Source organism: Schistocerca cancellata, chromosome 4 (genome assembly GCF_023864275.1).
Source record: "Schistocerca cancellata isolate TAMUIC-IGC-003103 chromosome 4, iqSchCanc2.1, whole genome shotgun sequence".
Taxonomy (NCBI): domain Eukaryota; kingdom Metazoa; phylum Arthropoda; class Insecta; order Orthoptera; family Acrididae; genus Schistocerca; species Schistocerca cancellata.
The window spans coordinates 260,402,795-260,474,883 of record NC_064629.1 but is presented as its reverse complement, the minus strand read 5'-3'; the positions used below and the strand labels follow the sequence as shown (position 1 = coordinate 260,474,883).

Genomic DNA, 72,089 nt, shown 5'->3' with positions numbered 1-72,089 from the left:
TGAACTCGCCATGGACGTCGGGTGTGAAGTTGAGCATCATGCAACCTACTGGGCACAGTTTGAGTCGTAACAGACGCCCTGTGCCTGCACGAAAGTCATTATTCAACATGGTGGCGTTGCTGTCAGGGTTCCTCCGAGGCATAATCCGTAGGTAGCAGTCATCCACTGCAGTAGTAGCCCTTGGATAGCCTGAACGAGGCATGTCATCGACAGTTTCTGTCTCTCTGTATCTCCTCCATGTCCGAACAACATCGTTTTGGTTCACTCCGAGACACCTGGACATTTCCCTTGTTGGGAGCCCTTCCTGGCTAAAAGTAACAATGCGGACGCTATCGAACCGCGTTATTGACCGTCTGGGCATGGCTGAACTACAGACAACGCGAGCCGTGTATCTCCTTCCTGGTGGAACGACTAGAACTGATCGGCTGTCGGACCCTCTCCGTCTAATAGGCGCATCTCATGCATGGTTGTTTACATCTTTGCTTGGGTTTAGTGACATCTCTGAACAGTCAAAGGGACTGTGTCTGTGATATAATATCCACAGTCAGCGTCTATATTCAGGAGTGCTGGAAACCGGGGTGATGCAAAACTTTTTTTGATGAGTGTACTGCTATGCCTCATACGGTGTATGAATACCGTTGACACACAAAACAGCTTCCAGTCTTCTGGAAATGAAGCAGTACAGATCCTGTATAGTTTTCAAATGAATATTATGCCATTTTTCCTGAAAAATAGTTGCAAGTTCTGGTAATGATATTGAAATCTGGAGTTTGTGGTTGACAGACGAAACGTGACAATTCATCGTCGTCTTCACAAAACCTGTCTTGGACGATATGAGCCGTGTGAACAGAGGATCACTGTTGGGAAACAACATTATAACGTGGGATGGACATGATCAGCCAAAATGGTAACACAATCCCTGGCCTTAATGCGACCGTGCAAGAGGAAATATGCGGCCCATGGAATACCACAATATGACTGCCCATATCACAGTGTTTTATTCTTGGGGTGTAATCTCGGCTCCAAGTTGGAAACAGTGTGGAACAAGACCCATGCGACCAAATGACATTGTTCTATTCCGCCATAGTCCAGGTATTAAGGCTTCGTCACCACGTTTCCATGTTACGTGCGTTTGCAACATTGATGAGTGGTTTTGCAACTTCAGCGCTCCCTGTAGTTCCCTGCTAATAGAGCTCCCTCCCTGTTGTGTTGTGCTGAGAGGTTCCCGAGTGCGACATTCAGTTCTGGAGAGAATTTTTGCAGTTGTCGTCCTCCGATTTTTCGTCACAATCTTCTTCACTTCCCGTCTGTCAAGAGCACACTTTCATCCTCGTTGAGGCTCAGTGGATGACGTTTCTGCTTTTTCCCTGTATGGCTTGTAAGTCTTCGATATGGTGCGTCTTGAAACACCAACCACTTCCGCTACCTTATTTGCGAAAGCATCCACAATACAAGTACCAATAATGTACCAACATTTGAATACACTTAGCTCCGACATAATTCACTCAGAACTACACAGAACACTGTTCTGACCACGACTCACACATGTCACGTATTGAAGACATAGCACAGGTCCCGTTTGTGGTCAATAACCACAATGCAACCTGTAGTCCCGGACAGCTTCTGGATTTATGTTCAGGCATACATTTCTTGGGGTGTTTCCATATTTTTGTCCAACCCCTACATCTGTCACATGCCTACCGATGTTCTGTACGTGAACAGGGTTTCATTGGAATCGACTATGTCTCCTTTGTGCTTCACATCTTTCTCAGTAGCGTAATACGTTGTCACTCAAACAATATGGTTCGTAACGGCCAGATCTTTCACGCCTTCGGCAGCGATTGCAGGAAACTGCACACACGTGAAGGAAGCACGAGCGCGGCCGGATTCAAATCCGGCTGCGGGCAGGATGTAGGCGGGGCAGAGATAGCGGCGGTCAAGTTACCCTGCCGTGGTCACGTGCGGTCACAAACGCAGACGCTTCTGACGCTGCGTCACGTGCTGCCGTAAACGTCACCACGAGCAGCCTTCTTAATCAGCCATGCGCGTATGTACTCCAAGCGTCTACTGTGAGACACAAAGGGATCAACAGGGCTGAAAAGTTTTCGTGCATCACTGATATCGAGATCACTAAGACAGGACAGAAACTCAGCTGAACGAATTACAAGGATAAGAAGTTTCAACGACGTATAATTGAAGGTAGTGGTCAATGGCAAAGCTGTGAATTCCTAAACAAAAATGTCCAAACTGGTATTTAAATCCCATCAGCGGCTAATACTATTAAAGTATCTTGGGGCTTACTCACATCAAGCTAGTAACGTAGTCACGCTGCAAGTAATTACACCTAGTTGACAAAATTCGTTCAAATTTTTCAAATGGCTCTGAGCAGTATGGGACTTAACATCTGAGGTCATCAGTCCCCTAGAACTAAGAACTACTTAAACCTAACTAACCTAAGGACATCACACACATCCATGCCCGAGGCAGGATTCGAACCTGCGACCCTTGCAGTCGCGCGGTTCCGGACTGAAGCGCCTAGAACCGTTCGGCCACACCGGCCGGCGATAAAATTCGTCGGATAGCGATATGTACTTATACAGATGGCGGTCAAATTGCGTATACAAGGTATAAAACGGCAGTGCATTGGCGGAGCAGTCATTTACACTCAGGTGATTCATGTGATTTATATGATTACTGACTCACATCCGGAATTAACAGACTTTGAACGCGGAATGGTAGACTGACCTAGACGCATGAGACATTCCATTTCGGGAATCATCAGGGGTACAATATTCCGGGATCCACAGCGTCAAGGGTCCGCCGAGTATAAACCATTTCAGGCATTATCCCTCAATACGGACAACGCAATGGGCGACGGCCCCAGCTTAAGGACCGAGAGTTGTCTGTGCTAACAGATAAGCAACACGGCGTGAGGTAATCGCAGAAAGTAGTGTGAGACGTATGGCAAACGTATCCGTTAGGACACTGCGACGATTCTGGCGTTAATGAACTATGGCAGCAGACGACCGACGCGATTGCCTTTGCTAACAGAACGACATAGTGGGAATTCGTGGTCTGGTCAGATGTGTCCTGGTTTCAGGTTGTAAGAACTGGCGGTTGGGTTCGAGTCTGGCACAGAACCCAAGAAGCCTTGGATCTAACTTGACAACAAGGCACTTCGCAAGCTGTTGATGGCCCCATGATGGTGTGGGCTGTGTTTACATGAAATGGACTGGGTCCTCTGGATGTTCGGCTGCTTGGAAACCAGTCATGGACGTCATGTTCCCAACAAGAGGGAATTATTATGGATGAAAATGCGCCATGATGCCGGGTCACAATTGTTGGCGATTGGTTTGAAGAACGTTTTGGACAATTGGAGCGAATGGTTTGGCCACCAAGTTACCCGACGTGAATCCTATCGAAAATTTGTGTGACGTACTCCAGAGGTCAGTTCATGCACAAGATCCTGCACCGGCAACACTTTCGCATAAGTAGCTATAGAGCCAGCACGGCTCAATATTACTGCAGGGAACTTCTAAAGACTTGTTGAGCACATGCCACGTCGAGTTGCTGTACTACGCCGGGAATAAGGGGATTCGACACGATTTTAGGAGGTATCCCATGACTTTTGTCACCTCAGTATCATTAACTACACATGGTTATGCTGCTGCACAGCGTTTTATATCGGGAAGTTGATTCACTGATTGGCCATGGAAACCGAGGAAGGTTAGTACTTATCTTCAATGTGGACGGCGAGGTCATTAGGGGCGAAGCACAAACTCGAGTTGGGAAACGATGAGTAAGGAGATAATCTGAGGTAACCTCTCTAGATAGTTTGCAGATGATTCTGTCATTAGTATTGTTATCAGAAGATCAAAACCAGTTGCAAAATGATTTAGACGAGATATTTGCATTGTGATAAAAGTGGTAATCGAGTCTAAATTAAGAAAAATACCCTTGGCTCTAATACGACCTTACAGAGTAATTATGAGGCCCATGGAATTTCACCATATGGCTCATCCACACGAGTACTATAAGGATTCTTTAAATTTCAATTACACATTCAATCACACAGATCTAAAGACAGTGAATGCAGATACATTTCTAGGTATTACATTTACAAACAACTAAAATTAGTGCGCTCACAGAGGTGATACTATACGGAAGGTGAATCAAAAACTGGGTTTTGTTGGTAGAACACTTAGAAGCTGTAACAGGTCTACTAAAGAGACTACCTTACACGGCGCTTGTCCTTCTGCTGAGACCGAGCGAGATGGCACAGGGGTTGGCACAGTCGACTCGCATTCGGGAGAACCCGTATACGGCAACCCAGATTTAGGTTTTCCGTGATTTCCCTAAACAGCTCCAGGCAAATGCCGGGATGGTTCCTTTCAAAGGGCACTGCCCATTTCCTTCCCCGCCCTTTACACAACCCGAGCTTGTGCTCCGTCTGTAATGATCTCGATATCGACGTGACATTAAAACCAATCTTCCTTCCTTCCTTTCTCTTCTTCTGGGGTATTGCTGTGCTGTATGAGGTCTTTACCAGATAGGATTGACGGAGCACATGGAGAAAGTTCAAAGAACTGCAGCTTGTTTTGTATAATCGTGAAATGGGGGAGAGAGTATCATGGATATTAGACACGTGTCGGGGTGAAAATCATTGAAACGAAGACGTTTTCCATTGCGACGAGGTTTTTTCACAACATTTCAGTCAATACCTTTCTCACACGTTTGCGAAAATATTTTGTTGATACCCACCTACACAGGCCGAATCGATCATCGTAATAAAATAAAAGAAATTAGAGTTCGCACGGAATTATTAAACTATTCTTTTTTCTGAGGCGCTTTTCGAGAGTGGACAGGTCGAGAAATAGTCCGAAGGTGGTTCGATGAACCCTCAGCGAGGTACTTAAATGTGAGCAGCAGAGTAGTCATGTAAATGTACATGTAGAACACGGCCGTGTCCTTTCAGAGGAAACGTCTTAGAGTCCGTCTCAAGATATTTTAGGTAAACACGAAATCCCTAAATCTAGATGGATTGAGGGGCTCTGAACCACTGTCCTCCTAAATACGACGCCTGTGCCTTATCACAGCACCACCTAGCTCAGTGATCGATCATGAGGAACAGTGAATAAAATTTATGTATTTAGTTATGTTGAAGTGATTTATGTCTAAAATCTCTTTTGTTATTACACTATACTGTATGGCTAATAATAGTGAAACTTCACTCTGCTGATTGCGGTAAAGCCCAAATGATACAATTTTGCGCATCATTCATGATGTCCCAAACTCATAACGGTCAAAATGAGCGTAAGGTGAGCAATTATAGAAGCGTCAAAGACTCTGAAATAAAAGTTCTGTCAACCGATCTGAGTAAAAACGCTAGGAGGTTTTGGTCTTATGTAAAATCATAAACGGTTGAAGATTCTGTGTTCATTCACTCAGCGACCATCCTAGCCAGGAAACGGAGGGTAACAGGGAGAAGGTCGAAGTACGGAATTCGGTGTCCTGAAGCTATTTTATCGGGGAAGAGCGTAACGCAGTCCCTCTCTTCAAACGTCGTACTAACGTCTATATGGCAGATATTGGGATAACCGTAAGCGGAATAGAAAAGAAACTACGACTGCCTAGTAGTGCAAAGGCATCACGATCAGATGAGATACCTAGAAAATTCTACAAAGATTATGCGAAAGACATGCTCCCTTCTAGCAACAGTAGATCGCTGGAGTAACGAAGAGTACCCAGCGACTGGAAAAATGTGCAGGTCATTCCAGTTTTCCAGAAGGGTCGCAGGATAGATGCACATAACGGTAGGCCTATATCGTTGATGTCAATATGTTGTACAATTATGGAACATGTTTTATGCTCAAAAATTATGAAATTTTTGGAGAACGAAGGGATACGCTACAAAACTCAACATGCATAAAAACTCTTGCTAAACGCATCTCGCTCTGTTTCCGCATGAGATCCATAGCACTGTAGACAACGTACCGTGTTCCTTGACTTCAGGAAGGTATTTGGCACCGTCCCGCACTGACGTTTATTGAAAAAAAATACGAGCTTACCCAGTATCGAACCAGATTTGCTACTGGACTCAAGACTTGCTTGTAGATAGAACTCAACACTTCATTCTCAACGCAACAAAATGGAGAGATGCAAATGTAATTTCCGGAGGACCACAAGGAAGTGTGCTAGGAGTGCGTGTGAATTCCTAAGTCACCAAACTGCTGAGGTCATACGTCACTAGACTTACACACTACATAGACTAACTTATGTTAAGAATAACACACACACACCCATTCCCGAGGGAGGACCCGAACCTCCAGCGGGAGGGGCCGCGCAATCCGTGACATGGCGCCTCTAACCGCTCGACTACTCCGGGCGGCAGTGTGCTAGGACCGTTACTCATTACTATATATTTATATGATTTCGTAGAAAGCCGTTAAGATAGTTAGCAGATGATGCAGCTGCCTATAAAAAAGTCTCAACGCCAGAAGGCAGTATCGATTTGCAGAGTGACCTGCAGAGAAATGACGAATGGTACATACTCTGTCCCAAACAACGCCGTCATCAATTCACAGGGAACACAATGAAGCGTCTGACATACATTTACTTCAATAGTACAAAATTTCACTGCGTTTCTTATCCTGATAATTTTCATCTACAGTTCATTTACATCTGTACCCTGCAAGCCACATTACAGTTGCTTCTGGTATCTTAGTCATTCCCCCTTACTAATTCATTTACTAATGTGCACGGGAAGAACGACAGCCGGTAAGCCTCCACATTCATCTAATTTCTTTTAATATTCCTGTCGCAGCCATCTCGCTAGACGTATGTAAGATAAAGTTATATGTCGATTGATTTCTTGGAACGCACTTTTCCGCAATTTTAACAGTGAAGCTGTCCGTGATACTCAACGCCTCTCTTGTGACATCAGGGCACTGCAGTTTGATGAACATTTCCGTAACGCTCTAACGCTTACTAAACGAACCAGTGTCGTAATGCAAAGCCCTAATTGGGATCTCCTCTAGTAATTCTACCTAATAAGTGTTCCAGTTTGATGAATAGTATACAAGAGTCGGTCGAGGGTTTTATAGGCCACTATTTCATATTTCCTCAGTGTTTCTTCTAAGGACGATGTGTTGAGTTCCGTATGATAGAAAGTCCTGAAACCATTCAAAAAGTTATCCGACATTGGGCAAGCTCGTATTTCCTTTTTTTATATTAGTGAAAATAACTGTAAGGAAATGTAAGCGTTTACATGAAGTGAAAGGATAGGAAATTGATATTCATTTAACTAAAAGACGTTCTGCGTTTCATACCATATACACTATCTGATGAAAAGTACCTGGACACACCGATTTACTGCGAAAGAGACCACTAGATGTCACGAGAGGCGCACCGCCAGTATAAATGAAAGGCGTATTATATTGGAGAACCGATAAGATCAGAACGAGTTGGTCGGAAGAGCTCAGTGACTTCGAACGTGGACTAGCCATTAGATGTCACCTGAGTAGCAGATCATCAGGGGCATTGCAGTTCTACTAAAGCAACACAAGTCAACTGTTGGTGACGTGATTGTGAAGTGCATACGTGACGGAACAACCACAGCTAAACCAGGACCAAGCACACCACATTTACTGACTGACAGCGATCGCCGAACATGGCGGATGGTGGTTATAAAAGATCCCTTGAAATCAGAGGAAGGAATCCAAAGAGGTACCAGAAGTTCAGAAAGCACAATAAATGTGCGCACTGATTTAAAACTAATGGGATATAATGGTGAAGCAGGTCCTCACAAGCCCCAAATTCCTACAGTCAATGGTAAGCGACGCTTGATGTGGTGTAGAGAGCGACGCGACTGGAAAGCAGTGATTTCGAGTGACGAATCGCTCTATACCCTCTGGCAGTCAAATGGATGTATTTGAGCTTGGTGAATCATTGGAGAGCATTACCTGCGACGTAGAGTCAACAGTGAAGAACGGTGTAGGTGATGTTACGGTATGGGAGAGTGTTCGTGGTTGTGTTACTGTTTTTGCACTTAAGAAAACGCTAACTACGGAAGGATATGAACACATTTAACAACATTTTGTCCTGCGCACAATAGAGAAGTAGTCTCCGGACGACGATGGATTGTATCAGCATTACAGTGCACTCTGTCATAATGCAGCATGTGTGAGGTAATAGTTTAGCTACGTTGACTTTCCTGAAATGGACTGACATCCCCGGGGCCTCTATCTGAAGCTAGTGGAACACATTTGGGATGGGTTAAAATACCAACTTCGCTCCAGACCCAAGAGTCGAACATCACTACCATGTCTGGTTTAAGCTCTAGAGGAATAATCGGCTGCCATTCATCCACAGGTGGGGTCCGAGTGGGGTACTGTCAAGTGGGGGGTGCCCCAGGGATCAGTGTTGGGGCCACTCCTGTTCCTTATTTATATAAATGATATGCCCTCTAGTATTAAGGATAACTCTAAACATTTCTGTTTGCTGATGGCACTATCTTGCTAGTAAAAGATGATGTGGGCAACATTGGCTCGGTCTCAAATAGTGCAGTACATGACCTAAGTTCATGGCTTGTAGAAAATAAACTAACGCTAAATCACAGAAAGACTCAGTTTTTACAGTTTCTAACACACAATTCAACAAAACCTGACGTTTTAATTTCACAGAACGCGCATATGATTAGTGAAACTCAACAGTTCAAATTTCTAGCTGTTAAGATAGAGAGTAAGCTGTCGTGGAAACACCCTCGTTCAGGATCTTGTTCAAAGACTTAATACTGACATTTTTACTATTAGAACGGTATCAGAAGTAAGTGATCGTTCGACACGAAAATTAATCTAATTTGCTTATTTCCATTCGCTTATGTCGTATGGTATTATATTTTGGAGTAACTCTTCCCATTCTAAAAGGATATTTTTGGCTCAGAAAGGGGCGGTTGGGCCATAAGTGGTGTAAGTTCGCGCACCTCTTGTCGACCCTTGTTCACGAGTCTCGCTATTTTGACATTGGCCTCTCAATATACATATTCCTTACTGTCATTTCTTGTTAACAATATTAGCTTATTCCCAAGAATAAGCAGGTTTCACTTCGTTAGTACTCGGCAGAAACAAACTTGCATTTCTATCGGACTTCCTTAACTATTGTGCAAAAAGATGTGCAGTATACTGCTGCATCCATTTTCAATTAGCTACCACTCGAATTCAATAATCTTAGCAGTAATCCACGCGCTTTCAAATCGAAACTGAAGAGTTTCAAAAAAATGGTTCTAATGGCTCTGAGCACTATGGGACTTAACTGCTGTGGTCATCAGTCCCCTAGAACTTAGAACTACTTAAACCTAACTAACCTAAGGACATCACACACATCCATGCCCGAGGCAGGATTCGAACCTGCGACCGTAACGGTCGCGCGCTTCCAGTCTGTCGCGTCTAGAACCGCTCGGCCACACTGGCCGGCCTGAAGAGTTTCCTCATGGATCACTCCTTTTATTCTGTCGAGGAGTTCCATGAAAAATTAAGCTGACTCTCATTGTACTGTTGATTGCGTTTACTTAAACTTAAGGATTGCCTTTTTTCGGGTTCATAAACATTTATTTTATCTGTTCTTACTTCAATGTTGTAATTTCATGTACAGACACGTTCCATGACCTTGGACATTCGCACCTGAATTTGGTCCTACGGAACTTGACGTGTAAATAAAAAAAATAGACAGCTCATTGAAAGGGTCCTCAGGAGAGTTCAAACCGTCACAAAGAAGAACAGTGGGAACATTCCATACTGATGTTCACGAATGGGTGCCGGGGCCGTTTCTTTCAGACTGTGTATTTTATCACTTTTATTTATATGTACATTCACAGAAGCGGAGGTCTAGACTGTTTGTACTGCCCTGTGGAGTAAGACGTAAGAATCTATTAATAGAAAACTCTGATACGTTTGAATAGGACTATTTTGGTGCTAATGGAGAGGAGAATGTTATACAGTACCAGGATTGGTTCTCACCGATTCCATTTCTTGCATTGTGCAACCTTCCACGGCACTAGCACAACGCTATTTTTCACAAATATTCATTGATCTGCACTGCAATGTTGTAAATCTGAGGTATATGAAGGACAGGCGCGTAAGCGATAGCAAACTACATGTAGTGTGACTGTTCCAAGAAAGCCGAAAAGGTTTACATAATGAAGGCGTCCTTCAGAAAAGACATGCTAACAGTTTAATTTATATTCGATGATAGTAATTTTTTTCAGAAAAGCTTTACGTGTTATTGTCAGTCTGCATTTTATATCCTCTCTAGTTCGGGGATAGTCAGTTATTTTGTATCTTAAATAGCGAATTTAATCCACTGCTTTCCTGTTCCTTTTCGTAATCTAATTCCCTCAGCGTCACATTATTTAATTACTCTATGTACAGACTGAGTAACATGGGGGATACGCTATTAAGAGAAAACTCTGACACGTTTGAATACGACTATTTTGGTGCTTCTCAAATGCTACCATTTGTTCAAATCCCTTTACTCTTATAACTGCAGTCTGGTTTATGTACAAGCTCCCCGTATTTAATCCGTAATGACGTCTGAATATAAAAGAGCGTATTGCAATCAACATTTCCAAAACCTTCCTCTAAATTTTCAAATGATATGGACGTGGGTATTACAGGTTCAGAATTTTATTCCAATAATCTGTCGAACTCAAATCCGTATTATCTCTAGAAGTAGAGATATAAATATGAATACACGTTAGGGAACTGAAATAATAACGCAGTGAAGTAGCGAATTCCACTTCAGCACTTTCACGTCTTAGGACAAGCGAGAAACAGGGACGGGACGAAACGAAACGTGTGAGGCGACATAGCCGCAGCCAGCAGATATCGAATGAAAGATTTACGCGCCCCCGCGCCAGCAGCGCGTTACCGTCTGATGAAAACCGCGCCTTTATAGTCCCCTAAGGTTTGGCTGTAAAGCGAGCTAGCCGCCGACTTTATGATGATATTTCGAGGCGTTCCTTTTGGGCGCGTGTTCGCCACTCCAGATTCCTGCGGCGTGGTCAAGGGCCCGCAGGGAGCCTAAACACTCGCCGGCAGGTGCCAACACCCCACGACACATTTCCACCTGGCCATATATATCTCCCTCCCGCCGCCGTTCAATTCATAAATAAATAACGCATAAAACGAATTACACAAGATTAGTAGCCGCTTTTAAACTGTTTCTGTCACGGTACCTGCTATTTTTATTGACTTGTTCCGTTTATACTGAGAGTGCAGCGCCGGACGCTCCGCCGGATATTTGTCATCCGTAAATATCCGACTCTCTGCCTTTTGTGCTGCGGCCATTGGAAACGCTTTATTGCTTCTACAGTGCGGCCACGGCTAACGTGCCATTCCTCACCGATGCATTTCCACGTCCCTTCGGAACACCGGAGAAACGAACCAAAATGCTTAATCAATGGTGTTAACAAGGGGACGATTTATTGAGGCTGTACCTTTGGCTTTTTTTCTTTTCTTTTTGGCCGCCAATGGCGAGAAATGAACACCGATGCAAGCTTTTTTGTCAGTAGCGTTAAGATACGTGGATCGAGAGAGAATTTGCGTCTCAGTCAGTGACTGTACTAGGTAGGGCACTTGTCACTGCACCAGGGCACAAACGGGGTTGTTGTAGAATTACAGTTTTATGAACTTAAACAAAAGCTGCTAAGATGTTTATAGTGGTGCAACTAGTTTCGACCATATGTCCTCATATCGTAGACTTAACAACTTTTAAATTGTGTAAACCACTTATCTATAATTTAGGATGCGTTATACATCAATATAGACCCCACTGCTGTGAAAGTGACCCTCGAATATGGCACGAAACCATATAGACCAAAACACAAACTACGTTTCACATCCAAATACGATTTTCCAGACTTAGATTTACAGTTGCGTCCTTGAATGCATTGAGCGAATGCTAGGATAGTTTCTTTGGAAAGAACGTGTCCAGTTTCTTTCCTCATCTTCGTTCTATACCTGCTCATTTTCTATCACTAATCACCTCATCATCGACGAGACGTTCAAGACTAATGTTCCTTCCTTCAATTTATTTACGCAAAAAGTAGTAATTTTCTTGACATCATATGCGAAATTTCTTGAATATCTTTATACTATCACCATTGCAATAATCAATAAGTACCGACGATATTGACTCCAAAGTAGAGGATTAACTCGAGGTAACAGAAAATAAACAAAATAATCTAGTAGCTAGAATATTATGCAACAGCTGTTATATTTGTTAGCGATATTTAGCAGTGCTAAATAAAAGAAAGCATCATAAACATAGGACATCAAATGCTGTACTTACTGCTGGAAGAAATCCATTAAGACAGCAGTTATAACAAACAATATCTCCGTGACGAATGTCCATTCCAAATACGTACAAAGCGGAAGTTTCTGTATCCATTTTTGCCGTTAAATGTTGCAAGGAATGACCTCTTCTTTCCAACTGAGTAAACTTTCGGTAGTCTATAGTGAAGGGATTGGTGGAAATGGAGAGAAAGAAACAGAGGGAGAGAGTGAGTGAGAGACAGAGAGAGCAAGAGAGAGAGAAAGGGACAAGCGTAGAAGGGCGAGGAGACAGCGCTCTTTATTTTCTTGCTGGAATGTTAGTGCATTCCGTACGCATCTCTTTGTTGCATCAGAACACCTGAAAATGTGCCTCTGGCTAGAAGCCAGTTATGTATAAGAACAGTGAAAAATTTTAGCGGAGGTGATCGGTTCCCTTGGCATTTTCTGCAACATTGATATTCACTTGCAGTGACACAGCAATTTTACTAAGCTAATCTCTCAACTGCGAGAAATTTTTGTTCGTTTTCCAGGAAGAGTAGAAACTCGTGGTCACTTGCGAGTAAAAATTTGCTTCAGTTATGTATTATGACCAATTTATTGTATAGCCTAAAAAATTTTAGGTTCTGGTTTCAATTTACATCTTAAACCACGATATGTACACAAACTGGATAGCGGGCCAGTTTTACGTGAATGCTAGTTCATTGCGCTCATACAATCAGTACTCCAGTAAATCAGAAGAAACCACATACATTTCCTGTTAATGAGCTTTTAAGACGCACGTCGCAATTCTGAAGTAAAGGCAATGAAATCTTAGGCCAGAGCTGTAAGAATGTAATTGAACTGATGTTAGTGAACATATATGTAATGTTGGTATTAGTTTCTGAAATTAATGTCAATGGACTGTTGTGCAGTGAGGGAATACTGACTACACCATATTTTTATAATATGCTTGCTATTACTCAAGATACATCTAGGTAAAGGTATTATTTTTCTTTACATATTTCAGTGAAAGAGACGTTCTCTTAAGACAGGAAGTGAGATTCAGTTGTGCAGCACCGATATAATTGCATTTGTCGTACCCGACCTCTGATCCTTCCATACATGTGAAGATACAAGTCTATTTGCTACTAAATGTTACTAAAGAAACACGTGAACTGCTGCTAACTCAAAGGACACATCGTATTCATGAGCTCACGGAGAAAAATTGTATGCAGCAGTTATAAAGGTGCAGTCAGGGGGAAAAGTACATACTTTGAGAGGTGACAGTATTAGTGATTCTAAAAAAATAAGCTTCGTACGGACTTATGCCCTATTCCGAATGGTTTCCGAGCTACAACGCATTTAATATACACTGTTATTTATTTTCTATGTTATTCAATTATTGTCATGTACCACAGTAGTGGAAAGGAACTGAGACGAACAATTTGATACAGCACGCTTGTAGTCTATCAGGAAGGGAAACTACCTCAAATTGCCCTACAAAAACTACCTACACTACAGCACTTGCGCGTCGAGCGAGATTTTCGGTGTTATCGAGCTCTCTTGGAGCATACTGCTAGTCCTAGAGAAAAAAGAATCAGTTTTCTTCTGGAAAATTTAACGTAGTTTAATTTTGTACTGCGGCACGTTTTCGCTGGAAGGTGCGATTCTCGAGTTATTCAAGAAAAACGTACAAAAGTGATATCAAATGTTTTCTGTCTCGGAAACCATTTGGAATAGATTATATGTCCATATGAAGTTTTACGTTAAAAATCTGTAAAACTGTCATCCCTCAAAGGATGTAGCTTTCCTCCTGACTCACCATATCTGTCTTCTTACTTACCCTTTCGGTTGTCAGTTTGTACGTATGATACAGAAGAGCGTACAGTGGACCAGAGTTATCTATATTCCATATCGTGTTGTAGGCTGTGCATAGCTCAATGCAACATCAGGAAAAAATCAATAAATAATGACCAAACCGTAAAGACCTGAAAATGCTTTCTTTCGCATCTGCGTTGGCCTCGCTCTACACTGGATGTGGGATACTATCGAAATCATCAATCTCGATTTCGTATCATTGATACAGTTCTAATGTAAGAAGGAACTGTTTCAGAATGATATTTTTTTGTATAATTTGCCAACCTAATTCTTGGTGAATCGATACATCATTTTTTGTTATGTGAGAATTTTTCGAAACAAATGCGATTTGGTATTTCTGTAGAACTAAGAGCATAAATTCTGCTGGCAATAAAGACTTCTTTCTCTTGCATTCATGCCGCAATACCTACTGGCAGGCTAAAGAGTAACAGATTTATGTATCCTTATAGAATGTTGCTATGCAAAGATAGCTAATGCAGTAATTTGTTCATTGCATAAGTGGCAGAGAAAGCCGCTTGCGAGGGTTACACAAACAATGAATGAACGTAGAGTGAGCCCACGCGAGTGTGCGCTGTCATAAAGCAGAATTATATCACCATTGCAATCTGAAATCTCCAGCGGTAGCACAAGCAGGCCGCCTTATACAGGGCTCGAAGTGGGGACCACCAACGCCAAAAGCCTAACATCTCTCAAGCAGACATATTACAAGGCGCACCGGAACACATAAATACTGCCTCTTTGACACCGGCTGCAACGATGTGTTATCAGTCCCCCATAAAGCTTTCACACACACGCCGAGAAATTCTTGGCTTTTTTCCTCGCATCGGGTAGTTTCTTTGCGTCCTTGCAGGAGAGACTGCCTTAAATAATACCACACGGTAGCTACGTTCGGGACAGTCATACTCTCGACACGGAAGGCAGGCGAACAGTGCGTGCCATGCTTCTGCAACGTAATGTGTCACAGCTAAGTCTTTTTGCTTCTTTGCCTTTGTCTTCGTGTTTGGTGGTGTTGCTCACACCCACACAACGTCGCCTGCGGTAGCGAGCACTGTACGAAGAAGCAGCGTAAACATTTTCTGCGAACTGCGAGAAAAACAAGCGGCCCCTTAGCGCTACTACCTGGCTTTTCTATTAAGCCTTGTCAACGGAAAAGAGGTGAAAAATACATAGCTCTTAGCACTTGATAAGAATTCAATGTCATTTAGGACGAAAAAAACTGACAGCACCTCCGTATGGTGGCATACACCTACATATGCGCTCCGCAAGCTTCGTACCGTGCATGGCAGGGGGAACATAATGTATACATTAACATTACTCAGCGGGTGTTTCGCCGGAGGAAGGGTTTTTGGCACCTCTATGGGCGAGGCTGAATTTTTCTAGCCCTCTGAATTTTTTGAATAAGGCTGTCCACGATGCACAAAGGTTTTTTTTTTTTTTTTTTTTTTTTGGAACGCCTCCCACTAAAGTCTGCTGAAAATATGTATCACACTCTGAAAACGAATGAACTAATCAGTGAATAGTCGAGCATCTCTTCTTTTAATGTTTTCCGTCTCTTCCGTTAACTCATCTTGGTAAGGATTCCAGATCGGCGAACCAGGCTAACAGTCCGATATTTCCTAAGATAAAACTTACTTCAGCTTTTAAGATGGTAATACGAATTAAGAGTAGGCTACAATCTTTTTCATATGCGCATTCACACTAAGGATATCGTGAATTATCTGCATATATTATACAAAATGGACCAAGGGCACTAAATGGACTTATATAGAAAACTGAAAATTTGCGTTCATGACATTGTACATAGTAAAAAGTTGCTAAATGACAAGCTTGACAGTAATAACGTAAATTTCCTCAAAATTTTCTCCGATGTGGAATACATGTTTTATTAATATAAAGAGACTTACTTAACATAATAGTGTCAGAGATAAAAGAATTGTCTTAACGATACGGAATACCGAGTTAGGTGGCGTAGTGATTAGCATACTGAACTTGCATTCGGGAGGACGACTGTTCAACCCGCGTCCGCTACCGACCATCCTGATTTAGGTTTGCCGTGATTTTCCTAAATCACTTTAGACAAATGTCGGGATGGATCCTTTGAAAGGGCTGGGCCGAATTTCATCGCCATCCTTCCCTAATCCGATGGGACCAATGACCTCTCTGTTTGGTCCCCTCCCCCGAATCAATCAACCAACCAATACTGAATAAACGAATAAATATTAAATACTGAATGCTATGTAACATGACATAAATATGCTAATATAAAACAGATTGTATTCTTGGTGCATGTACTATCTTAGCAACTGACATAAGTTTCACCTTAGCAGTAAGGAATACTTTGAATGTGAGCAACTGTATGTGAATGTGTGCAATGATTGAGTTCTGATTATTCTGACTTTTGTATTTGACCAGTTGCCTTTGAGTCATGTGTATTTAGTACGCAATGTTTACATTCAAAATTATCTCATTTTCCATCGTTTATCCGATTGTCACGTCCATAATAACGGACTGCATGTTAGCTGCATTCATGATATGATAGATTGCCGTACGGAGAGCACGGAAGGAAGAGATACTAGCCAGAATAAGGAAGGGAAGTATACTAGGGTTTAACCTCGCGTCGATGATGAACTGACAAACGATGCACGAGCTCAGATTGGACAAGGATAGGGAAGGGTACCGGCTGTGATGCCTTAAAAGGAGCCATCGAACAATATTCGTTACATTATGTAGGAAAAATTCCAGAAAACATAGGTCTATGAGGCTGGAGATTTGGAGACCTGGCCCTCCAGAGTGCTATCGCCACATCCACGTCGCCACAGTTAAGGAGAACAGAAAACAATATCTTTGAAAAACTTATATCATAGGAACGGTCCGTGACAGTGCAAATAGAAGTGTCTGGTGAAAATTATTAGGAACGACTAACATTTTGATGTATAACACAGATGCTTGAGAATTATGTAGTAACTGGTATGATGAGATGTAATGGTTAAGAATGTAGAAGAGGGAAACAAGTTGAAAGTATAATGGTTGAAAAATATACTGAGGAGAACCATTTCACTGCGGGGGAAAAAGTGAGCAGTTCATATCTTTGACATGCAGGATTTGTTCTACCTTTGTGTATGAGATATTCACACAAACTTTAACTACTCTGCCGGGTGATGCTACACGTAAATAAATGACTAGATTTGTCATTAGTATCAAGAGAAACGAAATCAGTGTAATACACAAATCAAGAGGAATAAATTAATTGGATTTACAATTAATTATCTTAGGAACCACATAGAATTACGAAGACATAGCATGAAAAGACAGTAAAACGCGACGAGCTTCGATTACGTTCCACACACCAGTAGGCTTATAGCATACACAGATATTACGACTGCTATCAAAATAAAGTTGAATCTATTAATCGTACAAATTTCTCGGCTTAGCACAAAAATTGAGCTAATGTCAAAAAAATTTGAGTTCTTGTTATGTTGGTACTTGTTGTGCAGTAATTCAACAAAGTATTAGATCAGATCAGTTATGTGATAGGGCTGATGAGTTCCTTGCAGATGAAACTTAGCACGCAAACCCCGTGTTGTTGTAATCGTTCGTTCAGAAGACCGGTCTTATACAGCTCTCCACGCCAGTCTATTCTGTGCACGCCTCTTCATCTCTGCATAACTATTGCAACCCACCTTCACTTGAATCTGCTTTCTGTAGTCAACGTTGGTCTCCCTCTACATTTTGAGGCCTTCTTAACAACCCGGCCTCCTCCCCTCCCTCCATTTCCGTCCCAAAGAAAAAAAACTCTTCATTACCAAACTGACTGTTCCTTGATGCCTCAGGAGGTGTCATATCAACAGACCCCTTATTTCAGATAAATTGTGACGTACATTTCTTTTCTCTACATTCAGTACCTCTACATTAGTTATACAATATACCAATATAATGTTCAGCATTCTGTTTTAGCACCACATTTCAAAAGCTTCCATTCTCTTCTTGTCTAAACTGTTTATCGTCCACGTTCCACTTTCGTAGAAGGATGCACTCCCGACAAATATGTTCAGAAAAGAGTTCCTGACACTTTAGTTTATGTTATATGCTAAAATATCTACCTTTTTCAGAAAATTTTCCCTTGACTTGAGGGTCTATATTTTATATACTCCCTACTTCTGCCACTGTCAGTTATTTGACTACTCAAATATGGAAACTTCACAACTACGTGCAATGTCTCATTTCCTAGCCTAAATCTCTCAACAAAACTTCATGTAATTTGACTACTTTCCATTACTTCTACTGATGTCCGCCTTAATGGGCTAGAAGTCGTCAGATTTGAAATTTACTCCAGGTGTTTCAAAATTGAGTATTACAGACTTGTTACTGTTTACGAATGTATAAATGAACTGATAGATTAAGTCGGAGGTACACTGTTGCTATTTGTAGATCTTGATGTTGTGTACAGGGGAGCTGCAACGCCGGAAAATTGTATGAAGATGTAGAAACACCTGTAGATGGCTGATGCTTCGAGTAGCGATAACATATGCCAATAAACAAAAATAAATATAGCACACTGCGCATAAAAATTCCAAAATAGCCGAAGGCGGATACGCCAATATAACACGACGCGGTGAGTATTATGTTGTTTGTAGAGAAGCACTAACAGCAGTTGAATCAGTCAGGAAATCTGAGTGACTTCGAATGTGGATTAGTCTTGGATGTGACCTGAGTAACAAATCCATCAGCGGCATTTGAACTTTTCGGGAGCGCCTCAAGACGATTGTTGGTGATGATTGTGAAGTGGAATCACGAAGAAACAACCCCTCCTAATTTACTACCGTCGCGCGGAGTGGCTGCGCGGTTTGAGGTGCCATGTCACGGATTGTGCGGCCCCTCCCGCGGGAGGTTCGAGTCCTGCCTCGGTCATTGGTGTGTATGTTGTTCTTAGCATAAGTTTAAGTAGTGTGTAGGGACCGATGACTTCAGCAGTTTGGCCCCTTAGGAATTCACACACATTTGAACATTTACTACCAGGCGGACCTCTTGTGCTCTTGGACAGGAACCATCGAGCATTGCGGAATGTTGTTCTAAAAAAGTCCTAAAGTGAGTGAGTTTCATAGTGCTACCAGAAGTCCACCTAGCACAGTGATGGGTAGTAGGAAGAAGAAATGAGTAGGGTACAGTGGTAGAGCAGTTCATTAAAAGCAATACATTTCGGCAGTCAGCACTAAGCAAAGATTGAGATGGTGTAAAGAGCGATGCTATTGAGCTGTAGGTAACTGGAAATGAGCGATTTCAAGTGACGAATCTCGTTATATCCCGTGGCAATCTGGTGGAAAGGTTTGGGTTTGGCGAATAACTGGGGAACGTTACCTATCATCATTTTCAGTACCGACGTGCGGACAGTTGGCGTTACATTTTGGAGATGTTTCTTGTGGTTATCGTGTGGTCCCCTTATTGTGCTTAAGAAAATGCGGAAGAATATGATCACATTTTACAGCACTGTGAACTGTGTAGAGTAATAGCTCGGAGACGAAGATTGCTAATATTAGGATGATGATGCACCCTATCACAATGCAGCATTTATGAGACAATAGTTAGTTGACAATAACATTCGTGAAATGGATTGGCCTGCCTGGAATCCCAACATGATCCGAATGGGATACCTTACGAATGAGTTATAATTAGGGGTGGGTTATAACGTCCAATTCGCTCCAGACCCCAGCGTCCAAAATCGCTACTCGCTGTAGTTCCGGTTCTTGAAGAAGAATGGGCTGCCATGCCACCACCGACATTCAGACACCTCAGTGAACGTATTCCCAGCAGAGTTCAAGCCGTTATAAAGGTGAAGATTGAAAGCACCCCATATTAATGTCCACTAATTGTGTCAGTATGCTTTTGATCGAATAGTATAGTTGTGTGAAAATCAGTTGCTATAGCGAGACTCGGTGAAACAACCATAATGAAACGTAATTCACCCACGAAAGAGGTAGCTCACAAAGCTCGCATGGGACCGATACTTGGCTACTGCACGTCAATATAGGACCCTCACAAGGTAGGGTTAACAGAGAACATAGAAAAGATCCGTTTCACCATGGGTCTGTTTAGGAGGAACGAGGTTGTCATGGGGATTCTTATCAAATTCCAGCGATAAACGCTGTAAGAGAAGAGTTGTGGAACTCCGGCAGTTTCACTGCCACAATCCTTAAAAATGGTTCAAATGGCTCTGAGCACTATGGAACTTAACTTCGGAGGTCATCAGTCCCCTAGAACTTAGAACTATTTAAACCGAACTAACCTAAGGACATCACACACATCCATGCCCGAGGCAGGATTCGAACCTGCGACCATGGCGGTCGCGTGGATCCAGACTGAAGCGCCTAGAACCGCTCGGACACTCCGGCTGGCCACAATCCTTACAATTTGGGAAGAGTTGTGTAATATTTTAGTACCTTCGACGTAAAATTTGCGAAATGACCATGACGGTAACGTTAGAGAAGCTCGAGTTCGTATATGGGTTTACTGACTATCCACCTTCTTGCGCACCACCGGCTAATGGGACGGCGATGTGAAAAATGACAGTGCTACCTCCAACACACTCCATGAGGTAGCTCACGGATCGTAGATGTAGAGTTACCACCCTGACTCTGTACCGAAATGCCGCCAACTAGTAACTGCTTGTAACCAATTAGTGACAACACGGCTGTGCTGGAAACGCCCAGATGAGAATATTATTCTAAGTTAAGGTAATCCTTGGTACGTTCCTTGTGGTAAAGTCAGTACTGATGTAGCATGAAATGGTATATTATACGGAGCAGATGAGAGCAAGAGTGACCTTATCACTGTTACTATTATTATTATTATTATTATTATTATTATTATTATCACTATTTACTATCATTCTGTATAAATGAGCGATCCGCACAGAATAAAAGGAATGGAAGGAGCATGTACTGCATATGTCGGAGGCCAAGACCTCAAAAGAATCCTTACATTATAAACGTCTGGGCAGAAGAACAATGTATAAACCGAAAACCAGATGGTGAAAATGGAACAGGCTGACCTCAGTCTAAACATGGAAAAGGAGAATTGTTATTGTTATTATTATGACTAATTGTACTACTAGTAGTAGTAGTAGCAGTGAAAGAAGCATCACAACATAGAAATTACAACACTGGTTATACATTACAAATCTGTGTAAAGTTCTACGCTCTTTATAAATCTTGACATGCTCAAGTTATGGAGGTTGATTGCAAAAAACAATCCTGATGAGCAATTAGGTTGCTAAACCATCATCACCACATCCTAAACACTTAGCTACACTGTTTGATCACATGTATCCGGACACATATTAGTGATGGCCGAGCGATTCTAGGCGCTTCAGTCTGGAACCACGCGACCGCTACGGTCGCGTGTCGAATCCTGCCTCGGGCATGGATGTGTGCGATGTCTTTAGGTTAGTTACGTTTAAGTATTTGTAAGTTCTAGGGGATTGATGAGCTCAGATGTTAAGTCGCATACTGCTCAGAGCCATTTGAACCATTTGAACACCTATTAGTGAACATTGATATGTGGCACGTTTACTCATCGTCTTTATCACGGCTCACGTCTCAAACGGTACATGATGAGTGACATAGTACGTGCCTACAGACACCACTTGAGACATGTTACCTGCTGTAATAAACCTTTTATAATCTGGATGTGGTTGTTTAGCGATCAAAATTAGTATTTTGTGATCAAGACACATACAATTAGTATTAAATCTATATATGTTTCTTAAAAGCAGTCAGCGCTTTTCACAATCAGACAAGGATGTCACAAGACTTAATTCAACAAACTACTTAAGAACAAATTTATTTACTTACATATTGCTTTAGTTTACTTAGCAGAATTTGGGCTATGAGGTCCACTCTTAGATCTAACCAGGCATTCTACATATTCTGCATTAAATTCATTACCGTAGTCATGTTATAAATTACATAAAATTTAAAAAATTATAAGGCGTTTAGTAATTACTGTAGTGCAGAAAAAGAAAAAGCCTCGGTTTACATTCCTTCATGAGGGCAACAGTAGAGAAAAGTTACAGGAAAGTAGACTGAAACTAAAGAGCCAACGAGAGAGCAGACGTGGAAAAGGGAGGGAGAGGGTACGTGAACAAACATGATGAATAAAGATAGGGGGAAAAGAAGGTGGCGTAACTGAGTGAGAAATGAAAGAGCAAGAACTGTTGATCAGAGATTATAGGATATTTTGCTTTACTGTTTCGCAAAGGAAAAACTGGCCATGCAGGGTGGTCAGAAACAATCTGAAAAGATTGTAAGGGTATTGCAGGGTAGGTTGTGCTGGGAAATAGTTTTTAAGAAAACAATCCGATATGTTGCACCATTTTCGGTTTATTGACATTGAAGTTAGCCAGAAAGAACGTTGCGCGCCAAAATTCAGGCGGTCCGCCAGAGACGGTGCGCCAAGCGCGATTTTCGGTTGGTTTTCTGTAACCGGACAAGAGAACAACACTAATATTAGTAAGAATCGAGCCAAAGGGCGAGCAGTCTCGTGCGCTATCACATACGCTGTGAGAACAACTGACGCTAATTGTACCTGGCGGGCCGCTTGAATTTGCGCGCGTAATGGCCTGATTGGCAAACTTGATGCTAATTAACTCGGAAACTGCGCAACGTAACGAATTTATTATTATTTCTCAGCACTTTCTACCCTGCAACACCTTTACAAGCTTTTCACACTATTTCTTCCATCCTGCGTATTATTAATTTTCAGGGAATCGTTATAAGGGTGACAGAGAAAACTATCTCGTGTTCTTATTAAAAGAAAAGGCTTGAACGGAAAAACAACTTGCGAGCTTGTGGAAATATGTAGGTCACTAGAAATATTATGAAAGACTCTTTGTACGAAATATTGGTACTTCCATAATCGGTTGCAAAAATAATAGACACCCGCCTGTGTTGTGAAGGAACTCATTTTCATCCACGCAACGCACTCTTCGGGCGTAATTGAGAAAATGGAACGCACTTGGTTGGGAAGTTTGGCTATGAGAAGCGTTTAGAGGAGTGGATGCAGTGGCGCGTGTCCAGCGGTGAGGGGAGTGCTGAACACAGTTATTTTCCAGCCGTGGGTTCGCTTCCGGTGGCAGTGACACTTGTGCATCCGGCAGGCGCGCCGCGCGGCTCAGATCGGCCGGAAGAGCCCGTAACGGAACGCGCGGCGCACTGCGCCTTACCTCATCTCTGCTCAAGCAAACGTCATCTCTGCTCACTGCAAAAATTCTTATGCTGAAATAAACGAAAAACTTTTACGAATACATCAGTCACAGTGAACAAGGCAGCAAACGCTGTCGAAATCCATGTTGGAAAGTGCACTGACTACTCTGCTGATTTAGTGTCTTTCCTCTCAGGCGGCTCCTTGTCCAGTTGTGTGTCTATATAGTCTCGTATCACTCGTGCAACTTGGTTTGTAATTTCTTGTCAGCAAGGTCACAGTTCGTAGGAATTGACGGAAAGTGGACTAGTGAAACCGAAGTGATATATGTGGTTCCCCAAAGAAGTGTTATGGGTGCTCTGTTTCTTAATCTAATTAACGATTTAGCAAACGATCTGACCAGCCTACGTAGACTTTTTGCAGATAATGCTGTCATTTACCGTCTGGAAATTAAGCAGAAGATCAAAACGAACTACAAAATCATTTGGACAAAGTATCTGCATAGTGAAAAAAGTGGTAACTGACCCAACGCAGTAAAAAATGTGCACTCGTCCACACGAGTATAAAAAAATCCCTTACATTTCGGTTGCATGATAATCAACACAATTTTAAAGACTGTAGATTCAACTAAATTCTTAGGAATTACAATTACAAAGAAATTAAATTGGAACCTTAACAAAAAAGAATGTTGTGGGGAAGGTGCAACAGAAACTGCATTTTATTGGCAGAACCCTTAGAACATGCCATAAATCTTCTAATGGGACTGCCTATACTACTTTTGTCAGCCATCTTATGGAGTACTGCTTTGCTGTATGGAACCTTTACATTGGGGCGGTAAACATTAACACGAAGGCGTTCGGCGAGACCTTCTCAAGAAATTTCAGTCATTTAGATACTTCTCCGAATGCTAAGATATTTTGGCTTCCACCTACCTGGGGGAAATGACAATCTGAATAAATAAGAAAAATCAGAGCTTGCACGGAAACATGTAGGTATCCATTTTTCCCCGTGCTATTCGAGAGCGGAACGAACGTCAAATAGTCTGAAAGTGATTCTAGGAAGTCTCTGCCATACAACAATGTGTGAACTGCAGAGTAATCATTTAGTTGTAGATATAAATGATCTGACTGTTGTAGGACTCTAGAATACGCACTCAACATTATGGTATTCCAGGAACAACGCAAGTTCCTCTCAAAAAATCAGTACGCGTTAATAGTATATCCTGAGTTTCAAATGGATTTCGCCCTCCTCCACTTCCCAAGGGTGTTCCATAGCAGCGCATTAAACAGTTATAACCAAGATACCATCAAACCGAGCATCTTCACAAAATGGGATTTGCTCTAATTATTACTAACTAATAGCTTCCAGTAAGTTACACTTCACGGAAAATGTTCAGTAGATGCCTTAAGAAATCACAATCGAATCGGAAATGCCCTCAGTATAGGCCCTACTAGTGTATAAATGGTTTTTCACATGTGTCTGTTAGCACATTCAGCTTGCTCATTTACGACGCTGTTATTTAAAAGAAGTTCTTACGACTGGATGAATTTTATAGTTGTAGTGAAGTTCGAAATAGTTTGGGCTGTAATTCGCCTTGCCTGATGAAGGAAGCTGCTGTTCAATGTGGATAAATGCAAGATAACGCCCACAACATACAGAAAAAACCGAATATTATGGGAAAAGTTTACCACTTAAAGTATAGAAGAAATAAAGAATGGAAGATCATTGTTTATTGCCACGTCGACAACATTGTCACTAAAAATGGAACATAAGCTCAGATTAGGGAACGACGAGGAAGAAAATTGTCCGTGCAGTTTAAAAGGAATCATCCCAGCATTTACCGAAAGCGATTTAGAGAAATTACGAAAAATTTGAAATGTGGATGGTCAGACGAGAGTTTCAACCGTCGCCCTCCCGAATGCGAGTCCAGTGTGATAACCACTGCACGATCTCTCTCGGTGAATGTCTTGAACCTGAACTTCATTTAATTAACCTGGAGAAATACTGTGAAGCATTACAAAATGGGATGAACACGTAAAATTACGAGATGAATACTTAAATTTGTTGATATAGGTCTTGGAAATTTCAGTGTATCTCTTAAGGAAACTAAAACAAAATTTTAATGAAACCATTTCTACAGTGTTGTAGCAGTGTTTGAAATCTTTATCAAGTAGGCATGACAACAGACATCTTTTAAGTTCAGAGACGCTCTGTAAAAGATCGACAAATGATGGTACAAGCCATACGAAACTGAGACGGGGAAGCTCGGAGAGACTTAAACGGGACGCTGCTTTCGAGATAATCGGTATTCGAGAAAGACTGTGCTACGAATCTACTGCTTCCATCGTAGGTATAGGTAATGAGAATAACTAAGAGATTGGTGTGCGTATTGACGCATATAGGCAGTCACTTTGAACCAGCTCCATATGCGATTTCAGAGGAGCAGAAAGTCATTGAAACTGGGATTATTTACCTTTAGAAATGTACTTCAAAGTGATTTATGTATGTGGATTTATATGGAGCTTTATAGACTTTACTATACATTTAAATGAGTCAGAAGATCCTGGAGACTTCGATGCAAGGGCAGAACAGTACGTCAGGTACATGTACCAATGAAATTTATGACGAATTAAAACTTTTATCGTGGATATTCGTTGCTTTTTGATACTTTAATTAAAGGCAGCCAACTTAAATTTCAGTTACTAATTTAAAAACAGCATACATCGACCTAAAGGGCTAACTCACTTCTAGGTACACATGAACAACAAGTTATAGTACGGGAGAGATCGAAGAATATTTCTGGAGCTGCCATATATTTCACTGAAATGGCTAGTGTAGACTTCAGTTCTCCCGCCAGAGGATCGATTCCTCCCTTGGGCATGGGTGTGTGTGTTGTTCTTAGCATAAGGTAGTTTACGTTAGTTTAACAAGTGTGTAAGTCTAGGGACCGATGACCTCAGCAGTTTGGTCTCTTAGGAATTCACACACATTTTAACAAAAATAAAAAAAAAGGTTCAAATGGCTCTAAGCACTATGCGACTTAACTTCTGAGGTCATCAGTCGCCTAGAACTTAGAACTAATTAAACCTAACTAACCTAAGGACATCACACACATCCATGCCCGAGGCAGGATTCTAAACTGCAACCGTAGCGGTCTTTCGGTTCCAGACTGTAACGCCTATAACCGCACGGCCACTCCGGCCGGCACATTTTAACATTTGAGACTTCAGTTCTTCTGTAGCATCGTTGACATATTTCCATTTTTATTGCTAGTTGGCGTATTTCGTACCGGAATAGCAAAAGGAATAGGAATGTATTACCATAATTGAAACTTAACGATATTCCTTCCCATTACTCGTGAACGCAGTAAGGAACTCTGAATATTGTCCACCTCCCCCACTGTTATCCTTCCTTTAGCATCCTCCCCTCCTCCCTGCCTCCAAGAGGAAGTAACCACAAAAAGAATAAAATAATCGTTACGGGATAAAAAAAAAAAACGAAGTTTCGTTCACGAAACGCCAACATGTTTTGGAGACTTCGATGCAGGATTAGAACAGTAACTCTCATACAGTTGCGAATGAACTTGCTCTTTATGCAGTAACCAGTTTATACCACCATATTCTGTCCGTTTGAAAACTAGTAGACCCACGCAGGTGCCATGAGTCATTTATGACAAAACATTGAACTACCCATTTAATTTATTAAGTAGGCAAAGTGCTTGAGAAAAGAGCAAGAGAACGTCACGATGGTAGTAACGTAATTCAATCTCTAACTTCATTTATTTGTCACGACGCGTATTTGATGCTTTATTTTTGTCTGCTGTGGTGTATGTATTTTCTCAGTGCGTATTGTAGGACTTCAAGGAGTGGGTATTGGCTCTGAGCACTATGGCACTTAACATCTGAGGTCATCAGTCCCCTAGAACTTAGAACTACTTAAACCTAACTAACCTAAGGAAATCACACACATCCACGCCCTAGGCAGGATTCGAACCTACGACGTAGCGGTCGCGCGGTTCCAGACTGTAGCGCCTAGAACCGCTCGGCCACTCTGGGAGTGGGTATTAATGAAAATAAAGAAATTTCTATAGAAAAGAGAACTGATGGTATGTAAATCGCTCGTGTTGCCTAGAATCTGTGTAGAAGTTACAACCTGATGATAAACGCTCCCCGCATCTCACAGGAGATACACTTTTGCATCAGCAAGGACACTGTGCTGTGTTAGTAACAAAGTATCCCCGTATGTACAGAACAAAAACATCTTTACGCGTTTTGTTAAAGACGCTACGGAGACGGGCGCACGTGCTGAACGGAGGGGAGCCGACGAATGCAGCGCAGCGGCATAAGGTTCGCGCTCAGCTGATAGAGGAATGTCAGGCGGGCACCCCTCTCCTGGCCGACCCGCCTGCCCCTCATTGGCTGCGGGCGCGCGGCGTCTCCGTCCCATTGGTCGCTGCTGACGTCACAAGCCTGCGCAGGAGAACGAGACGGGCTGGCTGTGCTTTCCGAAGTGATTTTCAAAACTAGTCCAATAAGAACAGGTGTTATTGTTCCCGCGGAGGCACTCTAAGCGTGACGCCTGGCGCCGGGAGACGGAGGCGTGCATGTGGGCTGCCGTTGCCGTTGCCGGAGCGACACCAACCCGATGGGATGGCTGATTTCCAAGAGGTAAGTGCTCTTCCGTGCGTGTGCCTTGCCGGACGGAACCTCCTTGTCGTTTCCACCGCAGCTTTTAGTGTTGTTCCGCTGTCACGTGAAATTGCACGCTCTGCACGGAGGTATTTTTTAGCTTCTTTTAGTGTAGAACATTTGAAAACGTGTAACCTCTGCCAGTAGGTCGGTGATGCTACGGAGTATGTACAGTGCTCTCCCACTCAGGAGAAAACTAAAGCTAGGTCCTCGAGTGGCGTGAGATGTACTGCGTACATTTTCTCAATAAGCAGTATTAGCTAGACTAGTATTACAGACAGCTGAATAAGGCCTTAACTCGTTTTACTGTTCACCATTCTACGTTTGTAGTGTTTGGTATCTGTCTACCTGTCGTGTAGTTCTGTGTACCACTTATTTTATTCTTGCCGAATTATTTTCTCGTTTAAGCATTGTTGCTAATGAGCAGCGTGTAAAGTGACGTTCCAAATGAAGGTGTAAGAGTTGTGTGCCAGGTTAGAAGCAAAGAAGCTGAGTACAGCATTATTAACACATGTTCCTGCAAACTACGGCTCTTGCTACTGCCAGGAATGATAATACAACCGATAAATGAAAGGAAGAAAATATAAACATTCATTGCGAGTCAAAAATTACGGCTGCGTTGTTCCCGAGTGCTAGCTCATAAAACGGGGGCCGTATCGGGGCTTGCAGTCCGGGCGATTGAATTCCAACACAGCCAATAAAATGTGTGGCGCGACAGCGTTGCAGTGCTTGTACCCGCACCGTGGAAAGCGTGCTATTAATATAGATGTCGGCGCAGCATGCGGCTTCCTGCCGGTGTCCCTCAAGCCATGTTCTCCAGCCTTATAAAATGATCGTTGCTCGATTCATGCCGTCTACTAAAAGTTACCGCAGACAATGCGAGTGCTACATAAATTATCAACTGCAGCACGGTGAAGTACGAGCAATCTAACACGAGTACCACCGTCCAGACTTTTCAATAACCAGTTCTACAGGCAGCGGAACAAAAGTGCGGCTGAAATTATCGACAGCGGGTTTAGATAGTTGCGAGTTCTCCTGTTGCAAAATATGTCAATCACTGCGCGCTCTAAATATGAAATTAGTTTCCTTAGCTGCTATTGTTCCCACAAGAGGTTTCGTTTGAAAATATATAAAGGTATCTCGGACGTGATATGTCACGCTTCAATGATGAATATGCCGAAGATCAGTGAACGCCTCTTTGGGCATAAGGTGTCCGTCATCCGTAAATACTTTTATTTTGATTAATCTCTGTCCTCTGAACTGTTGCTGAGCATGTTGTGGAATCTACAAGATCAGTATTCTAAAAGACAGTTTTCTTCGTTGTGTGTAGAGTACTGTGCAGAGATTCCGATAGTAGTTACACATCCGCAGGCGGAACCCGTCCCAATAAAAATTAAGCCAATGACGATTTTCTCATTTTTCTGCTGTGAAATACTTATGACTACAAAAATAAGATATGTCACTGAAACCTGGAAAATTTAAAATATGCCTTCGTAAAAAATTGAAGGGGACTTGTAATATCGAAAAAACGAAGACAGATGATGTGTTTCATAGTGGACGAAATTTTGGGGCCTCTCCTAGTGTTCTGGACAGCTCAATGATAGTAAAAGCATTTAGAGCCCGCAAAACGTGCTCCGTCATTTACATATTATTGCAGTTGACTCGATGATAGGAAGAAACGCTTCGAGAACATTGTTGACATCAGATAATGTGTGGGGATATAGGTGTGGCACGCATTAATGGGACAGAACGACACAATGTCAGTCCGCTGTAAGTGTTTGAGCATGTGCTCAATCTGCACTTTCCTATGTTGTATTTTATCACCGGAGGAGTATTAGCAGCAGCCGGCCCTACTGCCTGGTGCAAGTTGTCTTATGAACGATTGTCCCCCAATGATAATCCGGCCCGGTATGCAAATCATATTACTGGACCAACAGTATAATACGCCGTATAACGGTCGAGCTTCTTAAAATTTTAGTGCCAGTAATTATTGAGTAACAAAATCAATCATCACCTCTTATTTACATTCTGTGACTTAGCATACCTGTAAAGCTGCACCAGCTACAATAACTTACGCAATTTACAAGCTCATAAGAATGTCAGGCAAATTTTGTTAAGCGATTCATCAGAGCTCACGTACCCTCAGCCATACGCTGAGGGTATAAAAGAATCGTGAAGTTTACGGCGACCTAAAGTAAATACAGCTTTATTTATTACACAAAATATTTTGATCGTTTTGGGACCTAGCCGGTGTCTGACAGTCTATAGCAAGTCAGTTATTTAATTTGAGGGACGATTGAAATTTAAGCACGTTGCTTACCTTATCATAGTTTTGTTTGTTGTTGGTGAGGCCCCAAAATTAACCCTTATGATTGTGATGGACGATCCTGAATACTGAAAAACTTTGGATCCCTACGTCACGTCGTGAAGGAATGCAATGATTGCATACATGTATGCAGTAGTTCCGCGCCAGCGTCCTGATATACATACAAGACACTGTCCGTACGATGGTGTAGTTTGGCAGCACGCGATGGAGTGAATTAACGATTTTGTTTCTTTTAAGCTAATTTTATTTCATAGTGGAAACTAAAATGAAGGATATGACTAAATTAGGTAGCAACCACTGCATTTTTTTACTACTAAAAACTGTAATGTTTACACATTGCATAATAACGTGACACCAAGAATTGTGTCCCTTCGAAGTGAAGTAAGACGCAATAATATTTTGAGAACAGATTTTACATTTCAGGAATTTCTTTCGTAATAATCTCCTTCGTCACTTGAGATATTAGCTTCATGTATCAATCAAAGATTACATTTGAAAGCAATGATACATTTTGCTCTCGTAGACTAGAGGATCACCAGACAATCCTTTCAGCCAAAGCTTTGTTTATGGTCTTTAGTGAGAAAGTTTAACTATGAACACGAATATAAAATTTGACAGTTGGTTTTGTAGATGGTATTAAACGAACAAGCAAACATGAATAAATATTGCTGCGAATTATGTTTGTTTACTATGATGCGGGGTGAAGTTCTGAGAGAATATTAGGAGTCTGTCACTGAACTGGGGGCAATAAATGTGGACAGTGACGTGGAGTTTCTGTGACGCATTGCATTTAAGGAATTATTGTGCTTCTCTAGCTCTCTCTCTCTCTCTCTCTCTCTCTCTCTCTTTCTCTCTCATTTACACTGCGTCATAATGTTCCATTAGATACACGTATCTTTGTACCCAGATATGTCACATAATGATGCAACTTCTATTTCGTAGTGATTAATTATTCACGATATAGTTAACTATTGCGATCCATGTAATGACCGGTATGGAAGTATGAAATACTTCGTCCTTGCTGAGAGCAATTTATCACTACCGTATTGTCAGTGCGTTCTGCTGCAGAGGCGATCAGAAGACCAGATAACACGTCCCCCGTGGCGCGTTACGTGTGAAATGATTAGAGTCGCAGCACAGTTTTAACTGAGTGACATTTATGCTTATGGTAACTACCTCATATTACTTTTTTCTTTAGTTGTAGTGTCCGAAGTTCACGATGTAAGCTGACGAAAACACTGACGCCATGATCAATAGATTTACTCTGTACATTTGAAACTGTTATTTAGAAATGCTCTACTCAGACGGATATCTCAAACTAATCAGAGAGGTTGGATGATGTTTGTAAGTGTCACCAGTATGATAACAAGATGTAGAGTTTACCACGTGTATTTCCTTACACAGATGTAATTTTCAAATGTTCAGAACAACATTTCCGGCGAGAAAATTCTTTAAAGGAGAGACATACAAGGAACCTCTTTGAAAAATTACTTTTAGAAAAAAATGACATAAAGAATAAATTAACTTTCATGTTTTCCGCCAAAATCCCTATAGCAAGTGACCGTATCTCTGTGCTATCTGCTATCACCTCTGTTTAATTCAACTTAATTCTCTAGTGTGTAATATGTCGTGCTCGCAGTAGTCTCATCATTGTCATCAGATATATTTGTCTTTCATGGTTGCATGTTCGTCTTCATCATCAGTAAATTTCTTAAAAATTCAGACACCCATTTCTCTAGGTTTACACTGCTTGTCGAGTATCCTCTCATGTGAACACTTTTTGAAACGTCGGACTGAACTTAATGAGTCCAACTCTATAATGAGTGGTCGTCTCCATGATATGAACAGGAGAAACTTTGACTCATGTGTTGTGATCTTGGTAATGATTTTTTTCATTTTATATATGATGTAACATGACTTTCTCATACATTTGATTGCTGAATAAAATCCGCTTACGGACAAAAGATACGTTTTTATTGATACACAATAAATTTCGTACCATGTGGGTGAACGATAAGGCACTTCGGACAATCCCTTCTAAACTAGGTTTTTGTTCCTTTCTGTGCTGCGTAGAGCACCCTTACGGTTACTAGTCGTTATAGGTAAAATGACGTATGTATACGTTCAGTGTTGTGCAAGGAAGAAAGCTTATAAGTTAAGCCACAAATATCCGCAGTACAGAAACGACGAAAAGACTAAAATCACTGTGTGCTATGATGAAACCAGGATCTGTAAATGGTCTCACAGAATTTGAAACGGATTTTGCAATAACAAAAAATATTTTATGAGTCAATAAATTTACTCAACAGCGCAATGAATTCTGTTTCCGTCAGGTCTTTATTGTATTTCAGAGAATGTTTTCGTCTCCAAGGAAACAGGAATAGTACGAGCTATATATCACAAGACGTCAAAAACATTTGCTGTCGAATAAAAGTAGATTACGAATTTCCAGAAAAGAGTTCCACTTAACGATTGATATAATTTCACCGCCAACATCGCTATTTCTGAACCTTTTATTACACCAAGCATAATTATACACGTTTGTCGTTCATAAGAGAAAGTGCAACTAAAATATTTGTTATGAAACTTAATAAAATTCTATTACGAATAAATATAAACGTGAAGTGAACGTCGCCATTATGGAGACACAAGTATCATTCTCGGCTGAAAGAGTTATCATAAGTTCAAATGGACATCCTGGGAAACAGTGTACACGGCGAAGTTGAGCGTATGATGTTTCCGTGACGAAAAACGTATCAAAGAATAGAAACTTTGTTCGCAGGACACGGTGAATGTCTAGAATTCATCGAAGCTCATCTGAAAAAATAGGCACTCCACTGTCTATGGATGCAATGACATAATTTTACAAATTTTGAAAGAAGAAAGTTGGGTTGCTTTTTATGTCAACAGTTGTATCGGTTTTAGTTACTTTCTTGTAATCGAGGAAAATGCATGACAATACGAACTTTTTCGAAAAGGAGTATTTCATTTTTATTGCTTATTCATTTTTAAAACAGTTATTTATTTGTTTCAAATAAAAGATCATGTTTATCACAAGCTCAGGTTTACCATAAGCAGCTCTCCTTATTTTCATACTTCTATGAATCAGTCGAAGTGCATACAATGTTGCAAGAAATGAAATTATTTTTGCTTTGCAACAGTGATGATTCTCATCTACAGAATTACAATTCAGTTATTATTCGTTATTCTACCACAGTTGATTGGTATAGTACCCCGTCATACTCAGTCCTGTTCAGCTGCTGTCGTAGAAGTTAATGTCAGGAATATTGTTGCACTAAAGAAGGTCTTTGTAATGGCGTTGCAGTCGAGTTAACCATCTCATGGCTAGCTTCTATACTTCACACAAACACTTTTGTCGGGCATGAACGCTGACGTTAACAATAAAAAGTTTTTGAAAGCCAGATTTTCTCGATTTACAGAATCTTACGGCAAAGTCTAAAAGAGAGCTCTATTGTCCACGTGTTTCCCGAAAAAGAGATCCGTGTATGAAACAGATTGCTACATTGAAAGTTATAGTAGCAAATTTATTCTTTAAGCCTCAAAAGCACACTTACTGCTCTGAAAATAGGGGAGAAGACTATGAAGAATAGAGTTATTGAACCTCTGACATAATTTAAAAACGAAAAAAGGAGAGAATACTGTAACGTGACAAACTCGCTGGGGACTCGCTCCCTTTTAAATCAATGAAGCACTGATAACCCTCTTCATGTAAAACTAATTTGTTGGCAGTATATTCTCCCCACCTTGCTTTATTCATTGTTTAGATAATAACAAAATTGACAGATTTATCATAATAAAAAACCGTAACGACGGGAAGCAGTGTCGGAAATATTACTTAGAGTGTTTAATATCAATTTTGATAAATTTTTCTGGTTTGAAAAAATGTCTGTAACTCGAGATAATTAAGCTTTCAGTTGCTGGCATTAGAAAAATCAAAGCCCAAAATTTTGATTCTCATAAAATTCATGTTGGTCAACTGCGCCATTCGCGTAGTATTTCATTTTCATGGCTCGGATTGGTACTCACCTTTAAAGACATCTCTATAAAAAGCAGGCACAGTATTTCGCAGATACATTGTACACTGAAATTTAAGTTAGCTCTATGCAACCCGCACTGATATTTATCACCACAGCAATCAACGGCTGAATGTGGAATAAGTACGCGTGCCTCCATATTTATTAATTGGTATTACCAGCAAACTATTAGTGGAGTACAATTCAGGAAACCGAATCAGACATTTGTGACTACCACAAATAAAATTTTGGAAACAATAAACTGTGAATGATAGCGTCTACTGCAAAAGGTCCGTCTAGTACTTATCGGACTTAAATGGGATTGCACGACTTGGAAAGTGTAGTAGCTGATTATCTACAACTTTAATCGTTCGATTAGAATAAATTACAATACATTTAATTACAATTCTCATCATCAACTATCGTCTTGCTGATAGTAGCAATGTCTCCCAGATGATACAATAAAAACATTTCCTGCGCTTGGCGTCCACAACCACGCACGGATTATAGACCCACATGAGACCAGTCTCAGGCGGCAAAGGTTTTCATTGACTCCGAATTCAGCTAAGTAACTACAAATATATGTGGTTTCTGTCACAGTGATGTTCAGCCTTCTACAACAGAACTACGTTGCACTGCACAAAACTGTAATATACAAGGAGACTTCATAAAGTTGGATACAGATTATCATGCCATGCCAAGCAGCTTTAATTCAGCGGTGCACTATACTTCAAAGTGACACTATTTTTCAACATAGTAATCCAGTTTCTGTAAACACCGGTCCGAAAGTCCTAATAATCGTTCAGATCCTCGACGAGAGTAATGCACTTCTTGATCACGAAGCCATTCGAGAACCGCTGTATGAACGTCCTCATCGTTGGAAACTCTCCTTCCCTCAGATATTCTTTCAGTTTGCCGAAAAAATGGAAATCGCATGGTGCAAGACCTGGACTGTATGGTGGATCAACAACGCCTTCTTGTGTGCGGCTTTTGTCAAATCATTGGCGCCACTGCACGGCTGCACTCGACACTGCCTTTAGTCCATATATCGTCAGAATTTCTCTGCGGATCTGAAATTTAGACTTTTTGTCCACAAGAGTCGTATAGTCCTGCTTACTTCAACTTCGGATTATGTTCCCAACAGCCGAGCCGTTTCACTCGCACGCTGTGATGTAAATGGTATCCGTACCACAACAAAACCGTCTCTACAGGATAGCGGAAACACGTACTCCCTTATAACAAAGCTCCACTCTTATTGCGTAATGCTCTTAGCGTGGGACGACGTGTGTAACTTATTAAATGAAGTCCGTACGTTCCTTCGTCAACCAAATTAGACTTTCACGCTGCACTAAGCAGTAAAACAGAGGATATGCAAATTGAGTTCAGGAAGTTGAAGCAGAGAATTTGGTGTACAGTCAGGTTATATTTGGAAAAGTGTCTGAAAGTGAGATGGCCTTTTTGAGTGATGTAGCTAAATTTTCTCCTCCATTGTTGGCAGAGAAATTTCATTTTCTGTTGTTCTTGCGTTTGATTTCGGAAGGACTCAGTTACACAGTACTACGAAAGAGAGGAACATATCGAATTAGTCCCAAATAACTAATGTTACTTTGTACAATGTGACGTTTCATGGAACGAAACCTACTACTGACAACAGTCTCTTCTTCGTTAAGAAAGAGAGGGAGAGAGAGAGAGAGAGAGAGAGAGAGAGAGAGAGAATGTCAACAAACCAAAAGGAAAAGAATTTACGTACTATATTGATAACGATAACACAATAAAACGAGTGATCACATTTATCAGCTTAGAATTCCTATTTAATTGGAACTTGGAGTTCTGCTCGAAATGAAAATATTCGTACCTCACAAATATCTGACGAATATACGGCAAAGAGTTTCGAGTAATCCCATCTCATGTGCTCAGGTATCCTTCTGTACATTTATTACCTAAGTAGGTATGGGAGAAGTTGTATCAGAATCTCCAGTCCTCTGGTTCCGAGTCACAAATTTTGTTTCCAGACCAAGCTTACGAAATAGTTTCTGGTGTCATTAAGTGTGGGAAACTTTTTTTTTCAACATATAAAAATGACAAGCACACAATTTTCAACTAATCAATTTGAAAATAACTCAAGAGCTCCAAATAATCCAAACAATATTCTAATAACTTACCGTCCTGCAGACTTTGAAGTGCTTTTGAAGAAGCTACAACAAGAAGACACTTTCCTGCCTTTTTAGATTGAAGCGAATTCGTTGCTATCCGTAATCAAATAATTGTAATACTTTTGATGGATGAAGTGTTGAATACTGTAATTAATTTCCGATTGGGCTATTAAAAAAAATAATAATACAAAAATAATACAAACAATTACCGAGCTGAAAATCTCATTTTGAGTGTAGTGAGAAGTAATAATCTTGGCCCAGGTTCCATAAATTATTGAAAGTAAGAAAATTATTTTAAGTAGCAACAGGTTATTTTAATATTATTTACATTCATATAATTCGAAACAAATTGATACGTTAATTATCAAATATCATCATGTTGTGAAATGTCCAATTTTTAGTGAACTGCGTGTTTCGATGAATTGTTATCAGAAGGCATAGGAACGAAGTACATATATGGATTTAGTTACATATCAAAACTCAACAGATAGACGTAACACATTAGCGAAGGTTTCTATAATAAAGCTGCTATAGAATTTTCATCAAATCGAATGATGTCCTACTCATTAGCTGCTCCGTGTGCAGTGAATCCTACAATTACATACATTCATAATGTTCTTTGGTGGCATCCATGCAATATTTTTTACTTTCACGATTTCTTTTAATTAATTAAATAAAAATAAAGGTAATATTTAAGAATAACAGAACAACATATTAACTTTTTGTGTAGTGTTTCATGGCATTGGCTTGTGACCTCTCGAATTAATCCCATTTTCTGTTCTGAAACATACTTCTGATCTGTATAATCTTTATAACGTGCAGTTTATTCATCTATAGAAGAATAGAGAATTGTGTGTATGTGGGCGTGTGTGACAATGATTGATCCTGAAGGAGGACATAGAATTATTGTCTCATTAACTTTTTAAAGTTCACGAGGTTTTTAGACGGTCATGCCATCATAGCAACGTGTAATTGACTTAACGTCAGTTTGAGAGACATCAATTATACAATAAGTTTGCATATAGTATTGCATTATTGAGGACGTATTACTATTTTTTAAAGCAAACGAAAAGTGTTTCACATAGCTCTGAATATGTGTAGAGGCTGTACTTACTGCATAGAAATATGTAAACTGCCCCGAAACCCAGCAGTAACGATAACATTTATTCACTAGTGCAAGACGACGTGTAACCTTATTGTCACATCGCTATCTGGCAAACAGGCAACACGTGTGTGAGCCACAAGTGCATTCTATGATTTGAACAAAATTAACTCTACCTGTACCTGATGACAATGCTATACCGATCTAAACGCGTAATGGACTTTAAATAAAAATTGACAGAAGCAATAAATAGAAATATTTCCTGTGTGTTACCTGTTTAGTCGCTGGCCTGGACAAAGAGTCATTATGGACGAAGTATTCTTTTTTTCAATGATTCAGTTAATCGTTAGTTTCGGCAAAAAGGAGTGTAATTGTTTTATATACAGTGGCTTTTATTGTGCTCATGGCTACCATTGGAAACTTAAACTCAGTTTGTAGGAAAAGTAATAACCGTCACTTTCACATATTAGGTCAGAAGTGATCATCCGAAAAAAAAGCTAGTAACTGACAAAAGATTATTCTGTTTTTATTTTTGTTCGGTTCTCAAATGCTAAATTTAAGAAGTTCGTGGTAGGCGACGTTAATGTATATTGTCGTTTCACCGAGTAAATAATAATTTTGGCTGGTGTTTTTCTGCCGTAACAGAATATGCGAGCTGCAGAGACCTACCATCCTGGGTGCCCACCAGGCCTCTTCGGTGGATCACGATTGCATCCTGGGATCGAGGCGTCTTTGACGTCTTCCTATGATCAGTACGATGTAAGCTTCTTTTCTTACTTTTTCCTTGTGGTGAAGCTTATAGCATGGTTCCTTCTTACAAGGAAAATAGTATTTAATGCTTTAAAAACTTAGTTTCCGCGCCTAACCCTAAAACGCAAGTTAACTTTCTCAAGCCAGAAAACCATTCTCTGTTTTGATTATTTGTTTAGTTTCGCATTTCTTCCGGGACTGGATGAAACTATCTGTGTTACCAATTAAAAAAATGGTTTCGAGGCTATTTTGTGCATCCAAATTGCTACAGTCTGGAATCCATCCGAAAGAAAAGCCCTAAAATCAGAGATATTTCAAAAATATCGATTAATACTGCTTTGATATGCGTATCGTAAAGTAAAATCTCAGTCAGATGTTATGTAATAATAGTAAAGGTCACTTAATAACATCGGCCGCAGCTCGTGTTCGTGCGGTAGCGTTCTCGCTTCCCACGCCCGGGTTCCCGGGTTCGATTCCCGGCGGGGTCAGGGATTTTCTCTGCCTTGTGATGCCTGGGTGTTGTGTGATGTCCTTAGGTTAGTTAGGTTTAAGTAGTTCTAAGTTCTAGGGGACTGATGACCATAGCTGTTAAGTCCCATAGTGCTCAGAGCCATTTGAACCATTTTTTGAACTTAATAACATCTGGTAGTGCTGAGGTTTTGCTCCGTGTATTTTATCAAATGTGAAAAAATACGCCTTAGGATCAGGGATCACACTGAGATTTCCCTTATACTGAAACTGATTTTCAAAGACAAGTGGCATATTTTCCCATCACTCACCAGGATAAATAATGTAGCATATGCGGTTGGTTAACTGGGTTTGCTCTTCAATGAATGTGCCTGCACATGTCCACTTTTTCACACCAACTTGAGAAGCTAAATTTCTAATATAACTTCGAAATTTCGGCGATACACCACCGAATATAGAAATATAAGAATCAGGCTACTAATGAAACTTTATTTCCCACAAAACCCTTCATAGTTTATGTGTATCAATCCCTCTTTATACATCGAGGAATACTCGCAACTGGTTTTGTGCTCGGAGTTACGGATGTAAATATATTCATTTCACCTTAATGACCAATCAGCAGAACTATGGTAACAGTTGTTTTTCTGACGAAATCCAGTAATAAATGATCGAATAACTATAAAAAGGAAGGTTCTGACAATCTATAAGACAGACATGTCCGGAGAAGAAACTATACTCGCAGAAAAGGTGATGAATGTAAATGACATATAGCACACGTGGCCTGGAATTTTCGTAGCATTCCAGATACACACTTGGGCATTCGCCGTTTCGAATCATTATTGTTATCTTTCAAGTGTAATGGTTTAGTATGTGATTGTGATGAGTTTCCACGTTGTGTCGCTTTCTGTATTTGTTTTTGATTACGTCGACGGAAGGCAGAGAGGAAAACCGAGTGGCTGCACGTATCATATTATTTTTGAAAGGCGTCAAAGGGGCCGCTGAGATTAAAGTGGTCGTCCAAATAGGGAATCACCATCAACACTGTCATTTTCCCTCAGTCCGTGAGACAATACGGAGAAATTTAAAAATTAAAGTAGGACTTGAACAGCGAGCCTGAACTTTGCGCTAGAAGCTCAGCTGTCACCTTATTAGTGGCGTCAGCTACGAAACTAGATTAGTGGAAGTATCTTACGAACTTCAGCTCGACTGTAATTTATAATATACAATATTACCCAAATACTTCAGTAGAACTACTTGAACCTAACTAACCTAAGGACATCACAAATTATGTATGGGACACAGCACTGAAAGCAACACATTAATTTTCAACTGAGGTGCAGGGACACCCGTGCTTTTATTCTATTTTACATGCCAACGTACAATAGTCACACAGATTCGTAATAGATATACACTGCTATTTCTGGTACACAGTGCAATGTAGTGTAGAAATAGTCATTGGGGAAAAATATGCTTCTTATGGCAGACAATCTGCTTCGCACTGTAATAGAACTTGGTAGAGTATCTAGTACAAAGTACGTGAAATGATCTTCACCTTCACTGTAAAGGAGCACAAATAGCAAGGCAGAGAAGATTCAAAGAAGAGCTGCATGCTTTGTCACGGTTTTTTTTTATCAACGATTATAGAAACGTACAAAAATTTTTAGTGGGATACCATATACGGAACGGATAGGGCCTGACTCACAAAATTCTTCGAGTCCACATTCCTAAACGTGTCAAGTAACATATTACTTCTACCATCAACATCTCGTATAATTAGAACGACGGTATACTTAAAGAAATTCAAGGTTACCTACAGAGTTGCCGATATATTTATTGCAGTGTAGCATGCATGAGTGGCGTAGGATAGGGGTAAATTAACGAAGTAAATATATACTCTCTGCCAAACACCGTGTGGCAGCTAACCTAATACAGATATAGAAGTAGGCATTGTACAAAGCTTCGTCTTGCCGACTGCAGCTTTGCTGTTTTCTGTTTATTCGAATGGCTCTAAGCACTATGGGACTTAATATCTGAGGTCATTAGTCCCCTAGAACTTAGAACCACTTAAACCTACCTAACCTAAGGACATCACAAACATCCATGCCCGAGGCTGCATTCGAACCTGCGACCGTGCCAGCAGCGCCGTTCCGGACTGAAGCGCCTTGAACCGCTCGGCTACACCGGCCGGTTTTCCTTTATTGACCAACTTCTGTTCCCCATTTCGTCTGAAATGTCCTTTGTTTCCTCTGTTATTTGATATCCTCCCCACGCTGTTATGTTCTTTCTTCTGTCCTCACTGATTATCATTTATTTATTATCTTTTCGGTATATGTACCACGTGGACTTCAGTACTTTATACCTGAAAGCTATTCTCTCTGTCATTCCCACTTCTTGATTATTATTTCTTTCCAAACTTAAATTTTGTTTCCATTATCCAAGCTATTATTCCGTTCTTTTGCACAGGTAATTTCTAAAAGGCTTCGTATGCACTGAGTTTATTTTCGATAGAAACGCAAAACTGTGTTTTAAAATCAAACCATTTTGGTTACATCAATAGTGAACATCACAGAAAATATTTTATCACAGCATCAGTTTTTACATTCTATAGGAAGTAAGTTAGACGCTTCCGATTTCTGTGATTTCCTTTAACAGTATCTTCAGAGATCTGCTTTTTTGTGTACCAAATAATTAAAGACTTTTTTCAAAAGATATGTACACACAAGACACTTATAAAAACAATTGTAATGTGTTTACAATCAGATGATATACAACTAACGTGTATTACTGCAGTCTGGATGAATGAGAATACTTTTGGCTTCCTGTTTCAACTCCAATCGTCGGAGAGAGTCCTCTACCTGTAGAAGAACAGAAATGGCCGTAAATAGCAGCAAATCACTTCCACAAAAAAATTGAGAAAGATCCTTTTAGAATTAAGAATTTTTTTCTTTCGTTAATATGGGTCACTCATTCTGAAAAGCTGTTAAAAAAATAAAATGCAATTACCTCCGACAAACTCTTTAGACATTAATAAACTTCTTCAATACTTTTCATTCACTTCTTGGTTGTATTACACGTGTAATTATTTTTCTTTTTTATGTTGTCTCTTGTTTGTTCGGTTTGTAGTTAATCGTTAAGCATTGTATCACATATAAATATTGTCATCTAACCGATGTCGTATCGTATCAAAGTTTTCTATGCCTGTATATAGAATTAATATAATGGACTTCACATTCCTACTATGTGTTGGTTATTTATCTGAATGTGATTTGATGTTCACGCAGAATCAAAGTTAAGTGAACACAGCTGACTCGATGTTTACTAAGGACAACGAAATGTGACCACGTTAGCGGATGCGAAATCTTTTTGCTTAAATGTTAATCGTGAAACAGCTGAAGTTATTTTAACAAGATCATTAGAGACGGAGGCAAAAGTAGGGGAGAGAATCACGAGTGGCCTTATCAAAGGAACCACTCTACGATTAACCGAAATTCGTTTAGGTAACTTTCTTTATCGAATTCTTCTGTTTGTGAATACTAAAATTTAGAAGCTGGTAACCAAGTAAGGACTCACCGAGTGAAGCATCGGCCCACAAATCGGTCCAGTTCTCGTCACTTCTTCGAGTAACTGGACTTCTCTGAAACGTGAACTAGAATGAAACTGCGATGCTCCTACCTCTTCAAACAGAACTATTTATGAAATATGAGCAATTTCATTTAATTGTCACAAAAATGTAGGAGGAGTCAAATTGTATGCTTCAGTCCCACCTACGAATTAACGAGGAAGTTGCAACGTTGTGAAAGGATAATACTTCTTTATTCTCAAGCCTTCAAAAATGCTGACAGTGGGGTAGATTTCCAGAATTACTTGATGATTACGTAGAAACGAATTTTGATAGTGTAAACTTCATGTAAGTAAATATTATCGCCCTAATCTATTGTTAAACGACGAACTGAAACTGAAATAGCGATCGTATCAATATTTTTGGAAAACAGGTCCATAGCTTTAAATTATCGCCTAGTAATTTAACAAATGATCAGCTCACTATTCACCTTTATTATACCTTGTGCTTCATTCACATATTATTTAGTGTTTCCAAATAAATTAGGTATCTTCATTGATCTAATTCAGCTAAACCCAATTGAAACTGTGAAAAATGAAAAAGTGAGAAACTGGTAACGGAACGTCCTATGTCGGGTATGAATCATATTCAGTGAACTAGAGATTTGTGATGAACGTTATGTTAGTTGCAACAAAGAAACTGGAGATCAAATGAAGAATATCGAACAAGTATAAGATTCGGGAATTTCGTTTATATTTTCGGTAAAATACATAAAAAGGCCATATATCAGGTATGAGACACTTCTGTAAGTTTCATAGATTTTTTTAGCGCAAGCGTACATGTCATGAACAAATTTATAAGTAAGGAAAAATGAGAGAAGTAATCGCCACCGTGTTGCAAATTTTTCATTTGTCATTGATTCAGGCTACACGAACTCTGCACAATCGTTTATTCGATATGGATGCCGCTTACAGTCATTCGATCTTACATGAAAACGGATGGAGGCTTCAGTTTGAGATAGAACTCGGTATGAACAATAATCTAGGCTCACCTGAACACAAGCAGCGCGTACCGCAGTTTAGTGCGTCGGTTCAATCCCGCGTCCGGCCATCCTGATTTAGGTTTTCCGTGATTTCCCTAAATCGCTCCAGGCAAATGCCGGGATGGTTCCTTTGAAGGGGCACGGCCGACTTCCTTCCCCATCCTTCTCTAATCCGATTAGACCGATGACCTCGCTGTCTGGTCTCCTTCCCCAAAACAACAAGCAGTTTAGTGCTACAGGACCGCTCCTGTACACATTGTTCATAAATTCCTTAGGTCGTAATATCATCGGCTCTGTATAATGATCTGCATACGATACCGAGAGATGACCTATTTTTAAGAACGACCGAGTTAGTTGACTCAGTGTAAGACGCTGAACTGGTATTTGAGAGATGGCAATTCAAATCCCCATCCGGCCATCTAGATATAGATCTCCGGGTGTTTTCCTTAATGTGTAAGGCAAACTCGAGAATTGTTCCTTTGAAAAGGATGAGTCGAATTCGTTTACATCCTTCCCAAAACAAAGTTTGTGCTCCGTCTCTAATGACCTCGTCGTCAACGGGACTTTAAATCCTGATCTTCCTTACATATTTCGTACAACCTGTTACGCCTTTTTTTTATTAACGTGCGAAAAATCAGTCGTTTGTGTAGCGACTACCAGATATCTCTTAAACGAAGCAACTGCAATGTTACACGAATGAGTAAACGGCAGTTTTATAATAGCAACAGCTGTAACTCCTAGATCGAATAATTCAATGGTATTTCGATCGTTAGAAGAAATAAAAGTGGCTTAACCGTATTCACACTGCAGCCTGTAAAACTAAAGCCAGATTGTTGTGCGCCATTGACAAATAATCGTTTGCCTAGGATTCATGTATGAATGTATGAATGAAAGCAAAAATAGAACAAAGTTCATAGAAGAACTCATGTCTAAGCAAGTCGTTGCATATCCCCTGCAGTTGATTTAAGTAGTATAATATCTCATCTCCCAGTTGTGGTTCTTTTTATTTTCGTTTCTCAGTCAGTTTTTTACCTCTTCATTGTATGTGTTGTATCACATATCTCTTTGTCTTCCTTTCTTCGTTCCACTCTGGCTTTTATTGATACCAGGACCTACAGTCTCAATTTATTTGCCAGTAATTTATTCATATTATTCTATTTTTCACGTAGAAATTTCTGTTTTACCTGTTACTGTTTTCACTGATGATATCATAATCATTTCGGAGTATTGGATTCCATACTAATGTAAGACCTCTTATAAAACGTGTGTCATAATGAAAATACTGTAAAATATGAAGGGTTCCTGTTAGATTTAAGAGAAAGTCTTACTCCCCCAATCTTCCAAGAATGAATAAATAATAAAAAACAGAACCATGCATCTCTTCGTAGAATCTTTCTCTCTCTCTCTCTCTCTCTCTCTCTCTCTCTCGCTCGCTCGCTCGCTCTCTTCCGCTAGCCGTAATTTGTGAGACTCGCATGGAGGCGAACTATTTCAAGAGTTCTGTAAAAAATCTCATTGTGGGTGAAGACACTTGCGACACATCTCCATTTTTTTAATTTATTGTGTTATCCAAAAAGGAAGATAAACTTTTCCACTTACGACTCGTTGGGCTGGTGTTTATCCCGAAGACTAGTTTGACGTAACTGTCAACCCTAGTTTACCCTGTGCAAGTTCAAATGGTTCCAATGGCTCTGAGCACTATGGGACTTAACTGCTTAGGTCATCAGTCCTCTAGAACTTAGAACTAATTAAACCTAACTAACCTAAGGACATCACACACATCCGAAGCAGGATTCGAACCTGCGACCGTAGTGGTCACGCGGTTCCAGGCTGTAGCGCCTAGAACCGCTCGGCCACCATGGCAGGCCCCTGTGCAAGTCTCAATATCTTTGTGTAATTACTACAACCTACATCTATTTGAACTTGCTTACTGTATTTACGATTGCCGGCCGCTGTGGTCGAGCGGTTCTAGGCGTTTCAGTCCGGAACCACGTGGCTGCTACAGTTGCGGGTTCGAATCCTGCCACGGGCATGGTTGTGTGTGATGTCTTTAGGTTAGTTAGGTTTAAGTAGTTCTAAGTTCTAGGGGACTGATGACCTCAGATGTTAAGTCCCATAGTGCTTAGAGCCATTTGAACCATTTTTATTCACGACTTCATACCCTTCTACAATTAGTACCCCCACCCCCACCCCCACCCCCCCCCGCTCCCCACCCACCCATCGTACCGTCTATTACAAAATTAACTATAGCTTGATACCTTAGTGAGAATTCTATCTACCTATCCCCACTCTTAGTCACATTGTGCCAGTAAACATTGATTATCTGTTTACGTCGCTGGAGGCCATCCCTACAAAAACTGCACAAAAAATTGCAAATACGCAGAAACCGTGAAGGTTTCTTACTGTAAGATTAAATATGTAGAATCGTTTGAGATATGAGTACTTGTAATATTCATAATTTTTCTATAGCCTCAGATGTGAAAAATTTCTGCTCTTTCCTTAACTGTTTATCGTGCACGTTTCACTTCCGTATGAGGCTAAACTCCAGACAAATACCTCTAGAAATGATTTCCTCACATTTAAACTTATATTCAACGTTAACATGTAGCTCTTTCTTGCTGTTGTCAGTTTACATGTTATATCCTCTCGATTTCTGGCGTCATCAGGAACTTCACCGCCTTGTCTACTACTTTCAGCTTCTCATTTTGTAATGTAATTCTTCCATTGTCACCTGACTCAATACGACCACACTCCACTACATTATTATTTTATTTTTAATCATATTCCTTTGATAATCTCTCTTCAAGAACCTATCCATTCCGTTCAACTGATTTTCCAAGTCCTTTGCCGTCTCTGACGGAGTTACATTGTTGTTGGTAAGACTTAAAATTTTAATTTCGCTTTCTGAACTTAAATTCCTTTCAAATTTCTGCTTTGTTATCTTTATCGCTTACTACACGCACAGAAAGAATATCAAAGAAGATTAAAATAAGTGTATTAGTTGGCTTGAATTCTACATCAGTAGCCGGCAGCGGTGGCCGTGCGGTTCTAGGCGCTTAGTCCGGAACCGCGCGACTGCTACGGTCGCAGGTTCGAATCCTGCCTCGGGCGTGGATGTGTGTGATGTCCTTGGGTTAATTAGGTTTAAGTAGTTCTAAGTTCTAGGGGACTGATGACCTCAGATGTTAAGTCCCATAGTGCTCAGAGCCATTTGAACAATTTTTTTTTTTTTCTAAATCGTTAACAAGGCTGAATACGAGCCCACATGGCGGACGCGCTGTTGCTGCTGAGGTAACGACGTGCCGGTTGATTCATTTTGTAGAATACCAGCAGAGAGAGCATTATTAACGCAAACTTACTGCCTACAAGAGATGAAGCAACCACTGGAAATGTAGTACTTATTACAGTCAAAATTGCGATAGAATACAGTTGATTATCTGTTTACGTCGCTGGAGGCCATCACTAGATCTACAAAAACTACACAAAAAATAGCAAATATGCAGAAACCGTGAAGGTTTCTTACTGTGAGATTAAATATGTAGAATCGTTTGAGATATGAGTACTTTTTAGCTTGGGCTAAGCTTAACACTGTTTAACATGGAAAGCGGTTGGAGAGGGATGGGAGGGGGGGGGGGGGGGGAATGAGGGCCTTGGAAGAAACAGAAAAAAAACAGCAAGTTACAGACTAGTTGAACAATAAAGTCATTCATTCACAAAAATCTGAAATCTAAAAACTGACACGTTTTCATTTTCGAACTTGTGTTCGATAACATATTGCATTTAAATTATTTTTAAGTCTTTTTTTTTCAAAGATGTAGATTAGAGTACCTTTCTTGTGATTGTTGTCTTACTGTTTAACTCTTTATGAAAAATGTGCTTACCTTAACGCACACTGGCGAGTGGTAATTTCATGTGCCTAACCCTCGCAATCTACCGCCTCACTATACTAGTCCTGTAGCTTATTCGTGATGCCTGTCTTTAAAATGGTTCAAATGGCTCTGGGCACTATGGGACTTAACATCTGAGGTCATCAGTCCCCTAGAACTTAGAACTACTTAAACCTAACTAACTTAAGGACATCACACACATCCATGCCTGTGGCAGGATTCGAACCTGCGACCGTAGCGGTCGCGCGGTTCCAGACTGAAGCGCCTAGAACCACTCGGCCACATGTATTTAGGGATATCCATCGCGCCTCCTTCACCTCCCTACTACCAGTATTTTAATTTTGAGGCAGTTATACACGGTCACGAAGGTCACGTGTTAGTCTGTAACAAAGCTGAAAGTATCTAGTTTTTACATATCCACGATGATTCAAAATTATTTTTACAAACTTCTGGGACAGGTTCCTTACACTAAAACAAGGAACGCAGCTCGTATAATGTCCGAAAATCCGTCATTTTCAAATTATTAATAAAAAATTACGGTCAGCGGCTTTCCAGGGGCATCCCAAATTTAATGAGAACACTCTCGAAAACTCACTAAAAGTTGTCCCTGTGCAAGTAAAAAGAAACATGTCTGGTATCTACTGTGACTGAGGAGTGGGTGGAGGAGGACAAGTCCCATGGTCTGCTCTTTCTTCCGACCTCAAGGTCAACCTTTCGGATATTAAACTATGGGGGGGGGGGGGGGGAGGGCGTACTATAAACAATTTGCTTATGCAGCAGACAACAATGATGCAGAAATTCTTCACTGACACGTCGTGGAAACCTGCGGAACCATTTTACACCGTCAGCCAGCATTTGAAAGGCTGCAAAAGACTATGATTCGGCGAACACAGGTTTGTGTGTAAGCAATAGGAAGACATTTTGAACATTTATTGTGAGTTTCCAAGTTGATGACACTTTCAGGTTGACAATGTGTAACTGATGTGTAGAGTGCGAAGTTTCATTAAAACTAAGCATTTTTAGGCATGTGATTATATGATATTTTTATTGTTCTGCTGTAAGGTATCTGGCCCCAGAGTTTGTAAATATAGTTTTTGATCACCCAGTGTGGTATATGCGATTTGATGCATTTAATTATACAGCAGGATGCCCTGGCAGTTTCTGTATATTTGCCATTTTTTACAGATTAGAAGCTAACCCCTATTGGCTGTGACCAGTAGTCAGCTGCATTTAAACGCAACTGTGACTGTGGTAAATACTGAGTTTTAAACACAACATTAATTGCGTGATGAGACGTGGGAACACGGCCCCCCCTCCCAGGGACCACGCCTGCCGGGGCGGGGGCGGGGGCGGGGGCGGCTCGGCCGCAGCTGTCAGGAGCGCAGTGGAGAGGTGGAGAGGTGTAAGGCGAGCCTGCCAGCCTGCCAGCCTTCTCACATGTCACTCACGTGCGGCCCGCCGCTACCGCCATTTATTCAACTCGCCGGCTTGAATGGGGAAACTGTGACTACGCGACCGGCGGCCGGAATTTATTAGCACTGCCCAGGGTTTCAGATATATCACCCACGACCGCTGCGTGTCCAGTTTCCATTAGGCGGAAAAGCGCCAACGCAATTAACGGATACAGTGACACAGAATGACTTTAAAAAAAAGGCACCGAGGCAGGTTCACTTTGTGGCGAGAAAACTCAGGCCGGCCCGGTTGTTCGTCAGGGCCGCGCTATCGCAGGCACAAAGGTTAATGGGGAAGAAACGCTTCGTTTTTTTTTTATTTGTTTCTTTTCCTTTTTAGTCTCTGTGCAGTGTTGTTGTGTATTGTTTAGTTACAGATTGCAGTGGGGTGGTAACTTACTGGATAGATTTCACCCATAAATGAGCAGAGATAAAAAGCTCGTGACTCAGGTGTCTGGCAGAAGTCCAGTGTGTTCGCGGAGAACACTGCACAGTACGTTCACGTGCGCGCGACACCGGGAAGATCGTGAGGCGCCTGTTTTACAAGACCGTTGACAGCTACCACCGTGACGCCATGAATTTCAGCTGAATACTCCTTTGAGTGATCTGCGTATGCGGTGAAATGGTTCTGACTCGTGACTCTCAGATACTGGTCTCTGAAGACGTTACCGCATTGCAGAATGCTTCCTTATAACCTGATGGAGGCTGTTTTCATTTATACGCTACTTTTCGGGGTTCTATACCAAGATCTACACACTCTGATGAACCAAAATACTATGAACACCGGTTTAGTAGCATTTTGGTCCATATTTGGACGCAATACAGTAGCGGTTCTGTGTAGCATGTATTCGAAAAGTACTTGGTAGATCTCAAGAGGTACGTAGCACGAGATGGCTACACACGGGTCATTCAAATTACAGGCTTAGGTTCGCTGACGCGGAGCCGGCGCCCCCTACTGCCCCAATGTATTTCATCGGGTTCAAACCCAGCTAACTTCGTGGACGAGACATCAACGTGAGTTCACTGTCACGTTCCTCAAACCACTGTAACACGATTCTTGCCTTGTGACATGGAAAAATTATCATGTTGGAAGATGGCAGCGCCGTCTGGGTAAAGATCAAATATGTAGGGAGGCAGGTGGTCCGCAATAATGTTCAGGAATTCACAACTGCCATGTTGCCTTTGATTACTACTGCAAGTTACAACGAAGTCCGGCGAACGTCTTTAACAGCATAATACTGTCTCCACCGGCCTGCACCAGTGACGCGGTACATGTTTCGACCAGCCTATCGCTTGTATGGTGCTGTATCGGACATGATCATCGCCCTGGTGTAAGAGAATCGTGATGCGAAACGTGTGTATTGACGTGCAGTCTAATCCAGATGAAGCAGCAGCTACTATAATTATATTCTACGATATCGTTGAATCAGAATGGGAACATGTGAAGGGCTTATTTCAATAGTGGTACAAGTCAATTTTTGTTCGTTTAGAGATACAGAGTCCAAAAGTTAAATGAGCGCTGAAAAATCTGCAGTTGAGATACCAGAAATATTCAGGCATGTGGCTTCTTACTAGAGATGAACCTTTCTTTCTGTTTGTTTGTATCATTAATTTCAGAAACATTATAGATAGAAAAGTGGAGGTAAAGGACTTGTACCACTATTGAAATAAGCCCTTCATGTGTGCGTTGTCTGTTGCGGAATCCCATGCTCAGCAATGCGCGCTCAACGATGTGTTCCAAATCACTTGTAACTATATCAGCATTGCACTCTGTCGTCACGTCTGCCACAGATCGGCGTCTGTCCTACTTTACAGAGAGGGCAAGCCTCCACATTCTGTTTTGAGTAAAGATCAATGCCGCCCACTCGCGGTTCCACCAACACTCAACCACTTTCCATAGACGCTCGCGACAGTAGCACGTGACCAGCCAACCAGAGCCACCATTTCCGTGATGCTCGTCCCAAAGCCTGGCCATAACGATCTGACGTGTGTGAAAGTCGCTAACGTCAGTGGATTTCGCCATTTGCAACCCGTATCGTCGCTAGAATGCTTCCCTTTTCATCTCGGCTCCGCTTGTGTGCATTTCTTACAGCAGCTCAGCGCCAACAGGTGGCATTCAGTCTCGCGGTTGGCTCAGTAGTAATATGACAGGAGAAAAAGATTTTGTGTGTGCGTGTGTGTGGGTGATTAACTCATCATTCAACAAAAATAAATAATAACAATACCTCAGAATATGATATTTTGATCATGAGGCAATATTTAGTATCACTTAACATGATTGAAATGTGAAAAAAGAATGAACACCCGCTGTAGCACATGTAATATCATTTGCATACAACGAGCAGTAATTCGGAGCGCACAAGATTTGTGATACTGTTAATGACGTAACCTTACAGTTTGATGAGACGGGAATATCATCGCTCTCGAATAACTGCACTGAGAGTGACAGTGGTCAGGAGAGGAAAACAGTGAACAGTGAATGGCGGACGGTACATCGTACAGGTATAACTCATTTCCTGCCGGCCGGGGTGGCCGAGCGGTTCTAGGCGCTTCAGTCTGGAACCGTGTGACCACTACGGTCGCAGGTTCGAATCCTGCCTCTGGCATGGACGTATGTGATGTCCTTAGGTTAGTTAGGTTTAAGTAGCTCTAAGTTCTAGGGGACTGATGACCACAGATGTTAAGTCCCATAGTCCTCAGAGCCATTTAAACCATTTTTGAACTCATTTCCTTTCCTCTTCCATTCGCGTACCACGCAGGGGAAAAATTTCTGTCCGTAAGCCTCTGCACATGTGCAAATGTCTCTTATATTATTCCCATGATCCCTATGCGAGAAATACGATTTTGGCAACATATAACGGCCTTCCAGTCTTCCTCGAATACGGTTTTTGTTACCAAATAGGACTTCGCGAGAACTCCATGGAGTGACAAGAATTCCCATTTATATTTTCCGAGCATATCTAGTGCACTTTTTACAGGCTATACCGACCTAGCGTCGCATCTCTAATTTCGTTCCATGTTTTTTGTCATGTATGTAATAAACATTCTTAACACACGATTTCTGCGTCATTTGATTGTTCTTTCTTTTCTGCCGCTTGTTATCACGTTTGACTAGCATTACCAGAGTCACATTCAATTTCTGCTACCACACTGCATAATCGAAACTTGTGGCGAGGATTAAATAGAGTGTAGAAAATAAATATTGATAATGTCAGATCAGAGTAGGGGACGTCAAATCGAGTGGAATTTTTGGAATAACCACCGGTCAGCAACACGCTCTTGTGGAGCTGCTGCTACAAAATGGCAACTAATCGGCGACGAGAGCGCGGAATTCAACATCCGTGAAGTGCTAGTTGTAATAAGTGTTCCCAACAATCATTCGCAAACACCAGGAATTTTCGAGAGGGTTAGCCAATTATTTCTCGAAGAAGTCAACATTGTAGTGATGTAGTCCGGAATTACGAGCATTTATTGTATAAAATGGTATTTTGAAAGAAATGTGTTCAAAATTCAATTTTTGTTTCCATTTTCATCAGTATGATAGTTTACATTTACTGAGTTACGGCTCACTGTTCAACACGAAATTTAAAACACATTGCCTTTAGATATAATTTAAATACATAACATCTTACAATATCACATGTCGACTACTCTACTGCTGCTCTGGTACAGTAGTCCAGCTTATTATTGTGATATGTTAAAGGAATTAAGGTATTCCTAACGGAGCTGATTTAAGATAGCAAAACTTTACCCAGATAAGAGCGTAGAGAAATTGGGCCCAACGTAACCAACCGCGAATATGAAAGTTCATCCAGCTTTGACTGTTTAGCTTAAACTAGTACCTTCAACTAATTTAAGCGGTATCTGCGCGTTTTATCTTATCAAGTAGTAGCTAGGGAAAGTTAGGTTAAATGCACACACTTTCATGTCCTCGTTGCTGTTCGGCTTTCTTTTTCGAATTTTGGGCCGCAGTTCGACAACAATGAATATACAAGCGTTGTTCATCTGGCAGCTTTTGCTGGATTCCACAGTTCCCATGTTTTAAAAGTATCAGAATTTCTTTCTGGACCCTGTGTTCCTATTCCCAACTGTTTCTGGTGCGGTTTCCAGTTTGATGCCTGCGGCGCACCAAAGAGGAAACTCTATTGTACTTATTTTGAAGTTTCCCTCACACTTGTTGAACCAGTCGACTTTCTACCGTATATTAGTTGTTTTTCCAACAAGCCAGCGTGATAGTTCTTTTATGCTGTGAACATTTGTGTGACGGAGATTCACTGAAAAGGGGGAATCTATGTGCCACAAATTCAGAAGCATTACTCTTCTTACTTGAAGCTGCTGTCAAACTTCCGTAGCTCAAAGGATTCTCAAAAGAAACAGGCGTGATATTTCTTCTCCAAGCGAGCTGATTTTCAGACTAGTGGAGTCATTCAGCGCTTACTCAGCCAAGACTGTTTTTCCACCTCTCCTATCCCGTATGGCTGCTCATGTTTACTGTTTATAATATTAATGGATCTTACTACCTTTCAAAGTAAATTTTTTGTGTGCGGTGTTCAACGAACTCTCTTCGCTGTAATGGGTTCCTGTTGTCTTTCTGTGAACCGCAACTACGAGCTAAACTTCACTGTTTAATACATCGTCTGTACTCGTATGTCGTGCTGGTGAAAAACGCTACCAAACTTGTGAGTCTGCCACAGATTGTGTGGTGGAAGGATCTTTCGTGTTATTTTCTCTTATGAAGTGTCACTTCGCAAGGGCAGTACATTTCGTGATGCTTCTGTTATCCCTAGCAGAGAAACATATTATAATAAAGTTTTCTTAGCAGGACTGTCTGCATTATCGATTTCATTCACGTCTATTTCCTCAAATAATTTGCTGTGCTGGAACCAAATATGTGCACTGCAATATATGTTCTGTGAATTTCCCGTGCTGTGAGACACATAAAAAGTAACTTTCTCTGTTTAACATTTACTAAGCTATTCGTGAAACATAGCTGAAGGAGGTGACTAGTTATATAGAACAGAATGTGCTAGTGAAGAAACGCATGGAAAGCAAGTTTAGAGAATAAAGTAAATAACCATTGGTTATACCTGCAGTAAAGTTCAAAATAAAAAGCGTATGACGAGTAATGTGATTTAGCTGTGTGAGACATTGGTTGCAGTGGTAAGTCCGGAAACCTAAAGTTTACTGTTCTATTTTATCAGAACTTTACATTTATTAGCGAGAAAAATTCTGGTTTTCATTCCTTAAAAAAGCTACGAAATTCTTCTGTGGAAGTTGCTCACCAGATAAGTGTCTCAGAGCTGTGAGCTCGAAACATGTAATCAATGTTCATGAGGCTTATTTAACTTCTAAGATTTTAAACTAAGAAATTGTTAACAAAAATTAACAGAGCACTGTGTTCTGCCATCTAACAGGCTAACAAACCGATTCTGGGTAACACGCAATTGTGTTCCTGGTTTTTGTTTGTACATATTATTTATTTAACCTTATCAGCTTTAGACCATCATACCATCCCTTATATCGGACCAAGATTTCACATATATAAGGGGTGATCAAAAAGTTTCCGTTCAGTGGCCACACTAAACCTTGCTTACATGTCGGTGCTTATATACCGGCATCTGTGTCGCGCTGGGTTGAATACACCCAGCAGCAATGCACTCAAACGGAAACGTTACGATAGCCTCTTATACAATATGTACTTTTCTACATCGTAGTTACCCAAGAATTAACAAGAGTTTTGATATGGAAAGTAATGATAAAACTTTATTATTAGCAGTACTACTATAACCACTGCTATATAGGGTGTCTCTCCTAAGAGAAGTGAGGCGCATTTTATCTGGCATTTTGGCAGATATTTGAAATTTCGTTTGTGCAATGTGTAACTGGAGCCATCTCAAACAAATGGTGCTCCTCACGTCTTTCCCGCGACGTCCAGCTTCAACAAAAAGCGTAAGTTTGTTCCCTTTAGAAACAAAGCTATTTTTAAAGACTAATTTTACGTGACAGTTCGATAGAGCGGTCCTAAATTCGTCTAGTGTGATATTCTTTTCACCGATATCTACTAACGGGAACAGTAAAACACGAAGGATAATCAGTACTCCTGCAGTTGCTGGTTGTGCTGTCGCTGCTTAAGTACTGGTTATTCTTCGTGTTTTACTGTTTCTGTTAATAAATATCGATAAAATGAGTATCGCAGTAGAGTAATTTGAGACCGCTTTTTCGAATGAGCACATAAAATTCCGCTTTAAAAACAGTTTTGTTTGATTCGTCGCATGAAACATGTGACGATCGGTATTTGTTTGGACCGACTCCAGCAATGCACTGCAATAATGAAATTGTTAATATCTGCCGAAACACCACAGAAAATTCACCTGACGACGCTAAGGAGAGACACAAGTAAGAGAGAGCGTGCGCGCGCGCGTGTGTGTGTAATACATGATATCTTCACTTTTTGTAATAAATAATAATATAATACAATTTTTCAGACTGACTAGAGATCACAGAATTCATTGTACCTAAAGAAACTCGGTGTACAACCACTTAAACGTCCATCGATGTTTAGATGTATACGCTGTAGATCAGCAGTTCCTGAAGGATGGTACTTGTGATGTTTTAGGGCATATTAAAGATTTCTCGCGCTTTTTCGGGGATTTAAGGCGTAGGTAATGCCTGCTTCTACGCTGCTGTATCAGTCTACAACTTTTTTTCCCTTTAGTGTGCGTTATATAGGTTTCGGCAGTATAGCTCTGTTTTCCTCGTTGTAAATAGGTTCTTCAATATCCATAATCGGATTTCCGTAAAATGATCGACATTTTCTTCTGTCTTCTTCCATTCCAGATTTTTAAAATTTCTGTAAGGTTCCTCAAAAAAGAAGGCCTTCTTGTGACATAAGTGATATCTTTAATTTTCTTTCTTTTCGTACGCTCGATAATGTGTATTAGCCTAACGTCTTTCGGGTCCTACAATATTTCAGTCTATGTCGTACAAATTTATTGTAAGAGGTTTCTTTCGTGGACCGAGTGCTGGTCCCATATATCGTACCAGTGAATATAAAGCTTCAGCTTGCTGTAAATACTACAGAAATTGTGTGACGATTCCCGCCAATATCTACACGCATTTGGTTCAAATGGCTCTGAGCACTATGGGACTCAACATCTGAGGTTATCAGTCCCCTAGAGCTTAGAACTACTTAAACCTGACTAACCTAAGGACATCACACACATCCATACCCGAGGCAGGATTCGAACCTGCGACCGTAGCGGCCACGCGATTCCAAACTGAAGCGCCTAGAACCGCACGGCCACAATGGCCCGCTACATGCACTTGTATGCAGTCACTAGCCCCAGCTTTGTTTCAAACATACTTAATCCTCTAATCAGAGGTTGCTAAATAAGTTTCTGGCATCTGTGTATCATCCCCCCACAGACTTTTTTAAGAATACTATTGGTGCCATTGCTGCACTTTTCATTTAGAACAGAATATCTGGTAGTTAAATATTACGTTCCATTTCTATTTATGGTTACAGGATCTAAAAGCCTATAACAGCCTATAACCGTTTAAACGATATCAGTCCCGAAAATGTTCCTTTGTGAAGATCACTTCCACTGGTACTGACAGTGGAGTTCTAACGTTCTGATTACGTCTCGGAAGGTCACTGTTTTGCGGGACCAGTGCGCTTCAAATCGCCGTCAGGCTGTACTCGTTTCAGCGGCTTCCTTGAATCACTTATGAAAAATTCTGGGATGTTTCCTTGAAAGGGACACGACTTACTTCTTTCCCAAACCATCAAACTTAGGCGCTATCTTTAATGACTTCTTCGTCGATGGAATTTTAAACTGTAATATACCTTTCCAAAATTATACAGTCATGTGTTATATATTCTCATCTTCAGATTATTAGATGTCTCAAAGTTATTTTCAAGAAGAATAAATATATCTGCACAGGAAATATATCTTAAGTCTCCAGTCGTTCCTTGGATCATTTCTGTCACCTCTGCCAATGATTTTCTTAAAAAAAAAAAAAAAAGCTATTTCACTTGGTAGTTACAGCGGCTCTCTCAAGAAAGAAACCAAAACAATGAAACTAATGAAAATCTTTATTATAAATTCCGCCTACCCTCTTTTCAATAGCATATTTTATTCACCATTCTACCTTTCAAAGCACAGCTACACCTTCAGTGCTTCAGTTAGCTGGGTTAAAAAAATTTCAAAAACTGTCCAGCTGCGCTGTATTGCGGAGTCCTTGTTAAACTTTACACTCCCATATAATTACGTGAATAAATCGATTAAAGACCTCCAGGAAGACTAGGGGATGTTGCCTTCAATAGAGCCACGCAACAGGAAAGCAATGATGTGTCCAAACCAATTTTTGAACTGAGGACCGCTCTATCTCTTACTTATGAGCTGTTGTTATAACGTCCATAAAAGAAAAAATCTACGTAAACATACATGCTCCGCAAACCACGATGCAGTGATTGGTAAAGGATATTTACACCAAAGCTAGACATTCTCTTTCCCATACATCCCAAAAATGTAGCGAGGAAACAATGATTACTTGTATGCCTTTAACTTGCTCATTTTCTCCTTACGATCCTTACATTACGTGAAACGTAGAGGCAATAAAACCGTTCTACAATGCGCCGCAGACGCTGGTTCTCTAAATCCCTTCAACAGATGTACAGATAAACTACCACAGGGGGTATTACTTAATTCATTACTAAACAATTATCTTAGTGGCACATCCAACTCACACCACTTTGTGTTGACGATTGTGCTGAACGTAACTTTAAACCTGTAACGGGTTACCATTAGGGCAATGAATACATGAAGATGTTCGCGTCCGATGAGAGAAAATAAGAATAAATCAAATAATACGGGGACTGGAGTGGTTTCTCTGTACAAAAATTCTTAAAGGCCACTGTATCCCTTGCACGCGATGCCTGCGTTTGCTGTTCTTTCTCAATGGGATATTGCGAGAAGATCCTCTTCTCCCTTCCTGAATTTTCATCTAAGCTCTGATTCTTATTAAACTGGCGAGTGACAGAATAGCAGCAGGCACCTCAGCTGCTTCGACCTGACCTCATAATCCGATCTGGTGGGGTTTCCAAATACTTGAATAGTACTTAAGAATAGGCGCACAAATTCCTATGCGTGATTCCCTATGTAGGTGTACTAAACTTCTCCAGAAGTCTCCGGATAAACTGTATTCGACCATTCACTTTCCTAAAATCCTAGAACATGTCATGGAGAACTAGTTACTGCCTGATGAGAAAGTTCTTCAAGGTTAAGCGCAACTCCTCCAACAAAATATCGTACGTTTTTCAGGGAGATCATCTGAATGTTCTGACTAAGTGACAGCCTGTCTACTCTGGTGGCTCATTAGAGAGTAATTGTATTAAGTTTGATTTTTTACTCTCACTTATCGTTTTATCAGTAGTCCACTGCAAATGTCGATGATATGAGCTGTGTATCTTGTTTGGAAACAAACTTGTAACACTCACTCTCGGTGCTTTCTAATGGCAATAGTGTGGACACTATCCTCTCTGCCGTCAACCTGCATTCGGTACTGCTCACTTCTGCCTCGGGTTCGTTTGTAAGGCCTAATTTTATGGGTGAAGTTCAGTTCACCACTGAAAGTGCATTCCGGAAGAGTACAATGTAACAACAGTAGCGAATTTCTATCCTCTTCATCCCCTCAGAGAACAATGGAAAAATTCATGTAAGCCGCCTTCGTAGTCGAAGGCGATAACGTTGGCGCTCGACTCGGAAGGAAGCCGGTTCTAATCGCCGGCCGAGGTGGCCGAGCGGTTCTAGGCGCTACAGTCTGGAACCGCGTGACCGCTATGGTCGCAGATATGAATCCTGTGTCGGGCATGGATGTGTGTGATGTCTTTAGGTTACTTAGGTTTAAGTAGCCCTAAGTTCTAGGGGACTGATGACCTCAGAAGTTAAGTCCCGTAGTGCTCAGAACCATTTGAACCATTTTGAACCGGTTCTAATCCCGGTGGTGGATAAGACTTTGACTGGCATTATCTGGCCGACAAGAAGAGGAGAGGTCGTGGCATGAAGTTTCTCATTACCAATATTTGAGAAATAATTCAAAAGCCAATAAACAGTATTTAAGCGATCTTGGCTTTTGAATTATTTCTACTATAGTGTGACCGCCCCACTACGCACTATGTGTTCACTGCAAAACTAATATCTGAGCCGACGTTTTGGATTAAATTCCAAACCGCTCCCTTGTCTTTCATGTGATACCGCTGGCAGTCGTCCGTCCGTCGGATAGGTACGGCGGCCTACTTAGTGCAGTCATCCACACGACACAGTTACACACTTGACACTTCATACTAGGTCGCAGAAAGGCAGCGATAAATCGAGTTCGCTAGGACCTTGACATGAGAGGCTGTGCAGAATTCCTGCATCTACTACCCCATCGTTCATTTCCTGAGTATGGGTCTATTTATTTCTTATATCTGTGTAAGTGCCACAGCCCCACTTAACTTATTTTCATGAAACGTACGCATTTTGTAGCTTGCTGGACGCAGTGTCATCCTTGAATGCCGGTTCTCTAAATTTACTCAACAGGGTTTCACAAAAACGGGGTCGCCTTTTTTCCAAAGAATCCGATCTGAATTTGCAGAACATCTCACTTACAATTTTGTATGGGCTATATACCGATCCGTTTCCATCATAGAAGTACGTTTATGAGTTCGGACCATTTCTGCTATCATGCTTACTTGCTAAGGATTCTAACGTTGGAGCAGTATTCTACAATTGATCGCACTACTGTCTTACATGCGATAAAATTTACATGTGCACTGCATTTTCCCAGTACCGTACTAACAGATTTAAGCATTCTACTCACCTTCCCCATTACAAAACCTGTATATTTGTCCCATTTGGCCGAGCTGTTATAGGGGCTACAGTCTGGAACTGCGCGACCGCTACGGTCGCAGGTTGGAATCCTGCCTCGGGCATGGATGTGTGTGATGTCCTTAGGTTAGTCAGGTTTAAGTAGTTCTAAGTTCTAGGGGACTGATGACCTCAGAAGTGAAGTCCCATAGTGCTCAGAGCCATTTGAACAATTTTTTTGTCCCATTTGATATCGCTTCTTGCTATTATGCATAAAAATTGGCACCAGGGAACATGCTCCAGATGTTCCCCACTAATCGTGTAATCGGTTACAGGCTGAGCAGCGAGTGTGGTTTCGAGTAGTATTTAAGTATACATGTAACTGCTAGTGTGCTGTGGTGATACGGTGAGGTGACACTGGTACGTGTGTGGGCAGATGTGGCAAGACATCGAGACGGTGATCCTGGGCGTGGGCGTGGGCGCGCCGCTGGCCGACTGCTACGCGCCTGCGGGGGCGGCGGAGGCGGGCCGCGACCAGCAGGTGCCGGTGGTGTCCCCGGGCGCGCTCTACGCCAGCCCGTCGCCCGCCGACGACGACGCCGCCAAGCCGGACACCGCCTCCTTCTATTTCCCGCCTGCCGCCCCCGCGTCCGGCAAGGTGAAGCTGGAGGCGGCACACCACCATCACCACCACCACCACCACCACCAGGAGGCCGCGACCGCGTACCACCGGCCCGTGGCTGCCTTCCCCTACTCGACGCCGACGTCCTCGTCGTCGGGGACGGGCCCCGGGCAGCACTTCCCGCAGCCTGCGGCCTACCCGGGCCAGTACGGTGCGCCGGCCCCGCCAGCTGCGGCCGCGGCCGTGCCCTCGGGCCACGTGCCCTTCGGCCAGATCTCGCCTCCCGCTACGCCGGAGAATTGCCCCGGCTTCTACCTGCACCACCACCACGCGCCAGCCGCCGGCTACGGCGACGTGTATCACCACGGCCGGCACCCTCACCCGCACCCACACCCGCACTTCAAGATCCTGACGCCGCCGTCATCGCCGCACCTGCCCTTCCTGGGCCGGCAGCCCCTGGCGCCGCCTCCGCCGCCTCCGCCGCCAGCCCAGCCGCCCGCAACGACCGCGCCCGGCAGCGCCGTTCCCAAGCCGCGGCGCCGACGCAACTGGAGCCGGCGCAAGGTGATCGTGCACACGTGCTCGCACCCGGGTTGCGGCAAGACGTACACCAAGTCGTCGCACCTGAAGGCGCACCTGCGCACGCACACGGGCGAGAAGCCGTACCAGTGCGGCTGGAAGGGCTGCGGCTGGAAGTTCGCGCGCTCCGACGAGCTGACGCGCCACTACCGCAAGCACACGGGCGACCGGCCCTTCCAGTGCCGCCTGTGCGAGCGCGCCTTCTCGCGCTCCGACCACCTGTCGCTGCACATGAAGAGGCATATGACCATGTAGTCCCCGCCGCCGCTCTCGTCGTTAGTGACAAACTAGTCAGCAAGGCCAGAATTTCTTTCATATAAATACTGTACATATCTGCACTACAAAATGAAGTACCCGGACGGTCGAGTCAAATAGAAAAGTCGAACACGTGTCGTAAATACCTACAAACACGACATGCCCTGTTGTTTTCATAATAAAGCTGAAAGCCTAAGGCGATCATTATTTTTTCGAAAAAGAATCGTATTAGATCCACTGTGCTGTACACAATGTTTGCGTGGTAAGAAACGTGAAACTGGTTTCTGTTTGAAAGAGTGATGTCGCTTAGTCATAAGTGACTGGACTCGTATTTGGTGGGTCATCGGTTCGAGTGCTCATCTGGCCATCCAGATTTAGATTTCCCGTGGTTCTCTTAAATCGCTCAAAGCAAATGCTACGATGATTCCTTTGAAAAGAACAAGATGATTTCCTTTCTCATTTTTCCCCTATCCTCCTTCCTGTGTTCCATCTCAAATGAACCCGTCGTTGACAGTAATTTAAACTATAACCTTTCTTCCTTCCTTCGTCTCGTACTAACTGCTTATATGAACTATTTGTATAACATTCTACTAAAGTAGAAAGCCGGCCGAAGTGGCCGTGCGGTTAAAGGCGCTGTAGTCTGGAACCGCAAGACCGCTACGGTCGCAGGTTCGAATCCTGCCTCGGGCATGGATGTTTGTGATGTCCTTAGGTTAGTTAGGTTTAACTAGTTCTAAGTTCTAGGGGACTAATGACCTCAGAAGTTGAGTCCCATAGTGCTCAGAGCCATTTGATCCATTTGAACTAAAGTAGAAGCAAGCCCAGTTCCAGAATATTTTTCCACTCAAGCGGCCTGTGATAACCCATCCTTCCTCTCCCCTTTGTAAGTCGTTCATTTCCACCCGTTTTAGGTGTCGTTATTAAGTGTGATACTCATCGTATACAGATCTTGCAATTGGGCGCCACTCTCATCTTCGCATTCCAAGCGGCCTCTTGTGTTGCCTGGGCCCTAAACTGGATCTTAGTACAATGGTCAATTTCCAGTAGTGCTGGTTTCCAAGAATTCCTTTATACTTGAAAGTAAAAATTATCCTGAGCCATGCCTCGAGCAAAATTAAGAAACATGGCAATTTTCGGGACTCCTGGGGTCTAACCTCGGCACAGGCACTCAGCGGCCAGTCGGCATCGTGCATTCCTCAGGAACTGACAGCGGAGTTAGTTTCCTCTTATTTCACCCAGTAATGCTACATGTTATTTGGAAGTTTAGTTAAATAAATGAGACGCTTTTCTAAGCACCATCAGCTTGCTAGTTTACTCTTGCCAGTGGAAACAAAAGGTAGCGAGGGAGAGACGGAATCTTTTCAGCACAGAAGACATTATTTAATTTAATAAATACAGCGAATTTCCATTTGACTCGGCTTCCGTATTCGTGAATAGTGTTTGGATGACGTCCATACGCCAGAAGTGCCTGATCGATTACCTAGACTGTAAGCGTTGGTATCAGACTGCTATTAGGACACATCCTCTGGTGTACAGAACGTGTATTCTTGCTTAAGATATTTATATTGAGACACATACTAAGGTAATAAAATGTACACGACTGTGTCCGTTACCAAACCGACATAACAGTTGTTTGTAAAATAGTCGCTAGTTGTTATTGAAATATGTCATCAGTGAAATTTTACGATTTTTTTCTTCATAAGGACGTCAATCGCTATCTTGTAAGTGCCATTTTATTCATGTGTTAAGTATAATGTAAATACATGTAAAGAAGTTACATTTTCATGGAGTTGTTTGCAATGCATGTTGAGTACAATTTGTAATTTACTGTATCGTTTCAGGAATACGATAAAATATGAGTGTTGCGAAGACAGTTGTGTTAAATGTTTAAATACAAATATAACATCAATTGTGATATACTTCTGTTCCTTGCAATCATTTACCTATCAGAATCTTTATATTTTAACACTGAATGAATGGATTTCTTTGCATATTTCCGAAAAGAAAGAAAATTTGCCAAAGAAGCCTGTCTTGGGTGGATAACAGCTAAACGTTTTCTATAATGTACCTAAACGGCGATGGTAGAATTTCTTTTATAGACAGATTTTCTTCGACGACAGTTTTCTGAATTACTAAATAATCCATGCGTACTTTTTACATTTCATGAAATAATTCTTTGACAATGCAGTGACAGTTTTCTAGAGATAATGGTTTAGAAACTGTGTTATCGACAGTGTAATCCATTTTTTGAAAATTTCAATCTCTTCTGTGCCTTTCCTGATAGTTAAACAGGTTGTTGCCAACAGATTCCATCAATATTTATGTTACAACGAAATACTTCACTGATTTTGAAGCGATGTCTCCACTGAATTATGGCTTATCACAAGCGTTTGTCGTTCTTTTTTCTATTTCACTTGTAAATCATTCACAATAATGTAGCCTTTACAGTAATATCCCTTTAAAAACAGAAAACAAATTAGTTTGGTCCAAATCTGCACACAAACAGCTCAACATATCAGCAAAAAAGATATATTAGACAGACTTCGAGTTTTCAATAGCAATAGCAATAGCAATAGCAAGACCAATAACGATGACACTAAGGAACATCGTTATTTGCTTTTGGTTTGGATTCAACTGATATTGCTAAGTAACTAAACTTAGGGCCGAATATACTTACTGCAGTGGTGAAAAACATCGATTAGCATTGCCGTAGCCTTCACGTGCTTCGAGAAGACTTACACACCTGTACACACTTGGTTGATATAAATTTTGCACTTTTCAGCAGCCATAGATAAAACTCTTAAATGAATTTTCGACACAGTCGAGAAAATTTCACAGGCATGTCCATTTTCACAGATTTACTTAGGTTAACCTATAATTAATAATTTTAAATATCCAATGAACAAGGAGATGAAGGATTTTACTTCATCACTGGAACAAACACATACGGAAATTATCAAAACACTCAGCAAATAAAGTACTATTTTCATTGAATGTTTCCGACACATATCGCAAGACTTACACGACAAATCTAAAAAACATTCTGATCCGTTTATGTTCTAGTAACAATTACATTTAACTGTTTCCATCATACAAAATTTTTAAAGCTTTCCTGGCCGCTTGTTGTCAAATTGCCTGTTGGCTTCTGTCTAGGGTTCTTCGCCCGACATTTGTTTGATATTTTTTTAGTAATTTTTTTTTTCGCCACCGTTATTGGAGAGTGGGACTTCGACACTCGTGCTGCCCAGACGTCAGAAAAATTATGAGAAAACCATTGGCCGAGGATCCCGAGGCAGAAGCCAGCAGGCAGTTTTTTTTTTTCAGCATACTTCAAAAAATAATTCCGGAGGACCAAGAACTTCGAGCCACATAAGGAGTCTGTCAGGTGATGTCGGAATCAGAAGACAACAAACACAGCTATGCCTTTGTGTGAGTCAGTATCACCTTGGAGCATTTAAAACCGTTCCTGCCTTGGCTCACGCTGCAGCACTTTAGTCGCATCTCGCCAAGCATACATATTAGTATCTATTGTCATCCATAATGTGGGAGGACGCAGCCATTAGGCGTTTATGTATTTGAGGAGTTCACCGACGGCTGCTTGAAACGATACCACACCACTTGTGACCAAAACATGGCACTAAAAGTATTCATCATTGCTCTAATTCACTTGTGAGAACCTACGGGCAGAAATACGTCCAAAAGGTACATGCTGTCTCTGGGATGATTGTGGCAGTGTCCCTGGGCTGGCGTCTCTGTTACGCAACACTCTTTATTCTGTGCCCAGAAATGTATCGTCATTGTTCCTTCTGTTTACTGTCTGTTTGCTGTGGAGAATTCGGTACAACGATAGACGAAGTAAAAAATTCAAACTGTGTAATTAATCGGCTATGTCGGGATTAAGCAACTTTTTTCTACTTTCGTCAGCACGGAAGCAGTTTTTGATTACGTTCATGACTCCACTCACGACCTGTCGCTGCTTTTTTTTTTTTTACTTTTACTATAACAATGGAAGAAAAAGTTTTATGGTATGAAATCGTTTTATTTCTCAACACGTTCGTCTTTAAAATTCATATACTTTCGTATCCATTAGAACCAGTTCTTGAAATATTTTTTCACTCTAAGCTTGGTACCTCAACAACACCGTTTGGAAGGATTCCACAGATTCATGTGGTGCTGAAAATCGCTGCCCACTGAGTTTGTTTTCACGTAAGTGAGCAAATAAAGTCAATAAGCGATGAAGGATCTGAACACGGTCGGTGATACATTAATTCGCTGTTTTTGTCTGTCAAGTAATTTACTTTTTGAAGTTGTGTGTGAACACTAGAACTGTCATGATGAAGAATGGTTCCGTATGTCCGATTGTTTTACCCCATTTCATCGATGACTTGTGGTACACAAATTGTTGTATTCATAATGAACAGCCGGCTGGTGTGGCCGAGCGGTTCTAGGCGCTTCAGTCTGGAACCGCGACACCGTACGGTCGCAGGTTCGAATCCTGCCTCGGGCATGGATGTGTGTGATGTCCTTAGGTTAGTTAGGTTTAAGTAGTTCTAAGTTCTGGGGGACTGATGACCTCAGATGTTAGGTACCCTAGTGCTCAGAGCCATTTGAAACATTCATAATGAATAATTATTTTTCGATCCTCTAAGGTAAGTCCAGCATAACCAAAGAAACAAGTGATCATTTTCTTGAAAGTGCTTCATGAACGAAGTACTGTTGAGGGCTTCAGTTCATGCTGGAACACAAAAAGAACTGTTTCTGGTTCGTATGAAGATATCCAAGTTTCACTAGTTTTATACGGTTCTTACATTTCTTCAGTTAATTTTCTTCGGCATTTGTTCACAGCAACTGAAACAAGCCTGCTTGTCGGTGATATGTCAAGGAATCCATCGGGAAGAGACGTTTTTCATAGCTAGATGTTCATCCAGACTGGAATGCAGTGCAGTTTCCGAAATACTTAAGGATGCCACAACCTCACGGAAAATCACAAGCGTGTATGATTTTTGGATCAACAACAGATTTTGGTCGACCTTCACAAAATTCATCGCTGACGCAACAAACACGACTATAACGAAAAATCAGAGTTGAGCGAAACTAATCCAGCGTTTATTGCACAGTTATATCTTTACGAAAATAGTAAAAAAATCACCCAAGGGAAACCTTTACGTCAAAGATCTATTTTTTTCTTAACATTTCCTTTGAACGCCAACCCAATTTCTCGGAAAATTATACAATTTAGCCGGTGTTAACTACAGTTGAAAGTTTCCAGCTGTAATGCCGTGATCGATTTACAAAGCCGTTTTACCTCTGAAGATACCTCTTGCAGTCGGAGACGAAACGTCAGGAAATACTTTGATGTACTGACGCGACCCCTCAGCCTGGAAGTTTTGAAGGTAGAAACTATTCGGCCAGTTTCCGAGTACCACTATTATCTGAAAATATCTTAATATTGGCTACAATAAATAGGCTATTAAAATCAGGGGAGTGGTGTACGTTTTAAAACACACTGGATCTACACCTACGTGGGTTACAGAATTGATTGCTGTTAGTTTTGAAAGAGATTATGAAATAAATTAGGTATAGAAAGTATAGTAAAGAATTTGTGACCCGTTCAGATTATACAATGATCCTGTCGAAGACGGGAATCGATGTTATCCTTCCCTTTCTTTTTCTGTGAAGATCGATTCTTCAGTCCTGTGGTTTGCTTTCATAGACAGAAATGATAAAAAATGAAGAAATGCCTCATTTTTGGCAAAGTTCATATATTCTTTCATTTTATTTATTCCTGCCGGAATTCTACGATATAATCACTTATTTCTGCACAGATCTGTCTAACTATCAGTGCAGCTGAGACCAACGGCTTCCTTAGAGAGTCGTAGGAAGCTTCACATTAGTTCCTTATGCGGTACCGAGCAAGGTGACGCAATGGTTAGCACGACGGTTCAATCCCGCGTCCGGCCATCCTGATTTAGGTTTTCCGTGATTTCCCTAAATCGCTCCAGGCAAATGCCGGGATGGTTCCTTTGAAAGGGCACGGCCGACTTCCTTCCCCTTCCTTCCCTAATCCGATGAGACCGATGACCTCGCTGTCTGGTCTCCTCCCCCAAAACAACCCAACCCCTATGCGTTACGTTTGCGGGATCAAGACTTCATCTTAACTACGTGACATTTCAGCAATCAGATCTCTATTTTGGCGTCTAGTATGCTTCTGTACTAAGTGATAATTCGTGTGAGGTCCTCTAGAGATAGAAAGTCGAAAAAAGCGCGCCTTGGTATCTCGCGTCATAGCCACTGCAAGGCAGGTGCCCGTTTTGCTTATGTGAAAAAAAAATCCATCAGAGGCTAGAAACCAGTTTTGACGACAATTAAATCAATGCAATTTTTAGTGTGGCCCATAACAGGCAGGAAAGAATTTATAATCAATTTCAGGAAAAAAAGTTGAGCTTCTCATAGGTTCGTGCGAGTGCTTTTCAAATATTTTTCACTAAAAAGCCTATCTCTAGATTACCAAACGAGAGTAATCATTACTTTAGTATACGTTACCCTGTAAAAGACTTTTGCGATAGTACAAAGGGTATTTTTTCCTAAATCGAGACAAGCTCCAGGAAAAGATGCAAGATAGGATAAGGAGCAAGAAACGTGATATGGACATACACAATGATCGTCTGGCTTATACCGTACTGGCGGGCCAACTGCCTTATGCTGATACCGGGGTCACAGTCAAACATCTTTTATCGCCAACTTTCAAGCAGGTGTACTTCACTCGGAACGCATTTCAGGTCATATGTCCATATGACCAGTTCTGCTTATCATCCTCTCAGGGATCGTTCCACGCAGTGCGTTCCTAATTGGAAAAATCAGCCAGTATTTAAGAGGATTCGACAGTAGTACTTTCTTACATCGAACTGCTCAGCAATTACTGTCTTACTACTTATAATCACCGATTACCTTTCCAAACGAAAAGCAAAACATGATTGCTAAGAGGTCACGATAAGTCAGAAATATATCACCTGATGCTAAAAAATAATTCCATTACATCTTGACTTGGTGGTACAACAACCCTGTTGCTACCATTTGTAGTTGTGCAACCTACGACTGTTTTTTCGAATAGCGCCTAATACAATTCGGGGAGAACGTGTGGTAAATTTTTAACATAATAATGTCTAGAACTTGTTTTTGTGATTTATTATTGAATCCAAATGATTGAAACATCAAAACCTATCGCATATCTCCCACGAGTTCCTCTCTCTTGGCCCTCAGGCAAAAACTTGTTGACAAGTGCACACTAAGAGAACAGGATGCTACAATATCCCCTCCACAACACAATATGTTTAACCCTGTTTGCAACAAGATCGTGGAGACTGTCGGTATTGAACCAGGAAGAATGTACCGCATTTGCTGAAAGTGATATTATGAATGATTCCAGACAAGAACTGACGTATTGACATGCTCCCTGTTCCCAATACCACTGTGAATACCACAGAATGCAAGGTAAGCGTAATGTGCAGAGTAAATAATGTGTATTAAAGATTAACCGTATTATACAAATTCGTGCAGAATCTGTAAAAATTGAAGTCAACTGCTATGCTGAAGTTTTAGAAAAGCTCATTTGACATGTCAGTGTACTTAATTTTCTGCTATACTTCACATGAAGTGAAACAACGGGACACTTGATATGTACCCTTGCTTACTATGAATAGTCAATACTGTCACTCTCTTGAGTTCCCAGATGAAACAGTAGATAAGCGGAATTTCATAATGACATCGTAAACTTGATTTTGCGTCGTTGCCTCGAAAAGCCGAGGTCTCGCCCAGGCATACATGTAGGATCTCAGTGTATAATTACTCTTTTGCAGCGAACGTCAAGATCCGAGTTAAAGAATTACGGAATGAATACGTTTGGATGTTTGATCAAAAGGTGGTGGATAATCTACAGTCATCTCCGACTTCACTTTACGAGGTGCATTCAAGTTCTAAGGCCTCCGATTTTTTTTCTAATTAACTACTCACCCAAAATCGATGAAACTGGCGTTACTTCTCGATGTAATCCCCCTGCAGACGTACACATTTTTCACAACGCTGACACCATGATTCCATGGCAGCGGCGAAGGCTTCTTTAGGAGTCTGTTTTGACCACTGGAAAATCGCTGAGGCAATAGCAGCACGGCTGGTGAATGTGCGGCCATGGAGAGTGTCTTTCATTGTTGGAAAAAGCCAAAAGTAACTAGGAGCCAGGTCAGGTGAGTAGCAAACATGAGGAATCACTTCAAAGTTGTTATCACGAAGAAACTGTTGCGTATCTTTAGCTCGATGTGCGGGTGCGTTGTCTTGGTGAAACAGCACACGCGTAGCCCTTCCCAGACGTTTTTGTTGCAGTGCAGAAAGGAATTTGTTCTTCAAAACATTTTCGTAGGATGCACCTGTTACCGTAGTGCCCTTTGGAACGCAATGGGTAAGGATTACGCCCTCGCTGACCCAGAACATGGACACCATCATTTTTTCCGCAATGGCAGTTACCCGAAATTTTTTTGGTGGCGGTGAATCTGTGTGATTCCATTGAGCTGACTGGCGCTTTGTTTCTGGATTGAAAAATGGCATCCACGTCTCATCCATTGTTACAACCGACGAAAAGAAAGTCCCATTCACGCTGTCGTTGCGCGTCAACATTGCTTGGCAACATGCCACACGGGCAGCCATGTGGTCGTCCGTCAGCATTCGTGGCAACCACCTGGATGACACTTTTCGCATTTTCAGGTCGTCATGCAGGATTGTGTGCGCAGAACCCACAGAAATTCCAACTCTGGAGACGATCTGTTCAACAGTCATTCGGCGATCCCCCAAAACAATTCTCTCCACTTTCTCGATCATGTCGTCAGACCGGCTTGTGCGAGCCCGAGGTTGTTTCGGTTTGTTGTCACACGATGTTCTGCCTTCATTAAACTGTCGCACCCACGAACGCACTTTCGACACATCCATAACTCCATCACCACATGTCTCCTTCAACTGTCGATGAATTTCAATTGCTTTCACACCACGCAAATTCAGAAAACGAATGACTGCGCGCTGTTCAAGTAAGGAAAACGTCGCCATTTTAAGTATTTAAAACGGTTCTCATTCTCGCCGCTGGGGGTAAAATTCCATCTGCCGTACGGTGCTGCCATCTCTGGGACGTATTGACAATGAACGCGGCCTCATTTTAAAACAATGCGCATGTTTCTATCTCTTTCCAGTCCGGAGAAAAAAAATCGGAGGCCTTAGAACTTGAATGCACCTCGTAATACCGGTGGTTGCTGTTATGATCAGGGTGCCAACAAATTTTGAAAATATCTCTTTTATTTTTTATTAAATTTCATTGGGGAATCTACGATGCACGATGTAATGACTTATATAGAGCATTGCAGAAGTTCTTATACTTCTTTAGATGCGCAGCTTATTGCATTCGAAAGTGCTTCAAGCGTCTCAAATTACAGTAAGTGACCTCGGAGGATAGTTCCGCGGCAGCATTGCGGCGTGACTGCCAACGTATGTTGCGTGACGCCGAAACCGTTGTTTTTGATTAGGAATATATGACTTCCAAATTCTTTTGCGAACTGAATGGCAGCAATTATAGATTTATAAAACTGAACGGAATAGCAAGTGCCGTCGCCTGTGAGGTTCAGACACTAATCCTAATATAAATACCCGAAACATTACATCAGTGGGCATTAACTGTATAACCTCTGAGCCTAAAAAGTCAAGTATGAATACCTCAGTCACTAACAAGAAAATTAACAGTGGTGGTCGGGACAGAAAATTACAAAATTTAACAGAGAATCGGTAGGCAAGATTGATGCTACGATTTGGGAGCAGACATTTCATATTGACGATTTCTGTTTACCAGTTCTCCAAAATTTCACTTGTGCAGGACACGATGTCATTATACGTACATAGCATTATTACTGACGCATAAATCGGCTTCAGCTTACAGTTTTCTCAACAACTGAAGCAGGCACGTAGAATAAAGGTGTATGGTGAGTACCACCAAAAAAAGCATCGGAATTTTTGTTTGTGGTGAGCTTTGCGGAGTTTTTACTACCAGCCTCTACAGCCCGTATACATCCCTTTCTAGTTTCCATAGTTTCTCTAGGATTGCAAAGGTTAATGGCAAAAAATAGTAACAAGTGAAGGAAATTAGCGGTCATTTGCTAAGAAAATGTATCACTCCTATTGAGATCCAAATATTGTAATCACGCAGTGATCTTAGTGGCATTAATCATGAAGTTTCTATATACTACACTAGAGACAAATAGTACAATGTCAAGAAATTTAAATATACTGGGTGTTTCACATTTCTTGGAGTTTTGCAGAGTGGACTGAGTAGATAAACTTTTCATGAGGAACCAATATCCGAAAATGTACCATTTGGATGTAAAATAAGTTTCAGTGTCGGATCGTTTTTAAAAACTCCACTTAACAGTGCGCACACAACGGAGAGTAGAGTTATGACCTGTGTGCTGTATAGAAACCCATAGCACGGGCAGTGTTTCCAGCACTCGTCGTCGGATTCTTTTCCACGGGTGAAGGACGTCCTCTTCAGAGTGCGTGGCACGTCCGTGAGACACCACAGTCAACCCTCCTATTTGCGAATATACCGGTTTCTTGCAACCGTTGTTGCAGTCGGACCATAATGGTATGTGATGTCATAATTACAACAGGGACTGAAGACGGCGCCTTCTTCTCAGTCTGTGTGCATATCGTGAGATGAGAGATTAGAAAGTGATCCTATCTTCAATCATATCTTATATCCAAACGGTACGTTGACGTACATGGGTTCCTCATTAATATATTGTCTACTAAGTCAAATCTACAGCCCCTAGAAGCCTATACTAGGAACTGTGTAACACCCTGTAGGTATGGGACTGCGTTAAAGACCACCGGTAGAATGGCAATGCAGACGAACTTC

At 41.4% G+C, this 72,089-nt stretch overlaps 1 protein-coding gene across 3 annotated transcripts; it reads left to right on the top strand.

The window, feature by feature from the left end:
- The first annotated feature begins 27,920 nt into the window (after window positions 1–27,920).
- LOC126183591 (Krueppel-like factor 2) lies at window positions 27,921–63,014 on the top strand. Of its 3 annotated transcripts, XR_007536775.1 has the most exons (4): window positions 27,921–28,048; window positions 38,330–38,443; window positions 60,128–62,171; window positions 62,320–63,014. XR_007536775.1 is itself a non-coding variant. In XM_049925688.1 (3 exons), the coding sequence occupies exons 1-3, from the start codon at window positions 28,031–28,033 to the stop codon at window positions 61,145–61,147; spliced, it is 1,152 nt and encodes a 383-aa protein (XP_049781645.1). In that variant the 5' UTR covers window positions 27,921–28,030; the 3' UTR covers window positions 61,148–63,014. The 3 variants fall into 3 exon arrangements, 2 of the variants coding, with proteins under 2 accessions (XP_049781645.1, XP_049781646.1); XM_049925688.1 differs by having other exon boundaries at window positions 60,128–63,014; XM_049925689.1 differs by lacking the exon at window positions 38,330–38,443 and having other exon boundaries at window positions 27,952–28,048; window positions 60,128–63,014.
- The last annotated feature ends 9,075 nt before the right edge of the window (window positions 63,015–72,089 follow it).

Coding starts and splice junctions, on each gene's coding strand:
- LOC126183591 (XM_049925688.1), top strand. Junction 38,444..60,127: donor CTTCCTATGATCAGTACGAT/GTAAGCTTCTTT, acceptor GTGTGTGGGCAG/ATGTGGCAAGACATCGAGAC.